Raw genomic sequence first — 60,517 nt, 5'->3', positions numbered from 1 at the left:
TTGTTGTTGTTGTGAACGAGCAGGTTGCCAGAGGTCTGTAACTAGGGTCTGTATCGTAGGATATGGACCCGCTCGCCAGCCAATCAGAGCGCAGGATTTGATGGAAACCAGACCGCAAAAAAAAAACCCTTATTATTAACTAGGCATCATCCTGACACCCCTTTCCCTAATGAAAAATATTTTAATTATATAACTATTCTTCTTCTTCCAAAAAAAAGTTCAGGCCACCTTCTGGTGTATTATCAAATACTTATTACTTATGTTATTTAATCGTATTTAATATCTGACCCTTTGTACACGTTTATTTCCAGAACTGGGTGTGGTTCAGTGCCAGACACAATGAATATTAACTAAAAAGTTTAAAAAAAATCATTTTAGCACCCATACAGCATCTAAACATATTCACACTCAGTTTAGTTTATATAACACCTGTAAATGACTAATGAGACAGTAAACTCAGTGATACACATTACACACCTCTCAAACTGGGCAATTTAGTGTATTTAGATATTTTTCACTTCTGTTCTTCAGTGTGTATTTCATCTCATCTCATCTCATTATCTCTAGCCGCTTTATCCTTCTACAGGGTCGCAGGCAAGCTGGATCCTATCCCAGCTGACTACGGGCGAAAGGCGGGGTACACCCTGGACAAGTCGCCAGGTCATCACAGGGCTGACACATAGACACAGACAACCATTCACACTCACATTCACACCTACGCTCAATTTAGAGTCACCAGTTAACCTAACCTGCATGTCTTTGGACTGTGGGGGAAACCGGAGCACCCGGAGGAAACCCACGCGGACACGGGGAGAACATGCAAACTCCGCACAGAAAGGCCCTCGCCGGCCCCGGGGCTCGAACCCAGGACCTTCTTGCTGTGAGGCGACAGCGCTAACCACTACACCACCGTGCCTCCCAGTGTGTATTTCTTCTACCTTAATTAAAAAAATATATTGAATATTGAATAACTACAGCACCATGATATATATTGGATGAAATAAATATAATTGATATTGAATAATGTTTGGATTCCAAGCACAGGTTGTATGACTAAGAAATATACAGGAAAAAACCCACTGGTGCTTTTTTTTTTTGGGGGGGGGGAATAAAATTATCACGTTCATTTTGTTATTATTTAATTTCAAACATTAAGTATTGTGCATGTTTAAAAGGAGAAATCACGAATGTTGTTTATTACATAACTCTAAGAAATGTGTCGTGTGTAATATAAATATGACTAAAAATATGTTCATAAAGCTAATACATTTATGTGTAAATATTACAATGCATCAGTGTTTTAAACAATATATTTTTCTATTGACCATCTTATTAAAATAAATATACAGTGGTGCTTGAAAGTTTGTGAACCCTTTAGAATTTTCTATATTTCTGCACAAATATGACCTAAAACATCATCAGATTTTCACACAAGTCCTAAAAGTAGATAAAGAGAACCCAGTTAAACAAATGAGACAAAAATATTATACTTGGTCAATTATTTATTGAGGAAAATGATCCTTTCACAGATGGGATAAGGTTCTTAGGCTGGAATGCAGTGTTTTCCTTTCTCCAAACATAATGCTTCTCATTTAAACAAAGAAGTTCTATTTTGGTTTCATCCATTAACAAAACATTTTTCCAATAGCCTTCTGGCTTGTCCACGTGATCTTTAGCAAACTGCAGACGAGCAGCAATGTTCTTTTTGGAGAGCAGTGGCTTTCTCCTTGCAACCCTGCCATGCACACCATTGTTGTTCAGTGTTCTCCTGATGGTGGACTCATGAACATTAACATTAGCCAATGTGAGAGAGGCCTTCAGTTGCTTAGAAGTTACCCTGGGGTCCTTTGTGACCTCGCCGACTATTACACGCCTTGCTCTTGGAGTGATCTTTGTTGGTCGACCACTCCTGGGGAGGGTAACAATGGTCTTGAATTTCCGCCATTTGTACACAATCTGTCTGACTGTGGATTGGTGGAGTCCAAACTCTTTAGAGATGGTTTTGTAACCTTTTCCAGCCTGATGAGCATCAACAACGCTTTTTCTGAGGTCCTCAGAAATCTCCTTTGTTTGTGCCATGATTGTTGTTGTTGTTGTCTCCTTCGATCTCGAAAGATCATGGTGATCTGCGCCAGGGGTCATCCATCAGTTGTCAAGTTGCAGCGCCTAGTATGACTGTATAGGCCGATGCATGAGCCACACGGTCTGCTACATTTGCTGCAGGTGAAGTTGCTTGGTCAGGTGTCTGTGTCTTGGGCAGCACGGTGGTGTAGTGGTTAGCACGGTCGCCTCACAGCAAGAAGGTTCCGCGTTCGAACCCAGCGGCCGGTGAGGGCCTTTCTGTGTGGAGTTTGCATGTTCTCCCCGTGTCTGCGTGGGTTTCCTCCGGGTGCTCCGGTTTCCCCCACAATCCAAAGACATGCAGGTTAGGTTAATGTGGGGCGGCCTTGGGCTGAGGTGCCCTTGAGCGAGGTATCGAACCCCTGACTGCTCCCTGGGCGCTCTGGTGTGGCTGCCCACTGCTCTGAGTGTGTGCGTGTGTTCACTGCTTCAGATGGGTTAAATGCAGAGGATGAATTTCACTGTGCTTGAAGTGTGCATGTGACGGATAAAGATTCTTCTTTTTCTGTTAATACCGTCTGCAGTCTTCGCTGTTGTCGGAGCCTCCTCTACCCCCACCAGGTCTCTCTCCTTTCCTCGGCTTCCCCATCGATGGCCCTGGTAGTGGACCGCCAGCCGGTGCGGTCCACCGTGATACACTTCCACAAACATGTGTTGTGAAGATCAGACTTTGATAGATTCCTGTTCTTTAAAAAAACAGGGTGCCCACTCACACCTGATTGTCATCCCATTGATTGAAAACACCTGACTCTAATTTCACCTTCAAATTAACTGCTAATCCTAGAGGTTCACATACTTTTGCCACTCACAGATATGTAATATTGGATCATTTTCCTCAATAAATAAATGACCAAGTATAATATTTTTGTCTCATTTGTTTAACTGGGATCTCTTTATCTACTTTTAGGACTTGTGTGAAAATCTGATGATGTTTTAGGTCATATTTATGCAGAAATATAGAAAATTCTAAAGGGGTCACAAACTTTCAAGCACCACTGTCTGGGGGGAAATATTTAAATGGTTCTGCTCAAGGGGGAAAATTACTACGGAAGCGTATTAGGGCCACTTGGAGAAAATATTTTTTTCTAAATTCCGAGATTAAAAGTCGGAAATTTCAAGAAAAAACTCGAAATTCCGAGATTAAAAGTCGAAATTTTCGAGAAAAAAAGTCGAAATTTTCGAGATTAAAAGTCGAAATCTTCGAGAAAAAAAGTCGAAATCTTCGAGAAAAAAAGTCGAAATCTTCGAGATTAAAAGTTGAAATTTTCGAGAAAAAAAGTCGAAATTATGACATACAAAGAACGCATGCTCTAACTGCTGCCATGGCAACGAATGGCCACCGGAAAGGGAAGTCGTGGAAAGTGGCTGCCAACCGGCCTGGCCCTGAACATGTGAACTTAGCGACGTTGACTCTGAATGCAAGACACAAGGGATGCAGTTGAAAGGTAAGATTATCATTCTGTTCTGTTTGATGTTACATTGCGGATATGGTTAAGGGTACGCAATATCAATTAGGATCAGAAGCGACACTTACTACCATGCAGGCTGCATGCTACAACCACAAGGCGTACTGCTAGTTTAGAAACCTGGACATGACACTACCCTTAGTAGCCGATCATGTCCGAGTGCTAAACGTTTGTGCGTACAGTGAAACGACACACTTGGTGTCCGTATAATGACTGCAGAAACCCGTTTCATCTAGCGAGTATTGCTAATATTATGCTAACGCCACTACAGTGGGCCTGAGCCTCGTCTGTAGAGCAGAAGGGTTTCCAAGTCACCTCTAATATTTCAGTCTAGAGACATCAAACATATAATTTGCCTTGGCAGGCTAGATGAATAATTCCACTTGTACCTACCTGAAGTGTCATGAGTCCAGGAGTTAAATTCCTATTAAACGTTTTCTGGTGAGATTAGCCCACTGAATTGTTTTCGATTTGGATTAATTGGCTATGAAAGTAGTTTAATCAAGGAAGATAACGTTAGCCTAAATTTGGGCTCAGCATGGGATGACTTTTGATGTTATCAGGGAAGCCTGTGGGGATAAGATGGAACAGGCATATCTGTCCATACAATGTGATAGTAAAATATTGTGATTTCTACAGAAAGTATCATATGTGAACGTTCTGTTATGACTTTTCTCAGTTTAACGCACTGATTTTCATATTTTCCTGTATGAAGTAGTGTTATCACACATGAAAATTAAATACATGATGTCAGAAGCACTTTGCAAATATTATCTGGTGCTACTCAAATTCTTCAGTGTTATAATTTAATGCACTTGATCTGAGAATTAATAATGTATATATTTATTGTAGATTGATTCCAGCATCATAAACCTAATGACAGATGACTAGCTAAGGGAATATCTGCCTTCCTATGGTGACCAACTGGCTGTTTTTGGATACTGCAGACGGAAGGAAAAAGAACCCAGAAGTCACAAGTCAAAGGTCTTTGAGCGGCTTAAAGCAAAGATTGCAGGGAAAAAAAGCTGATCGTGTGTCTGAGAGTGAGTGTCAAACCACAGCAAGAAATGCTCAGAAGAATGAGAGAAAAATTGAATTGGGATGGTTGCATTTTAGGAAAGGGGAATTTGTGCAGGTACGAACCAAAAAAAGGAGGTGGAACCAGAAAAACGAGTGTTCAGAAGAAAAGTAAAAAAAATCAGACTTGATTGATAAAGCTGTGCAGTTGGTTTTTCCAGGTGGAAGAAATGCAGAGGGGAAGCTCGATGATTTTGACTGTGAGTTAACTGACTTTCAGCAGCATTCACTAGATGTTAGTGTCACCGCCTTGTTGACCACTTTTTTTTTTTGTATTTTGTTTTTGAGTTTACTTTACACACTTTAAGTGGCATGAACTTTAAGTGGTATGCTGCAGAGAATTGTGAATACCTGTTGTGTGCTTTAAGGACAACAAAATGCCTTCTAATAATGGATTAGGCCTACTGTTGTTGTTTTGTCTGCCTGGGAAGAGTTATTATCAGCAGAAAATTCCAGTTATCTTTATAAATAATTTCAGATGAGAGGTCATGGATTTTAGTCGGAATTACCAATGTATGACTACTTGTTTACATTTCTCATGGCAACCACTGTTTTACTCCATACAGTTGCTGTTTACAAAAAAAAAATCTTACTTTTGAAGGCTTCCTTCTGTAAAGATTTTAAGGTGGCATTACAGTTCCAATGAAATTATATAGTTTTGCATTCTTTGTATTGTGATCTTTTAAATATCTGAATAAATAATTCAGTTAAAACTTGTTAGGATTTTGCATTTTTATTCATATTTGCAAATGTTGAATGGTAGAACAAAATAACTTGACTGCTAATACATTTGATGTGAAAATAAGAAGCTACATCTTTTAAAGCAGGTATTACAAGTAAAAAAAAACATTTTAATTGGCAATCAGTTAAACTGCAATATTTCAAATCGTAAATAAAATGGGCAAAGGAAAAAACAAAAAGACATCTCTGAAATGGTCTGTGCCTGTTGAGGTGTCCACGACCATGGCAACCTTGACATCATGTGTATCTTGTGGATGTTACGGGATGCTTGAATACAGTACTATCTCACCTTACAACAGGTGACAAGACCGCGTCCAATAAAATTAATGATTTACATCAAGATCATTGTTTGTCAGCTGTCTGAGTGTGAGATACAGGTTAACTGTTTCAAATACATTTGTTAATGACAGATTATGCTCTGACATTAGGTCCACACAAATGTGAAACACATCCTCATCACATGGAAAGTCTTTGAACATACACTCTTCAAGGCAGACTTCAACTTTCTCCAGGTCCACATTCTGCAAATCGTCTCTGCCTCCGTACAGCTGAGGGACTGCATGTCATATGGAGGGACGTCCATGAGGTGAACGAGAGTTGTGGACTTGATGGACTCTGTGGTCATTCCAAGTCGATACAACCCCATCAACTTCTTCCTAGAGATCAGACATAATATTCAGTATATAAATTCTGTATTACAGTTTCAGTAACAGTATCCTGATTATTTAAGATGGAGTGGTTGAAATGGTTTCATTTGGGTGGGAGAGGGGGTGGGCACAATACAAACAAACCAGGAGCAGGGGTGTTGAAGTGGGAGGCAAAGTGGGATTCATTATCCAGGACCCAGTAGTAGGGGCCCTGGGTTAGGGATGGGACGTTTTTTTAGGCCGAGGCACTATTGTGTAATGCCATGTGTAACAAATTCTCAGATCAAGTGCATTAAATTATAACACTGAAGAATTTGAGTAGCACCAGATAATATTTGCAAAGTGCTTCTGACATCATGTATTTAATTTTCATGTGTGATAACACTACTTCATACAGGAAAATATGAAAATCAGTGCGTTAAACTGAGAAAAGTCATAACAGAATGTTCACATATGATACTTTCTGTAGAAATCACAATATTTTACTATCACATTGTATGGACAGATATGCCTGTTCCATCTTATCCCCACAGGCTTCCCTGATAACATCAAAAGTCATCCCATGCTGAGCCCAAATTTAGGCTAACGTTATCTTCCTTGATTAAACTACTTTCATAGCCAATTAATCCAAAACGAAAACAATTCAGTGGGCTAATCTCACCAGAAAACGTTTAATAGGAATTTAACTCCTGGACTCATGACACTTCAGGTAGGTACAAGTGGAATTATTCATCTAGCCTGCCGAGGCAAATTATATGTTTGATGTCTCTAGACTGAAATATTAGAGGTGACTTGGAAACCCTTCTGCTCTACAGACGAGGCTCAGGCCCAGTGTAGTGGCGTTAGCATAATATTAGCAATACTCGCTAGATGAAACGGGTTTCTGCAGTCATTATACGGACACCAAGTGTGTCGTTTCACTGTACGCACAGACGTTTAGCACTCGGACATGATCGGCTACTAAGGGTAGTGTCATGTCCAGGTTTCTAAACTAGCAGTACGCCTTGTGGTTGTAGCATGCAGCCTGCATGGTAGTAAGTGTCGCTTCTGATCCTAATTGATATTGCGTACCCTTAACCATATCCGCAATGTAACATCAAACAGAACAGAATGATAATCTTACCTTTCAACTGCATCCCTTGTGTCTTGCATTCAGAGTCAACGTCGCTAAGTTCACATGTTCAGGGCCAGGCCGGTTGGCAGCCACTTTCCACGACTTCCCTTTCCGGTGGCCATTCGTTGCCATGGCAGCAGTTAGAGCATGCGTTCTTTGTATGTCATAATTTCGACTTTTTTTCTCGAAAATTTCGACTTTTAATCTCGAAGATTTCGACTTTTAATCTCGGAATTTCAAGTTTTTTCTTGAAATTTCCGACTTTTAATCTCGGAATTTAGAAAAAAATATTTTCTCCAAGTGGCCCTAATACGCTTCCGTAGGGAAAATTACGACGGAGCATTAGGGCCATTCATGAAGGAGAAGATATTTTTTGATATGACGAGATTAAAGTCAACATGTCGACATTAAAGTCGGCATGTCGACATTAAACTCAAAATTCCGAGAATAAAGTTGAAATTGGATGTCGACTTTAATCTTGATGGGTCGACTTTAAACTCGACATGTCGACATTAAACTTGGAAATGTCGAGAATAAAGTTGATGTCAAGTCGACTTTAATCTCGACAAATACGTTAAATGTCGAGAAAAAAAGTTTTGTTTTTTTTTTCTGAGTTTTGCATGCAGAGAGAGCACTGCTCCACACTGAATCAGACCAAGGACTCAACATGCCACCCGTGGACAATTTGGTGAAATTATACTTTGGTATTGGATTAAGCAACAAAGAAATACTCGCTGTTTTAGCGCAGAACCACGGTGTGGTAATAAGTATTAGGACGCTGAAAAGATTGTGCCAAAAACTCCGTCTTTTTAGGAGGAAAAACTACACCGACTTAGAGGAAGTGGCCGCATTCTTGCAAAGCGCAATTACTGGAAATGGCCGGCAAGGATACCGATGGTTACACTTGCGAGCCATACAGCAAGGGTATGTTGTGTCCCAGGACACAATACGACAGCTTGTTAAGTTGCTTGATCCTGACGGTGTGGCGAAAAGGCGTGCGCGGCGCCTGAGTCGCAGGCAGTACCGCAACAAAGGTCCCAATGCGCTCTGGCATATGGCCCTAATGCTCCGTCGTAGTTCTCTGATCCTCAGTACACACAACTGCCTTAGTTTTTGTGAAGTATTATGTTCCAGGTTCACATTGCAGGTGCTGCTGTGATGAGATGTTTACTGTATGTATTGAAAGTGTTAATGAGCTAGAGTTTCTCTTTATATTTTTGTAAATCTTTATACCATTCTGTAATATTAAGGACGTTATATTAAAGGTTTAATGAGTTCATAAAAATGATCAATTTCATTTCTGAGTTGTGTTTTAACCTGTTCCCTAAAGTAAAGAGTGCACATATTAGACAAGCAAGGTGTTTAGAGGCTCCCCAAATTCAAAGAGTGTGTAAGGTGAATATACATATTGAGACAGCTTTGCAAGTACAAAAATATAGTCCTTTTATTTCCTATTCAAGCAGCTGCTCTGATCTGATCCAAGCCAAGCCGGTTACTGATTTTACATGACTTGAAGGGATTGCATATTGTTTTATTTCTTCTATTTACTGTTTATTTCAAACACTAAACCCTTCAATCACTAAACCCATTGATGCAGAGAATTTTCCACCCTTAAATGTGAGACAATATTTCAGTCCTCAATGAAGTGTACAGCTCAGCAGCAGAAAATGCATCTGTTGGAGCATTCCATCCATTTTCCTGCATCAGAAGACAACAGAGCTCAAATAAAGTCTCATCACATGGGTATTGACTTTTAAGGCTGCATTCCTCTTTACAAAGGGCCAGCTCCTCCATGTCAATTGTCTTGAGATGGTCCTCACCACCATACATCTGAGGGAGAGTGTACATCAAAATAGGGCGACCTCCAGTCACACCCTGGCCTGCCTTCACTGTCAACTTGTGTGAATTCCAGATTTGCACAACTTCATCAAGTTCAGCCTGCATAAAGACAAAATATTAGAATAAAAAAAACTTGCAGCAAAAGAAGTTGAGATTGAGAAGTTACACAAACATTGTGTGTGAAGAAGAGCAGGTGTAGTGGTAAAATTAGAGGTAGATAAAATTTGATCACATGTTGGTTGCAGTCTACAGCATCAGACGTACACTATTAAAATATATTCAAAATGTGTTTGAAGAAAATGTGATATTTTACATGGTCTCTAGTGCACAGATTTACTGATGCATTGTGATTTTGAATGTGAAACTTAAATTTTAGCACATAGGCCTTGCCGATCCAAATTGATTTTAAGTGCTCTACTATTAATAGGTGGATAAACAGGCCTACGCGCGCCCAAAAGATCCAATCAGCATGTGATACGTGTTTAATATTATTAAATTGCAGGAGATTATGTTAAAGGCCTAGAGTGTACGCCAACTTTGCCTGGATCAGATTCAAGAAGCAGAACTGAATCAGATTCTTGTCCAAGAAATCCCCGGCGAAATGTCCATCACGTTGGAGCGTTTGAAAGACATCGATCCAAAACTGCGCGCTCTGCCTCCTTAAGATTCCCCACCAGGACTCAATCCTCTGATTTGCTGTGCTACGCCCATAGAGAAAACTTCGATCTCTCGCAAAAGAATCCGAGTGGTTCCTGCGCAGGAAAATAAGCATGTTCTCGACATGCCCATTTTCGGTTCCTCTGTCAGCACGCAGTCGCTCTGGGCATCCTCCCAAACGAGCAGTGGATGATACGAAATAGTCTGCTATTACTTTGGGGTCGTTGTTTGTGGTGTAGGCCTCCATCCACACAATATAGCGACTAAATCCGTCAATGCAACCACTGATGGCAATGCCGTATGGCTTTAATTTATCGTATCCATCCATATGCCAGAGCGCATTGGGACCTTTGTTGCGGTACTGCCTGCGACTCAGGCGCCGCGCACGCCTTTTCGCCACACCGTCAGGATCAAGCAACTTAACAAGCTGTCGTATTGTGTCCTGGGACACAACATACCCTTGCTGTATGGCTCGCAAGTGTAACCATCGGTATCCTTGCCGGCCATTTCCAGTAATTGCGCTTTGCAAGAATGCGGCCACTTCCTCTAAGTCGGTGTAGTTTTTCCTCCTAAAAAGACGGAGTTTTTGGCACAATCTTTTCAGCGTCCTAATACTTATTACCACACCGTGGTTCTGCGCTAAAACAGCGAGTATTTCTTTGTTGCTTAATCCAATACCAAAGTATAATTTCACCAAATTGTCCACGGGTGGCATGTTGAGTCCTTGGTCTGATTCAGTGTGGAGCAGTGCTCTCTCTGCATGCAAAACTCAGAAAAAAAAAACAAAACTTTTTTTCTCGACATTTAACGTATTTGTCGAGATTAAAGTCGACTTGACATCAACTTTATTCTCGACATTTCCAAGTTTAATGTCGACATGTCGAGTTTAAAGTCGACCCATCAAGATTAAAGTCGACATCCAATTTCAACTTTATTCTCGGAATTTTGAGGTTAATGTCGACATGCCGACTTTAATGTCGACATGTTGACTTTAATCTCGTCATATCAAAAAATATCTTCTCCTTCATGAATGGCCCTAATGCTCCGTCGTAGAAAATCAATTCTGGTAAAAGAAAAAAAAGTTAAATAATTACGAAACAGTGCCGGATGTTTTAGTGATAAACTAATCAAGCCGCAAGAACTCACCCGGAAAATGGCGTCACCACGCTCATTTCATCAACCAATCAGATGAGAGATATCGCCTGCCGATCAAAGAACGCCTTGACCAGTCAAGAACGCGAATGCCCATTTCTTCTACTAAACCCCGCCCATTTTGTCGGCCCTTCCTATATAAACGCCCTGAGCGCGCAGCTGTGTCTCGCTCGCTCCCTTTCCGGCTCGGAGTGTTTCGGAGTGTCGCTCTCCCAGAGGACCAGGTGTGTACAGCCGGCCTGCGCCACCGCCGCGCTTTACTGCCTTATAAACTCATCCCGCTGCCGCAGCTCAGCCTGTAGTTACTGCCGGAGTTCTTGACCTTTTTCTATAATGTTAGCTCACAAGCTATAGCTAGCTATCGGCTGCTAAACCAGTCAGAGATTAATTAACATTACTTTGTGTTGCTGTAATGTCTTGTTTATGGCTGGATGTTAGTGCTTGGTGTGTAATAGAGGTTTAAAAGGCGCTGAAGCTAAGCTAACCGGCCGGTGTGTGATGCTAACCGGGTTAGCTCCTGAGGTAGCGCGCTTTCTGTCAGCAGCTCTGCTCCACGCAGCCTCGGCTCGCACGCGCACAGTTAGCACTGGACGCCGCCGAGAGCTCGGAAAATCTCGCGAGAATATACGTGAACTTTAAAATGGCGTCGCTTAAACGTGCAGTAAAGATCCTCATTGTGCTCCTGTTCTGTCCTTTAATAGCTGGCTGGATGCTTTAAAAAAACTTGACCGTTTATTGTTAGATACAGAAAGTGTTTTTTTGTTTTTTTAAATTTAATAAAGGCTTGAAAGAAAACAGGGACGAAATAAAAGCCTTCCTTGTATATTTTTTTTCCCACCTCCATCGTGGCCCCCCAGCTCAGCTCTCTCCTTCACTCCGGATGTGCACTACACTGCACCCATTTCTCTGATCAGCTCGGAGTTTAGTGTTTGGTCCTTTTTACAGGTTATACAATCATGGCAGTCTGTTAAGCCTTTTTAAATCAGGGACTCGATATAAACCGTGGCTGCTGAACAACCTGAGCACTGCTCTTTAACCTTCTCTAATTAAATCTCATTAGAGCAGAGGTTAATTATAAAGTGCTGCAGTGTTCTATAAGTGGTAACGAGGGTCAAACTCCCTGCACTATACTTGCCTCTCTGTCTCTATTAAAAAAAAAAAAGCAGCATGTGTGACTGTGATCTGCTCCAGTATACATACGGCACTGTGCAGAGTAAACTGTACCTGTGGGTCAGATAGTGGTGTGTAATGCTGATAAACTGCATTAGATCAACTCGGGTTAATATCCCTTTTCTCAAGGGTAGAGAAGAGCAAGTCCCAATCTCTGTTTCTGTATAAGTCTGCACTGTACAGGGTGATATTAAGCATCTGGTGCTGCTGTAAATTGGGGTGAGTAATACAGCTATAACAGTATCAATGAAGTTTATGCACTGCAAGTCCACTATAATGAATGCTTAGTATAAATTAAGTTCATGTCCTTGACTGACAATGAGTCAGTCTTCAAAAATGTTGCTGAGCCACCCCCCCCCGGAGACAAACAATAGGTACCCAAGTCCACAGTCAAGGTAACAATACGAATTAACACCGTAGAGCACAGGCTTAAGGACTCTTTGATTCAGACATGAAATAACCTCATCAGTGACATATGAATGAAGATTTAGAAAATGCACTGGGTGGACATTAACGGTATCATCCGTCACTTTCATAACCAACAAAGAAGTCATTGCCTCCGTTTGTGGTCCTTTAACTCGGCGAACTGCACTAGTGACTCAGGAGAAATTCATGATCAGGAGAATGCACATAAAATTGAAGCAGTCCAGGGTTACAGGTGTCTCTGGTTAGACCTGTTGGGACACTCCTGTAGTCTCAGACTGTAACAGCTTGTATATGGAGGTAATAAGGAACTGGAAGACGGGTGTGACAGGTCAAGGTGGTGTTTTTTTTTTTTTTATGTTTACTTTCATTTTTCAGTGACTTTAGGTTTCACTCCACGTGTTGGAACTCTGGTTCCTGTCCATCCGAGAGACACTCGTTAATAGACAGGCAGTAATTATAGACCCAGGTGTAACTCGTTACCTACTGGTTCAACTTGAGTCCTCACTGCTCACAGCTGCTACTCGATCACGCTCTCAGTGTCTACAATAGGGTTGCAGTGTGAGACAGAGTCCTGTTGATCTTGTGGGGCTCCAGTGTTTCTGTAACGATTAGACTGGAGAGAGAGCTGGATTTCCTTTAGAATACTTTTAAGCTTTATTTTAAATTTAAGACTTTGGTGTCTCCTCAGTGTCATGGCTGCCAAGGCTGAACGCACCTTCATTGCCATCAAACCTGACGGAGTTCAGCGAGGACTCATCGGTGACATCATCAAACGCTTCGAGCAGAAAGGGTTCCGCCTCGTCGCCCTCAAGTTCCTGCAGGTGTGTGAGACCATCACGCTGTGTTCACACTAACATTTCTGCCTCAGATGCTCTATACAGATAACACTTAGCTAGGTGTGAAGGCCACACCCATTCAGTGTAATGACTCCTCCCCTTCCTTACTCCAGCCACTCTGACTCGGTGATGTGGTCTGGCATTGATGGGGAGATATGAACCGCTCCACTGCACACTTTCACTGTCAGTCAGTGCAGGATTAGCGGTGGAGCGAACATGCTAACCACTAGCCTGTGTGCTAACGGCTAACACGTGAGCCTTGCTACTGAATGTCTATCGTTGTATAAACTATTCACGAGTGACCTTATCCATCATGGTGTCCTGCTTGTTAGCTGTGATACTGATTAATCAGCCGCAGTAATGTAGTGAGGCAGGCAGGTGTCGGTCAAATGTTCCAGCAGGTCATGGATCAGATGAACTTCCTGTACTGAAGGAGGAAACTTCTCAGGAGTCCTGTTTACTGAATTAAAACCATTTCATATGAAACGTTGTAGCAGAACTTCCTTCTGTTAGGACCCGCCCACTTCAGGGCAGGATGATGTTGGAAAGTAATAAACACCACAGAGCTACAGACATCTCCGCTGTCCTGTTCCTCTCATCAGTGGCTTACTAACACTCTGTTTATTAAGGAGTGGTGTGTAGGTTTTATTCCTGTGTAGTTAATTTCTGAACTTGTTACTGATCTCATCTCGTTGCTAAGAAACCACGTGAGGGTGAACAACTCTGTCCTGAAGATGTCAGAAAACTGAAAGTCCATTAATGTTTGTAAACGCAGGCGTCTGAGGAGCTGTTGAAGCAGCACTACATCGACCTGAAGGACCGCCCCTTTTACCCCGGCCTCGTCAAATACATGAGTTCTGGACCCGTCGTTGCCATGGTGAGGAGTTCACCTGTAACATACAGCACTGTCTTCCACATTAGCACAGGATCATGCTAAGTGTGTGTGTGTAGGTGTGGGAGGGTCTGAACGTGGTGAAGACGGGCCGTGTGATGCTGGGGGAGACGAACCCGGCCGACTCCAAGCCCGGCACCATCAGAGGAGACTTCTGTATCGAAGTGGGCAGGTGAGTTAACGAGCTCGTTAATTACAGGTGCTGTGTTCAGGTCCCATTTCCTGACTTCATTAGTGTCGCTGAGCTGTAGGTGGTTTGGGACGCAGCCGGAGTCGATTGTTGTGTAAACTAGTTTTTCTAGCTGGCTATCTAGAAACTGTCCTACAGGGTCCTAGTGCAAGTCTGATTGGGTTCTGGGTTTTTTTTTTTTCTCCCCAGGAAGTGTTCGTGTTCTCCAGTTAACATATTAAAACCTTACACTTAACCCCTTCTGCCTTTTTTTTTCCCTTCTCTCCCTTCCCCCAATAAGCGTTGCTAGAAAATGGAGTGTTCTTACTGGTAATGTTAACACTGTATGGCGTATTACCTGTAATGCTCTTTTTATAAATGGAACAATAGAAATCTGCCCCTGAACGCTTCAGTGTGTTTGGGACATAACACTGTGTGTGTGTGTGTGTGCGTGCGCGCGCGCGTGCAGGAACATCATCCATGGCAGCGATTCTGTGGAAAGTGCTAATAAAGAGATCGCTCTGTGGTTTAAACCCGAGGAGCTCGTCTGCTTCAAGAGCTGCGCTTCCGATTGGATCTATGAGTGAAGTGGACCAGACTGTCTCCATTCCGCTCAGTCCAACACCCCCCGTTTATACGAAACACTTAATAAAGTGTTTACAGAAACCTTTCACCTGTTCAGTGTCTGTCTCTCACACACAGTTCTGTATTGTTGAGTGATGTATTATGTTCACTAAACACTGTGTATTACACACTTTAACACACCCTCCTGTATGATCTTTCTGCTCTTGTTATAGGGGGTGTGGCCATGTGTTCCTTAATAGGTCACATGACCATAGCGTACCTGTGCTACAAACTGGGTTTCCCTGATTTATGATGGGGGGAAGCAGTGACAGGGAGGGAAGAATGAAAAAGGATGGAGGTAAACATGAAGTCTGAGGGGGAAGAAATGCTGAAGATGTATGGAGCAAAATTATTAAACAGGAAGTGGATAAAGGAAAAGAGGAATAAAGTGTATGTGGGACTTTTTGGGGCACATTTTACTGTAAGCATTTTGTTTTAAATTTACATGGTTGAGTATAATTTCGCAGCACTAACAGCTCATTCATCAGAGGGTTTTTTTGTTTTATATACAATCCCGATTCCAAAAAAGTTGGGACAAAAAACAAATTGTAAATAAAAACGGAATGCAATAATTTACAAATCTCAAACTGATACTGTATTCACAGAACACAGACAACATATCAAATGTCGAAAGTGAGACATTTTGAAATTTCATGCCAGCAACACATCTCAAAAAAGTTGGGACAGGGGCAATAAGAGGCTGGAAAAGTTAAAGGTACAAAAAAGGAACAGCTGGAGGACCAAATTGCAACTCATTAGGTCAATTGGCAATAGGTCATTAACATGACTGGGTATAAAAAGAGCATCTTGGAGTGGCAGCGGCTCTCAGAAGTAAAGATGGGAAGAGGATCACCAATCCCCCTAATTCTGCGCCGACAAATAGTGGAGCAATATCAGAAAGGAGTTCGACAGTGTAAAATTGCAAAGAGTTTGAACATATCATCATCTACAGTGCATAATATCATCAAAAGATTCAGAGAATCTGGAAGAATCTCTGTGCGTAAGGGTCAAGGCCGGAAAACCATACTGGGTGCCCGTGATCTTCGGGCCCTTAGACGGCACTGCATCACATACAGGCATGCTTCTGTATTGGAAATCACAAAATGGGCTCAGGAATATTTCCAGAGAACATTATCTGTGAACACAATTCACCGTGCCATCCGCCGTTGCCAGCTAAAACTCTATAGTTCAAAGAAGAAGCCGTATCTAAACATGATCCAGAAGCGCAGATGTCTTCTCTGGGCCAAGGCTCATTTAAAATGGACTGTGGCAAAGTGGAAAACTGTTCTGTGGTCAGACGAATCAAAATTTGAAGTTCTTTATGGAAATCAGGGACGCTGTGTCATTCGGACTAAAGAGGAGAAGGACGACCCAAGTTGTTATCAGCGCTCAGTTCAGAAGCCTGCATCTCTGATGGTATGGGGTTGCATTAGTGCGTGTGGCATGGGCAGCTTACACATCTGGAAAGACACCATCAATGCTGAAAGGTATATCCAGGTTCTAGAGCAACATATGCTCCCATCCAGACGACGTCTCTTTCAGGGAAGACCTTGCATTTTCCAACATGACAATGCCAAACCACATACTGCATCAATTACAGCATCATGGCTGCGTAGAAGAAGGGTCCGGGTACTGAACTGGCCAGCCTGCAGTCCAGATCTTTCACCCATAGAAAACATTTCGCGCATCATAAAACGGAAGATACGACAAAAAAGACCTAAGACAGTTGAGCAACTAGAATCCTACATTAGACAAGAATGGGTTAACATTCCTATCCCTGAACTTGAGCAACTTGTCTCCTCAGTCCCCAGACGTTTACAGACTGTTGTAAAGAGAAAAGGGGATGTCTCACAGTGGTAAACATGGCCTTGTCCCAACTTTTTTGAGATGTGTTGTTGTCATGAAATTTAAAATCACCTAATTTTTCTCTTTAAATGATACATTTTCTCAGTTTAAACATTTGATATGTCATCTATGTTCTATTCTGAATAAAATATGGAATTTTGAAACTTCCACATCATTGCATTCCGTTTTTATTTACAATTTGTACTTTGTCCCAACTTTTTTGGAATCGGGGTTGTAAACACAGGATAGAACACACAGGGAATGTTGGAGAGATGTTAATTTCAGTTCCCGTGTGTTTCTGATCCAATTAAATTAACATGCAGCAGAACAAATTTTGTAGTGAGAAAAATGAAACAGTTTGATCTGGTACATAATAAAATGTGATGCTGCTGATAAACATGAAGTTTATTTTTATAAATAAATACTTTTCTGAGACTGAGCTCTGGCACTTGAGCCAGTGCAGAATCACCCCGTATGATCTTAAAAAAATTGCTCAGCTTCTCATCTCATCTCATTATCTGTAGCCGCTTTATCCTGTTCTACAGGGTCGCAGGCGAGCTGGATCCTATCCCAGCTGACTACGGGCGAAAGGCGGGGTTCACCCTGGACAAGTCGCCAGGTCATCACAGGGCTGCACATAGACACAGACAACCATTCACACTCACACCTACGCTCAATTTAGAGTCACCAGTTAACCTAACCTGCATGTCTTTGGACTGTGGGGGAAACCGGAGCACCCGGAGGAAACCCACACGGACACAGGGAGAACATGCAAACTCCGCACAGAAAGGCCCTCGCCGGCCACGGGGCTCGAACCCGGACCTTCTTGCTGTGAGGCGACAGCGCTAACCACTACACCACCGTGCCGTCCTCTGCTCAGCTTTAGGATAGATATTATTTTAATATACAGCAAATAAAATCAATCCTAACAGAAAAGTCTACAGTATGTAAACATTTCAAAATTGAAAATGGGGAATAAAAAGTGAGAAAGAAAAACAGATCATGAACATGTGTTGCCAGGCAAAACAAACCTCGCCCGGCAGCACGCGTTTTATACCTATATGTTGATAATGGTAATATTTCTCAATCATCAGCTGTCAGGTTACAGTCCTATGAAAATCTGTGACCTTGAATTTGACCTTTCAAGGTCAAAAATCATGGTGCCAAATGAAAGCCCATATGGGAGTTCCTATATGCTTATAATAGTAAACATTGTCTATCAGCAACAGTTTTTGAGTTATAATGGAAAATGTTATTTTGATCAAAAGGTTGACCTTTCTGGTGACCTTGACCTTCACCTTGACCCAATTACCCCCAAAATTTAATCAGGTAATCTACAAACCATTGCCCACCTACGCTGAAAATTTGAAGTCAATTGGTGCAACTGTCCAGATGCTAGATTGTTAACAGACACACAAACAAACAAAGAAACAAAAGATTGAAAGAAAACTATGAAAGTGAGCCATCATGTAGCATCTCAATGGAAGCAGAATTGAAAGATGAACATTTTGGAATTGGTTTGAAGTAAATATAATGAACATGAAGGAAGATATCATGAAAACATTTTTTGACCTTTTTGGTGACCTTGACCGGATGACCGTCAAAATGTTGGAGGTTCTATCTGAGACCAATGCCCATCTATCCTGAAAGTTTCATGAAGACTGATCCAACCATTTTCCTGTAATGTTGCTAACAAAAAAACCCAACCGAAAACAATACCACGCTAGCTGGTGGATTCTGTCCTGGGCGGGTAATAAAAGAGTAAAGAGAGGATGGAGGATGGAGGATCCTCCAGGAGAAAAATGAGACAGAAAAAGAAAACCAGGAGGAAAACGATGGAGTGAGAGAAGATGGCGTGCTTATCGCCCTCTGGTGGAGATGTGAGGTGTAACACTGAAGATGTCCAACAGTGTGGATTCTCTCAGGTTCTCGGTTATCTATAGGAATATTACAGCCTGTGGCCAACATCTGGAACATCTGGCTCCCCAACCCGACTATGCTCACGGTGATGCCAGTCATAAAGGTGATGCTGGTTTATAAACGTCACGTTGCATGAATTAATTTTGTTCTGATGTGAGTGTGAGGTGTGTGTTCTCTTACTGACGCACAATAATCTCTTCATAGCAATCTAAATATTTACACTAAAACAGGACGAGTGTCTTCACTAAAGAGCTGCTCTTCATGTTTTTAACACAACCGAGTGTCAGTCAGAGAGAAAATTGTTGATTAATACGAATAAAATCTCCAAATGGATCCCACTCAGTATCAGGGTGAAGTCTAGCATTCCTTTACTTATGCAAAAGTGTTGGAGTTATTTCTCCATGTTTGATGATGAGATGGTGGATTAATGCAACTTTTTTTTGTGAATGAATCTCATCTCATTATCTGTAGCCGCTTTATCCTGTTCTACAGGGTCGCGGGCGAGCTGGATCCTATCCCAGCTGACTACGGGCGAAAGGCGGGGTTCACCCTGGACAAGTCGCCAGGTCATCACAGGGCCGACACATAGACACAGACAACCATTCACACTCACATTCACACCTACGCTCAATTTAGAGTCACCAGTTAACCTAACCTGCATGTCTTTGGACTGTGGGGGAAACCGGAGCACCCGGAGGAAACCCACGCGGACACGGGGAGAACATGCAAACTCCGCACAGAGGGGCCCTCGCCGGCCACGGGGCTCGAACCCGGACCTTCTTGCTGTGAGGCGACAGCGCTAACCACTACACCACCGTGCCGCCGTGAATGAATCTGTAAAAATAAAATAACGTATAAAGTAATAAAGGTCTATTTTTATAGACGTAGAACCGCATGATTGTTTAATATTCTTGAAGAAATCTGTTGTTCATAATTTTTACATTAATTGTTATAGAAAAAGTTACAGAATGCAGAAGAATGTGTGGCAGGAAACACACCCACGCACACACACACACACACACACACACACACACACACACACACACACACACACACACGATCTGCGAACTTGCAAACCTTGAGTGTGAAAGTAAACTGATGCTCCAGTGAAAAAATGTCGACTCTGAGGTTTTGTTCTTATTTTGTAGCTCTTAAGAACATCAGAGTGTTGGAGTCTTCATGTGGAGGAACCAGAGAAGAACAGAGTGCTGTAGCCCTCAGGAGTAAGAGCTTGAGGAGATCAGGAGTCTGTACACACAGTGGAACTTAAAAGTTTGTGAACCCTTTAGAATTTTCTAGATTTCTGCATAAATTTGATCAAAAACATCATCAGATTTTCAAACACGTCCTAAAAGTAGATGAAGAACCCAATTAAACAACTGAGACTAAAATATTACACTCTGTCATTTATTTATTGAGGAAAATGATTCAGTGTTACAGGTCACTGAGTGGTAAAAGTATGTGAACCCTTGTTTTCAGTATCTGCAGTGACCCCCCTGTGCAGCAATAACTGCAGCTGAATGTTTGCTGTAACTGTGGATCAGATCCTGAACATCGTCCTGGAGGAGTTTGATCCCGTTCCTCTGTACAGAGCAGTTTCAGCTCTGGGATGTTGGTGTTTCCTCACATGAGCTGCTCACACAACATTTCTACTGGATTAAGGTCAGGACTTTGACTTGGCCATTCCAAAACATTCACTTTATTCTTCTTTAACGATCTTCAGTAGAATGCTGTGTGTGTTTCGGGTCGTTGTCTTGCTGCATGACCCACTGTCTCTTGAAATTCAGTTCATGGACAGATGTCCTGACATTTTCCTTTAGAATTCACTGGTATAATTCAGAATTCATTGTTCCATCAATGATGGCGGGCCGTTCTGGTCCAGATGCAGCAAAACAGGCCCAAACCATGATACTACCACCACCATGTTTCACAGATGGGATAAGGTTCTTATGCTGGAATGCAGTGTTTTCCTTTCTCCAAACATAACGCTTCTCATTTAAACTAGAAAATTCTATTTTAGTCTCTTCCATCCACTAAAGTTTCCCAATAGCCTTCTGGCTTGTCCACATGATCTTTACCAAACTGTAGTTGTGCAGCGATGTTCTTTTTGGAGAGCAGTGGCTTTCTCCTGACAGTCCTGCCACACACACCATTGGTGTTCAGTGTTCTCCTGATGGTGGACTCATGAGCATGAACATCAGCCAATGTGAGAGAGGCCTTCAGTTGTTTTGGAGTTACTCTGGGTTCCTCTGTGACCTCGTGGACTGTTACACGCCTTGCTCTTGGAGTGAAGTTTGTTGGTCCACTCCTGAGGAGGGTCACAGTGATCCTGAACTTCCTCCATCTGTCTGACTGTGGATTGGTGGAGTCCAAACTCTTTACAGATGGTTTTCTGACCTTTTTCCAGCCTGATGAGCTTCAACATCTCTTTATTTGATGTCCTCAGAAATCTCATTTGTTTGTGCCATGATACACTTCCACAAATGTGTTGTGAAGATCAGACTTTGATAGATCCCTGTTCTTTAATAAAACAGGGTGAACACTCACCCGATTGTCCCCACTGACTGAAAACCTGACTCTAATTTCACCTTCAATTTAATTCCTAATCCTAGGAGTGCACATACTTTTGCCACTCACAGATATGTAATATTGGATCATTTTCCTCAATAAATAAATGGCTGAGTGTAACATTTCTGTCTCACTTTTTAAGTTGGGTTCTTTATCTACTTTAGGACTTGTGCACCCGGCCCAGACGGTGTGTGACCCTCCTGTCTGAAGGTCTGTGCTGATCAGCTGGCCCCCATCTTACCCAGATCTTCAAGAGATCCCTGGAGCTGTGTGAAGTCCCCTCATGCTTCAAACGCCCCACAGTAATCCCGGTTCCCAAGAAAACCACCATCACAGGACTGAATGACTACAGGCCTGTAGCCCTCACATCTGTAGTCATGAAGTCCTTTGAGAGACTGGTGTTGTCACACCTGAAGGACATCACAGACCCCCTGCTGGACCCTCTGCAGTTTGCCTACCGGGCAAACAGGTCAGCGGATGATGCAATCAATATGGGACTGCACTACATCCTGCAACACTTTGACTCTGCAGGGACGTACGCCAGGATCCTGTTCGTGGACTTCAGTTCGGCGTTCAACACCATCGTTCCAGATATCCTTCACACCAAGCTCACCCAGCTCACTGTGCCCTCCTCCACCTGTCAGTGGATTATAAACTTCCTGACTGACAGGAAGCAGCAGGTGAGGCTGGGGAGCATCACATCCAGCACCCGGACTATCAGCACTGGCGCCCCCCAGGGGTGTGTGCTCTCCCCACTGCTATTCTCCCTTTACACCAACGACTGCACCTCAAGAGACCTGTCTGTTAAACTCCTGACATTTGCAGACGACACAACGGTCATCAGCCTCATCCGGGACGGTGACAAGTCTGCATACAGACGGGAGGTTGAACGGCTGGTCTGTTGGTGCGGTCAGAACAATCTGGAGCTGAACACGCTCAAAACTGTGGAGATGACAGTGGACTTTAGGAGGAGCCCCCCCACCCTGCCGCCCATCACCATCACCAACAACACTGTGACTGCTGTTGAAACCTTCAGGTTTCTGGGCTCCACAATCTCCCGGGACCTGAAGTGGGAGACCAACACAGTCACCATCATCAAAAAGGCCCAGCAGAGGTTGTACTTTCTGCACCAGCTCAGGAAGCTCAACCTGTCTAAGGAGCTGCTGATACAATTCTACTCTGCCATCATTCAGTCTGTTCTCTGCTCTTCCATCACTGTTTGGTTTGGATCGGTCACCAAGCAGAACAAGAACAGACTGCAATGGACAATAAGGTCTGCAGAGAAAATTACTGGTGTCAGCTTGCCCTCCATCCAAGACCTGTACCTGTCCAGAGTCAGGAAACGGGCAGGTAACATCTCTGCAGACCCGTCACACCCTGGTCACAAACTGTTTAAACTTCTCCCCTCTGGGAGACGCTACAGATCACTGTACGCAAAAACAACCAAACACAAGAACAGTTTTCTCCCTCAGGCTGTCTCTGTGATGAACAGCTAAAACCGGACTCAAATATCAGTAACATCAACTGTGAAAATGTGCACACTCATACCGTCATTCTGTGCGCACTGTATATTTATATTTACTAATTCATCCTTGCACTATGCTGTCTGTACATATATTTACCCTTCTGCATGTACAGAGCGTTTTGCTTTTGTCTACACTTTTTATCTGTTTATACTGAGAGCGCGAAGTGAAACCGGAGTCAAATTCCTCATGTGTTCACATACCTGGCAAATAAAGTTTATTATTATTATTATTATTAAAAGCTGATGTTGTTTTTGGTCAAATTTATGCAGAAATATAGAAAATTCTAAAGGGTTCACAAACTTTCAAGCACCATGGGACAGTTAAAGTCCCTCTGGTTCCAGCTCTAATGATGAAAGTTCTAACTGCAGTAAACGGTTTATTTCTGTTTATAAACGAATCTGACTGCAGCTCGTTTTCAGAAACTCAGCAGTGGATCTCAGTGCAGCTCGGAGGAGAACGTTCTCCATCTGCTGAGGCTCAGTTCCTTAAAGGTTTTTTTTCCTTCCAACAAACAAACAAACAAACAAACAAACAAACAAACAAACAAACACTGTTTTGTTTTTGTTTTGTTTATTTTCTCTGCTCTGTAGAAGTTCAGGCCTTTCGTCATTTGTGCGACTTAAAACTGTTCACATTCTGCACGCGTGTGTGTGTTACAGTGTGTGTGTTACAGAGAGAGAGTGTGTGTGTGTGTGTGTGTGTGTGTGTGTTACAGTGTTGCTGCATCAGGGTTTTTATTTCCAGTTAAAGAAGTAAAATCCAGCTGTTGCTCAGATCACTGAACCCCACAGCATGGAGTCGAAAACACACACGACGGTAAATACACTTTATAAACATCTTTACACTTCAAAATCAAACTTTCATTTCAGTTTACTCTGTGTGTGTGTGTGTGTGTGTGTGTAATTAGATGTAAACATTTGATTTGTATATTTAGATGAATGTCTTTAGGACAGGACTGCTTTATCATTAATATCATTTACATTATTAATTATGCATAAATGTGTTTAACACTTTCATGTTCTGTGTCTACATGTTCCTATCTGTCTGCTTTTAGAAAAAATATCAGCAATAAATCACTTTAATTGAACATTAAATCATTATCCTGAATTCTGTTTGCTGTCAAAAAATAATTTTATACTTAAATAAAAACTACTTATTTTAGATCTCAGTGGAACATCAGCATTTTAAAACTCTAAATTTATATATATATATAATACAGACATCCCAAACAGCATAATTTAAAAAAATATATTTTCTATAATTTCAGTCATTAATATTTAATAATTTAGACCTTTTATTAACTTTTAACTATTTTTATTTATAAAGACATTTATAAAGATTGTGTTATTATTTTTTCCTAAACACTGTTTTATTTGTTCTGATATCTGTGCTGTTCTTATACATGGGAAAGTTTTAATTTAGTTAAAAAAAAGAATCTGAGTTTGGTTTTAAATAATTTATGAATGAAAGTGTAAAAGTTACACTCGTCTCTTCTGGAATCATGAGGACGTGTTGATGTTATTTTGCTTTAAAATACTTTTCTTCATCATGATGCTGTAGCTGAGGTTCGGCTGACGGAGTGAAAGTGTAATAAACTGTGAATAGTGAATTAACTGTCATCGAGTCGTTTGCATCGAGAATTACAGGAGATTTACACCTGAAAAACATTTACTTCCTGTTTTATTGCATCAGAATAACAAATGATCTAATAATCTAACGTCTCACCGTGTCTCAGATCAGAAGGTTGCGTCCTGCACTCTCATCAAAAGGGGTTTAATTTATTTTAAATTTCTATTATCAGATTAATCTGAGTGGTGTAGTGGTTAGCACTGTCGCCTCACAGCAAGAAGGTCCGGGTTCGAGCCCCGTGGCCGGCGAGGGCCTTTCTGTGTGGAGTTTGCATGTTCTCCCCGTGTCCGCGTGGGTTTCCTCCGGGTGCTCCGGTTTCCCCCACAGTCCAAAGACATGCAGGTTAGGTTAACTGGTGACTCTAAATTGAGCGTAGGTGTGAATGTGAGTGTGAATGGTTGTCTGTGTCTATGTGTCGGCCCTGTGATGACCTGGCGACTTGTCCAGGGTGAACCCCGCCTTTCGCCCGTAGTCAGCTGGGATAGGCTCCAGCTCGCCTGCGACCCTGTAGAACAGGATAAAGCGTCTACAGATAATGAGATGAGATGATTTGTGAAATTCTTTTAGAGAACATTTTTAACATGTCAATATGAGGGGTTTTGGTGAACAGAAACTGGGAGGAAAAAAGCTGATAGAAAAGTTTATATGCAAACTTTCATATTAATTATTGTACATATCCACTCACCAGCCACTTTATTAGGAACACCCCTACATCCACCTGCTGTTTTCTGCAGTTCTGTAATCAGCCGATCGCTCGATGCATCAAATCCCGCAGATACAAATCAAGAGCTTCAGTTAATGTTCACAATGTTCAAACATCAGAATGGGAAAATGTGATCTCAGTTTTTGTGTGACTTTCTCTCACTGTGGTCTGGGTGATGGTTTGATCCAGATGGACTGGTTTGAGTATTTCAGAACCTGCTGGGGTTTTCACACACAACAGTCTCTAGAGCAGGGGTGTCAAACTCATTTTCACCGAGGGCCACATGAGCATTATGGTTGCCTTCAAAGGGCCAGTTGTAACTGTAAGGCAGTATATATGTAACTAAATGCAATGTAATGTAAAATAAATGTAACTATCCTATTGTTAAATAACCATTTCTGTATTTATTACTTATTCAAGTTACAAATATTACATATGCATTTGCATAGATGTAAAAATGTACGCTAGCTTATTGCTCTGTTATTGTAACATGAATCCTTTTGATTTATCAGGTTAAGGAACCCACATTGCTCCATCAATCAACGATCGAACTATTCAAGTAAATAACAAATAAAAATATCAATAAACACAAGTTATGACGTTAACTTTGTTCAAAACTTGTTTTTGTCACAGTTGAGAGGGGGAGAATGACGTTACAACCAACAATTGTGAACTGCTAAGAACGTGTGAAAAATGCAGCATTTTATAAAAACAAATGGCTGTACACTGCCTTGCAGAGGGCGTCGCCGACATCCAACTAATAAGATGGTTTGATTACAGTACACATTTGTCTGCATGAACACACAAACCTGTGCAAATACAGTGAATACATTGCTACACGTACAAAGTAGTATACGTGATTAACAAAATAAGGGTCATCTCAGCTCACAACTATATTGGTCAAGTTTTGGGTGAAGTTGGTGAGGTGATGCTGCCTGTCCTTGAACACACTGAGTAGATCCCTCCTCACCCTGAGACACCACCTCACGCACCTTCCTCATCCACTGATCATGTTCTAAAAATAACAAACACAAAAGAAAATGCAAGCACAATCATTAAATTGCACACATTCAACTTTTCTTATTCTTGGTTGAAATACATTCTATTATATTTTTAATTCAGGTTTTTAAAAATGCTTACTGATATGTTTTCTGGTCAGATGTCTGACACCGTTTTCTTGTGGCCAGTGTGTCAGTGTCTGGTTTTAGGTCTTGTGCTGAGGAAATCCGTAAACCTGCGTGGAGGTTGGCATCGGTGATGCGTGATCTGTGCCTGGTCTTGTTTAGATTCATGATTGAAAACATCTGTTCGCACAGATAGGTGCTCCCAAACATGGACAGAACACGGGCAGCATGAAGTCAGAGCTGTGACATCAAACCAGGGGGCAGTAGATGGTAAAAGTCCTCAATTGCTGCATCCTGGAACTTTGCTCTCAGGCCACCATTGTTTTGAAGCCCAATTAACTCCATTTAAAGGTGATGGGGTGCACTGCAGACATCAGTGCTGAAAGGACTGGCAAAGATGGCAAAGCCTGAGTGCTGTGCTTTAAAGTCAGAGAAGCACCGATCAAACTCATTCATTAATCGGCTCAGTTTAGTAGCCAACCGAGCACATGAAAAAGCACCGGGAACTGAGGCTGAGATGCTCTGACAAACAGGAAAGTGGGCAAGATTGTCCTGTTTCACTTGGGACTTCCATAGGTCAAGTTTTCACTGGAAAGTTGTGATCATGTCGGACATCTGTGTGATGACTTGTTTGCGTCCCTGCAGCCTCTGATTCAGTTGGGCGAGATGCTCGGTTATGTCACACAACATAGCAAAGTCACACAGCCAGTTTGGATCTGACCGTTCAGACAAGGGTTTTCCTTTACTTTGCATGAAAAGAGCAATTTCTTCCCTAAGCTCAAAAAATCGTTGAAGGAATTTGCTCCTACTCAGCCACTTTACTTCTGTATGGTACGGCATGTCTCCATGCTCCGAGCCCATGTCTCCATGCTCCGAGCCCACCTCCTGCAAGAACAGCTGGAACTGGCGGTGATTCAGGCCATGCGCCCGAATGAAGTTCATTGTTTTCATGACTGTGGTCATGATCTCCTCCAGCTCCAGAACCTTTCCACACAGAGCTTCTTGATGGATAATGCAATGATACGTTATCAGAGGCGTGTGACAGTTACTTTTTCTCCTTCATTAGTCCAACCAAGCCTGTTTTTTCCTCCACACATTGCAGGTGCACCATCAGTAGTTAGTCCCACCAACTTCTCCCAAGGTAATTCATTTTTACTTACGGACTTGTCCACTGCATCAGAAATGTCCTTTCCCGTTGTTGTCCCAATGCATGGCAACTACATCCGAGAGCTGCTCAGTGCCCGAGAGCTCCGACTTCACCAAGCTTATAAAGACGGAAAGCTGCACCATGTCTGTGCTGTCTGTGTTTTCATCAGCAGCTATTGAAAGGCCAGATAACTGCGCGCCTCCTTGGTCAGCTGTGTTGCCAGATTTCCTGCTGGTTCCTTAACTCTGTCCGTGATGGTGTTTCTAGACAAACTGACATTATGAAAAGTTTGTATCTGGTCGGGACACACCTGCTCACACACCTGCTCACACACCTGCGCACACATCTGCTCACACTCACACACCTGCTCACACATCTGCTCACACACCACACATCTGCTCACACATCTGCTCACACTCACACATCTGCTCACACTCACACACCTGCTCACACATCTGCTCACACTCACACACCTGCTCACACTCACACACCTGCTCACACACCTGCTCACACATCTGCTCACACTCACACACCTGCTCACACATCTGCTCACACTCACACACCTGCTCACACATCTGCTCACACTCACACATCTGCTCACACACCTGCTCACACATCTGCTCACACTCACACACCTGCTCACACATCTGCTCACACTCACACACCTGCTCACACATCTGCTCACACTCACACACCTGCTCACACATCTGCTCACACTCACACATCTGCTCACACATCTGCTCACACTCACACATCTGCTCACACTCACACACCTGCTCACACATCTGCTCACACTCACACATCTGCTCACACTCACACACCTGCTCACACATCTGCTCACACTCACACATCTGCTCACACATCTGCTCACACTCACACATCTGCTCACACTCACACACCTGCTCACACATCTGCTCACACTCACACATCTGCTCACACTCACACACCTGCTCACACATCTGCTCACACTCACACATCTGCTCACACTCACACACCTGCTCACACATCTGCTCACACTCACACACCTGCTCACACTCACACACCTGCTCACACATCTGCTCACACTTCTTCAGCACGCACTGATTCAAAAATGCACCTCTGAGAGACTTTGAAGTGCATGCGATTTCTTCAGCTACAATAAAGTGAGCTTTCACTGCTGCATGGGTTTTGGCTGTAGCTCTTGTGAACATATTTTTGGCTGTAGCTCTTGTGAACATGTTCTGCTGCGACTGCAATTTGCCTTTTAATTCTTGGACAATTTGTAGCTTTTCTCGGAGGCTAAATTTGGCACACTTAGCTCCGTGTTTGGTTTCAAGTTCAAGTCAACTTTATTATCAATAATGCCATATGTGCAGGACATACAGAGAATTGAAATTGCGTTTCCCTCTTATCCGTGGTGCAAACAGTAATAAACATGAAATATAAAATATAGGTAAAAGATATAAACTTAAAAAAGGTGTATATATATATATATATATATATATATATATATAAACTTAAAAAAGGTGTATATATATATATGCACACACAAGCTAAAGCTATCTAAGAAAAGACAGTGGCAATCCAGAAAGTATAAATATGGCAAATGTGGCAGTGTGAACAGAATTAACGTTATAAATGTGACTGTAGAACCAGAGCAGGTGGGTGGAGCACAGAAGCACGGCAGGCCAGAACTGAGTTCTCAGAAACTTTTATTTTTTCCATTGTATATGTGGCTTTTCAGCTTATTCACTCTCTCACATGTGCACACAAACATGCATTCTGGTCGGGAGAGAGCTCCCTTTCTCTGCTCTCTCTCCTTTTATAGGGCGCGGTCACTAGGGAAGACACACAGACACAGGTTAATTCACGTCAGGTGCAGTGATTCTGCCACTTACCTTCCCTGACTCCACCCTCCATTCATAGACCTACGCTTGACCACGCCCCCGCTGCCACATACCCCCACCACCCGACTCAGGCCGGGGAGCCGTCTGGCCTGCAGCTGACTCCCCCCTTGACGGGAGAGGAAATCCGCCATGACCATCTGCGCCCCGGCCTGTGGACCACCTTGAACTTAAACGGCTGGAGTGCCAGATACCAATGGGTGATCCGCATGTTGGCATCCTTCATGCGGTGGAGCCACTGGAGGGGTGCGTGGTCTGAACAGAGGGTGAAAGAGCATCCCAGTTGGTAGTAGCGGAGAGCGAGGACCGCCCACTTGATGGCGAGGCACTCCTTTTCTATGGTGCTGTACCAGCCCTCATGCACCGACAGCTTCCGGCTGATGTACAGCACTGGACGGTCCTCCCCCTCCACCTCCTGGGACAGAACAGCCCCCAGCCCTCTGTCCGATGCGTCCATCTGCAAAACAAAGGGGAGAGAAAAGTCAGGGGAGTGTAACAGTGGCCCCCCACACAGTGCAGCCTTTACCTCAGAGAAAGCCCACTGGCATTGCTCTGTCCACTGGACTGGATCTGGTGACCCCTTTTTGGTGAGATCAGTCAGCGGGCTGGTGACATCCGAATAATTAGGTATAAACCTACGATAGTAGCCAGCCAGCCCCAGGAACTGTCTCACCCCCTTTCTGGTCTTGGGCCTCAGGCAGGCCGCAATCACTGCTGTCTTATTGATTTGGGGACACAACTGCCCATTGCCCAAGTGGAAGCCCAGATACCGTACTTCCACCCACCCAATCGCACACTTCTTCAGGTTGGCTGTGAGACCCGCTCGCCTCAGCGACCTAAGGACGGCCCTTAGGTGTTTTAGGTGTCGCGGCCAGTCATTACTATAAATAATGATGTAGTCCAAGTATCTGGCCGCGTAAGTGGCATGGGGTTGGAGGACCCTATCCATAAGCCGCTGGAACGTAGCGGGCACCCCAAACAGCCCAAACGGAAGTGTGACGAACTGGTGTAAGCCAAACGGTGTGGAAAAGGCCGTTTTCTCTCGGGATAGCGGAGTCAAGGGGATCTGCCAATATCCCTTTGTCAAATCCAGTGTTGAATAAAAATGATCCATGCCTAGTCGATCAAGCAACTCGTCAATACGAGGCATTGGGTACACATCGAATTTAGACACCGCGTTGACTTTTCTATAGTCCACACAGAACCGGACCGACCCGTCGGCCTTGGGAACCAAGACCACCGGGCTGCTCCAGTCACTGTGGGACTCCTCGACGATGCCCATTTCGAGCATGGCCTCGAGTTCTTCCTGAACCACCTTTTTTTTGTGTTCAGGCAGTCTGTAAGGGTGGCTGCGCACTACCACCCCTGGGGGCGTCTCAATGTGGTGTTCTATGAGGTGGGTGTGGCCAGGCAGGGGCGAGAATACGTCAGAAAATTCTGTCTGTAACTGGGCGACCTCCATGAGTTGGGTCGGGGAGAGGTGGTCTCCACAGGGGACCGGAGCGGTGGTCGATGTCAATTTTCCTTTTTGAACCTCTGGCCCCAGCTCCGCCTTCTCTGGAACCACCAACACCAATGCCATGGGGACCTCCTCGTTCCAAAGTCTTAACAGATTGAGGTGGTAAATCTGTAACGCCCCACCCCTGTCCGTTTGCCGCACCTCATAGTTGATGTCCCCAACTCGCCGTGTGACCTCAAAAGGTCCTTGCCACCTGGCAATCAATTTCGAGCTCAACAACATGAGTACTTTATCTCCCGGTGTGAATTCCCTAAGGCGTGCGCCCGTCATACAGACGGACTTGACGCTCTTGGGCCTGCCGCAAATTCTCCTAGGTTAGGTGCGTGAGTGTGTGGAGTTTGGCGTGCAGGTCAATAACATATTGAATTTAATTTTTACTTGTTGAAGGTCCCTCCTCCCAGTTTTCACGCAGCACATCTAGAATGCCACACGGCTTACACCCGTATAATAATGGAGAGAACGGGGAGAACCCCGTGGAGACTTGTGGAACCTTCCCTAACTATGCCCTCCATTCACAGACTAATGCTTGACCATGCCCCTGCTGCCACAGGGAATGACAATATAAACAGAATGAACAATGTAAACGGGAACAGCAGTCTGACAGTATAGTAGGGCAATATAGCGCGATATAAACAGAATTATCAGTATAAATATAAATATGGCAGTATGAGCAGAATTTACAGTGTAAGTATAAATATGGCAGATATGACAGTATAAACAGTATAGCAGTGAAGTCTATCAAAGACAAAAGATGTATAAAGTGTAAACAGTATTGTAAACAGTTTTTACATAGTGCAATTGAATTTCTTTAAAGTTCGTTAAAGTGGCTGGTGACATTTGGTTTGTGTATTAAGGGAAGGGGGTACTGGCCTGGGAGGGAGTTCAGCATCCTGACGGCTTGGTGGATGAAGCTGTCTCTCAGTCTGCTGGTTCTCACCTGGAGGCTTCTCATTCTCCTCCCAGAAGGCAGGAGGCTGAAGAAGTGGTGGTTGGGATGGGTGGACTGCGGGCCAGGCGTGTGTTGTAAATATCTTGAAGGGAGGGTAGGGGGACACCGATGATCTTCTCAGCTGCTCTCACTATGCGCTGCAGGGTCTTCCAGCAGGATGTAGTACAGCCGCCGTACCACACAGTGATGCAGCTGGTCAGGATGCTCTCGGTGGTTCCGCGGTAGAAGGTCTGCATGATAGTAGCTGGTGCTGTAGCTCTTTTCAGTCTGCGGAGGAAGTAGAGGCACTGATGAGCTTTCCTGGCCAGCGATGCAGTGTTGCTGCTCCAGGAGAGATCCTCGGTGAGGTACACACCCAGGAACTTGGTGCTGCTCATTCTCTCCACAGCGGCACCATTGATGGTCAGTGGAGGATGCTGGGTGGAGGCTCTCCGAAAGTCGACAACCATCTCCTTTGTCTTCTCCACGTTAAAACAGAGATTGTTGTCTCTGCACCATGCGGCCAGTTGGCTCACCTCGTCCCTGCAGTATGACTCATCATTGTTGTTAATGAGTCCCACCACAGTTGTGTCATCCGCAAACTTGATGAAGAGGTTGCTGTTGTGTGTTGGTGTGCAGTCGTGGGTCAGCAGGGTGAAGAGAAGGGGGCTGAGCACACATCTTTGGGGGGCACCTGTGTTCAGTATGAAGGTGCTGGATGTGTTGCTGCCGACCTGGACTGCCTGTGGTCTTCCGGTCAGGAAGTCCAGCAACCAGTTGCAGAGGGAGGTGTTAAGTCCTAGACAGTCCAGTTTCTGTATCAGCTGCTGGGGGATGATTGTGTTAAATGCTGAACTAAAGTCTAAGAACAGCATCCGCATGTAAGAGTCCTTAGTGTCCAGGTGAGTGAGAGCTGAGTGGAGAGCGGTGGAGATTGTATCATCAGTGGACCGGTTGGCCTGATATGCAAATTGGTACGGGTCCATGGAGGGAGGGAGGATGGATTTGATGTGCTGCATGACTAACCGTTCGAAGCACTTCATAATGATGGGGGTCAGTGCCACAGGGTGGTAGTCATTGAAGCAGGATGGAGAGGCCTTCTTTGGAACATGGATGATGGTGGTGCTCTTGAAGCAGGTGGGGACAACAGCTTGGTTCAGGGAGGTGTTGAAGATGTCTGTGAGGACATCTGTGAGCTCCTCTGCACAGTCCTTTAGCACACGACCTGGAATGTTGTCAGGTCCTACAGCTTTGCAGGTGTTGATCCTGGAGAGGGATCTCCTCACACTGGCTGGAGACAGGGACAGCACCTGGTCATCCGGAAGGGGTGGTGTCTTCTGTACAGGCGTGCTGTTGTCGGCTTCAAACCATCCAAAGAAGTTGTTCAGACTGTTCAGCAGAGTGATGTCCTTGTCACAGGTCTGTGGTTGAGGTTTATAGTCCGTGATGGTCTGTATCCCCTGCCACAGGCTCCTTGTGTCTCTGCTGTCAGTGAAATGATGGGTTATCCTGCTGCTGTGCTGCCTCTTTGCTAGTCTGATGCCATGGGACAAGTTGGCTCTTGCTGATCTCAGACCAGTCTCATCACCTGCTCTGAAAGCAGCATTCCAGGCTTTCAGTAACCGATAGACTTCCCCCGTCAGCCATGGTTTTTGGTTGGTCCATACTGTGATGGTCTTAATGTCTGTGACATCATCAATGCATTTACTAATGTAGGCTGTAACAGTGTCTGAATACTCCTGGATGTTGATCTGGTGGTTGTAAGTGGCTGCCTGCTTAAACATGTCCCAGTCTGTGATGTTAAAACAGTCCTGAAGTGCTGAGGAAGCACCCTCTGGCCACACCCGTACCTGCTTCTGGACCGGTCTGGTGACTTTGACCTTCGGCCTGTATGCTGACATTAGCATAACAGTGATGTGGTCTGAAGCACCGAGATGGGGGAGGGGTGAGGCCTTGTATGCTCTTCTCAGTGTTGTGTAAACCAGGTCCAGTGTGTTGTTTCTCCGTGTTGCAAAGTCAGTGTGTTGATGTAACTGAGGAAACACTGTTTTGAGATTTGCGTGGTTGAAATCTCCAGCTACGATGAGAAGTCCCTCTGGATGTGCTGTCTGTTGGTTGCTGATGGCGCAGTACAGTTCGCTCAGTGCCTTGTCCCTATCGTTGTTGTTGCAGCTAGGAGGAATGTAAACTGCAACAAGCAGGATGGCAGAAAACTCCCTCGGTAGATAGAAGGGCCAGCACTTGATGATCATAAACTCCACAAGGGGTGAACAGTGTCTGCAAACTACCACAGCATCCTGACACCAAGCATCCCTGATGTAAACACAGACCCCGGCACCATGGGTCTTACCTCCTTCAATAAGGGCTCTGTCTGCTTGGTAGCATGTTAGCCAGTCGAGCTGGATGGCGGAGTCCGGTATGCTGTCGTTGAGCCATGTTTCCGTGAACACAAAACACAGCACTCTCTCACAGCCTGCTGGGTTGCTCTCAAAAGGTGTATATAGTCCAGTTTGTTATCCAAGGAGCATACATTGGTGAGTACGATGAACGGTATAGCCGGCTTGTGTGGATTAGCCACTAGCCTGGCCGGGATACCCCCGTGCTTTCCCCGCTTCTGCCTCCTCTTGCATCGCCTACAGTGCTTCCTCTGCAGGTGTACAGCAGTAGTGGGGGTCGATGTCAAAGCAGGCCGCCAGAGTAGGCCGAGGTCGTGTAGCTCCTTAGTGTGTGTGGCTACCTCCACTGATAGATGGCTCAAAAACTGATGTCAAAAGTGGTGTTTATTACAAAATTCAGTCCAAAGGTAAATAAGGTTACAAAATGTGTCTTTGGAGAACTGTAAACCTTTTACTGTAACTTTAAACTGTAGAAATACGTTACATTTTGGCACCATAAACACTGGGACACCCTTCAAACACCGTAAGAGCTTGGTGACCCTGTCAGCAAGGTGCGCTATCATTTGAACATTAAACGCTAATGTGCAGCTTTGCCCTGACAAGTCTCGTTTTTCTTCCTCTGAAGTGCACATATTAAAATAAGAGTCTCTGTTGCAATACATAATAAAAGTCCTTCTTGAAAGTGCATTAATGTTCTTCAATACATCAATAAAAGTCCTTTTCTATATCTTATAGGTTCAAATGAACAAACTCAAAAGTGTGATTGACAGGGTCATCTACGGCGTGTGCCAGGTTTAACTTACAGAAAAAAGTGTTGCCAATGTCTAAAAGAGTCCCACGGCTGTATGTGCGCCTAGGAATGGACAAATACGACGAAAGCATACAATCACTCAAGCACACCGACAAAGACAAACATGTAAACACCACATTATCGGGACAGAGAGGGGCCACTGTGTCTGCACATGCCGCCATCTTAGAACTTAAAATGCTGAAGTAGATTTTGCACTCTGACGACTGACACTGCCTCATAACACACAAGACACAGCGCTCTTTCTCCTTCAGGCACAAACATATATTCAGCTTCCCATCTTTTCTGAAACTGCCTTCCATCTGCATCAATTTTTCTCTTCCTGGACATTTTCTCAACTATGGATTTATTCATAACTGGGAGTAAAAAGCTGATAAATTATTACAGTAATTAAACACTTGTAGCTACACTGCGACCTAGTGGTGGGATGCTGTCACTTCGCGGGTAAAATAATCGACATGCATTATGGGAGATGTAGTTTATGGTCAATGCACGCTTGAAAGCAGAATACACTTATTTTAAGACAATCATACACCTTTGAAGCTCTCGCGGGCCACATAAAATGACGTGGCGGGCCACATTTGGCCCGCGGGCCTTGAGTTTGACACATGAGCTCTAGAGTTTACACAGAATGGTGCCAAAAACAAAAAAACACTGAGTGAGCGAGTGACAGTTCTGTGGGTGGAAACAAATGCCTTGTTGATAAAAGAGGGTCAGAGGGAAATGGACAGATTGGTTTGAGCTTTTTCCCCAGGAAGGATATAGTAACTCATATAATCACTCTTTACAACCGTGGTGAGCAGAAAAGCATCTCAGCATGCAACAGCAGAAGAACACATTGGGTTCCACTCCTGCAGCCAAGAACAGGGAGCTTAGAATCATCAAATCAAATCAAATCAAGTTTATTTGTACAGCGCTTTTAACAATAAACATTGTCGCAAAGCAGCTTTACAGAATTTGAACGACTTAAAACATGAGCTAATTTTATCCCTAATCTATCCCCAATGAGCAAGCCTGTGGTGACGGTGGCAAGGAAAAACTCCCTCAGACGACATGAGGAAGAAACCTCGAGAGGAACCAGACTCAAAAGGGAACCCATCCTCATTTGGGCAACAACAGACAGCCTGACTATAATATTAACAGTTTTAACAGGTATAACCCTCAACTGTCCTCATGGGGCCGTCCTTCACAGGAGTGGGGCGATAAAACTCCGACCAGACACAGGGCACCAGGATGGATCAAGCAGGTCCGAGGGGCAGAAGAGGCCAGCATCTCAATCCCAGGATCAACATGTAACTCAGAGGGACAGATGGGGGGGGGGAGAAGAGAGAGAGAAAGAAAACACGTTGTTAGGTATGCCCTAAAAATGACAAGTATTAAATCTGTGTGGTAGACTCGCAGAGACGAGAGTCTTTACATCAGGCATGACACACAATGGCATGTTAATATGGTAAAAAATATATCATGACCTGCTCTGGCTGGATGCTTGATTGGGTGATGGGAGCACACTCCTCAGCAATGATGAGATGCAGATGGAACCCTTAGGCCTGGCCAAGACAATTCAGTTACATTTCACCGGGTCTGGGACATGTGACAGAATGTCTGACGGCCGATTCCCTGCAGGCTACGATAGCCAGTCGAGGTCCCCACCGTCTCCACCAAAAGATTTCCTGTTGACTCCATGTAACTCAGAGGGACAGATTTGGGGTGGGGGGGAGAGAAAGAAAACACAGGTGGTTAGGTATGCCCAATGTCACCTGAATAAGTAGGAACAGTATACATATTGCACCGAGTACAAGCAGGGACTCCGGCAACTAACTATGACAGCATAACTAAAAGGAGAGAGCCAGAAGGTAACATAGGCATGAGGGAGCCCCGGGACATAAAGCAGCCAGCCACTACACCGTCAACAAACTCGAGTGAGCAAGCGAGTGGGGACTGACAGCATCCATACATCCCAGTTTACCAAAACACTCTATGTCTGAGGACCCTCCAGATCTACTCCTTTACCTCATAAACACCATTAACAAAAGGCTTGACTAAACAGATATGTTTTCAGCCTAGACTTAAATGCTGAGACTGTGTCTGATTCCTGAACATTACTTGGAAGGCTGTTCCATAACTGTGGGGCTTTGTAAGAAAAGGCTCTGCCCCCTGATGTAGCCTTCACTATACGAGGTACCAGCAGATAGCCTGCACCTTTTGATCTAAGTAGGCGTGGCGGGTCATAGAGGAGCAGAAGTTCACTCAGGTACTGTGGTGCAAGACCATTTAGTGCTTTAAAGGTCAATAGTAGTATTTTATAATCAATACGAAATTTGATTGGGAGCCAATGCAGTGTGGATAAGACAGGCGTGATGTGGTCATATTTTCTAGTTCTAGTAAGGACTCTTGCTGCTGCATTTTGAACTAACTGGAGCTTGTTTATGCACTTATTGGAACATCCAGACAGTAAGGCATTACAATAATCCAACCTGGAGGGAACGAAAGCATGGACTAGTTTTTCTGCATCATGCAATGACATTAATTTTCTTATCTTTGCAATATTTCTGAGATGAAAGAAAGCTATCCGGGTGATGTTATCAATGTGAGTTTCGAATGAAAGACTGGGGTCAATAATCACTCCGAGGTCTTTTACTGCTGCACGTGAAGAAACAGAAAGGCCATCCAGAGTCACTGTGTAATCAGAAAACTTACTTCTAGCTGTATGTGGTCCTAGCACAAGTACTTCAGTCTTGTCAGAGTTAAGCAGAAGGAAATTAATAAGCATCCAGTGTCTAATGTCCTTCACACATTCCTCAATTCTATTAAGCTGGTGTCTCTCATCAGGTTTTGCAGAGACATACAACTGTGTGTCATCAGCATAACAGTGGAAACTAATACAATGTTTACGAATAATGTCGCCCAGAGGTAACATATATAGAGAAAAAAGCAGTGGACCCAAGACAGAACCTTGTGGAACACCAAACTTTACCTCGGTACGTCTAGAAATATCACCATTTATATCAACATACTGATAGCGATCAGTTAAATAAGAGCTGAGCCAGGAGAGGGCCGTTCCCTTAACTCCCACAACATTTTCTAGTCTATCCAGAAGAATGGAATGATCAATGGTATCAAATGCTGCACTAAGGTCAAGCAACACAAGCAGCGAGACACAGCCCTGATCAGACGCCAACAGTAGGTCGTTTACTACTTTAACCAGTGCTGTCTCTGTGCTATGATGAGGTCTAAATCCTGACTGATACATTTCATGGATGTTATTCCTATGTAAATATGAGCATAACTGCTGTGCCACAGCTTTTTCAAGGATCTTGGAGATAAAGGGGAGGTTTGATATTGGCCGATAATTGGACAGCTGACAGGGATCAAGGTCAGGTTTTTTAATCAGGGGTTTGATAACTGCTAGTTTAAAGGATTTGGGTACATAGCCAATCATAAGAGAAGAATTTATTATTTTTAGAAGCGGTTCAATTACTCCAGGCATTATCTGTTTGAATAGATGTGTAGGTAAGGGATCTAGTACGCAAGTTGAGGCTTTTGATGTAGAGATTAATGAAAGTAATTCAGTTTCTTTTAGGGGAGTAAAACATTCTAACTGATGATCTGATACAGTTATATTGTTAACTACAAGGTCACTTTTATTGTCTAACCTTAAATTAGTAGTTTGAATTTTTTGTCGGATATTCTCAATTTTGTCATTAAAAAAATTCATGAAGTCGTTGCTACTACATACTGCAGGTGTGCATGTGTCTATAGTGGACTTATTCCTGGTTAATTTTGCTACAGTATTAAATAGGAATCTAGGATTATTTTTGTTATCTTCTATTAGGGAGGAGAGATATGCTGATCTCGCAGCACTAAGAGCTTTTCTATACTTCAGGAAGCTCTCCTTCCACGCTAATTTGAACACTACCAATTTTGTTTGACGCCATTTACGTTCCAATTTTCGAGTGGTCTGTTTTAATGTGCGAGTGTCATCATTATACCAGGGTGCTAATTTTTTCTCTCTGACCATTTTCCTTTTAAGAGGAGCTACATTATCTAAAGTATGGCGGAACGTTGACTCTAAGCATTCAGTTGCCTGATCAAGTTCTGCAGGGGCTGACAGTGACCCAATCAAAGTTGACAGCTCTGGGAGATCATTTATAAAGCTCTGTGCAGTAGTTGACGTGAAAGTACGTTTAATACAGTAGCGTGGTGAGGTGCATATATTATTACTCAGACATATTTTGAATGAGATGAGACAATGATCTGAGATAACTTCAGACTGTGGAAGTATGACTATATTGTCTACGTTTAATCTGAATGTTAGTATTAGATCAAGGGTGTGACCACCATTATGGGTCGGTCCTATGACATTCTGCTTAATCCCGACTGAATCTAAGATGGACACAAACGCTGTTTTTAAAGGGTCTTCTGGGTTATCGAAGTGAATATTAAAATCTCCGACAACTAAAGCTTTGTCTAAGGAAATAACCAGATCTGAGATAAAATCTGCAAATTCAGAAAGAAACTCAGAATATGGCCCCGGGGGCCTGTAAATAATAAGCAATGGAATTAACTGGGTAGACTTATTTTTTGAGGCTACATACATTATATGCGTATGAAGAACTTCAAATGTATTAAATTTATAACCAGGTTTTTGTGTTACACCTAGATAATCGTTATAAATAACCGCGACGCCTCCTCCTCTGCCAGTTAGACGAGGCTGGTGTATATAACTGTATCCAGGAGGACTCGCTTCATTTAATGCTATATATTCATTTGGCTTAATCCATGTTTCTGTTAAACACAGTACATTAAACTCCTGATCAGTAATGAGTTCATTAACCATTAGCGCTTTAGATGTAAGAGATCTAATATTTAATAGCCCCACCTTTAGATCAAAGGTGCTGGCAGCAGCTGTACAGTCAGTATGATCTAATTTTATATTGATGAGGTTACTGGAACAAACTCTCTGAAAATTTCTACCTTTTTGCTGAGCTCGGGGAACAGACACAGTCTCGATGTAGTGGGCCCTGAGTGACGACTCTGTGCAGCTAGCAGACAGTCGGTTTAGCCTGTTCGTCTGCTCCCTGGCCTTGGCTCTGGATTGTCAGAAATTAACTAGGCCTGTTCTGAGACTATGACCTATGCTGCAGGAAATGAGAGCAGCACCTTCCCGAGTGGGATGGATACCGTCCCGCCCTAACAGGCCAGCAGTGCCCTCAAAATTAGCCCAATTATCTATAAAGCCCACACTGTTTTCAGAGCACCACCTGGACAGCCAGCAGTTCAGCGACCATAACCTGCTGTAAGCTACATCGCCACGCCGCATTGGGATGGGGCCAGAGCATACTACAGCATCGGACATCGCCTTCGCTAATTTAAACACCTCTACAAAGTTACTCTTAGTAACCTCAGACTGACGAAGGCGTATATCATTAGCTCCTGCATGGATAACTATCTTTGAGAACCTGTGCTTGCCTAGGACCCTAAGATTACCTGCTATGTCCGGCACCCTGGCTCCCGGTATACACCTGACTAAAGCTGCTGGTGCCGCTAAAGGCTGAGCTAATTTCACGTGCCGTATGATAGAGTCCCCTATAACCAGAGCTCTTTCAGGTTTCTCAGTGGGTGCATCACTAAGGAGAGCAAACCTGTTCGACACGTGATGCGGAGAGGAGTGGTGCTCCCGTGGGCGAGCCTCAGCGGTTGCTTTGGCTCTACGCTTATGCCAATCAAGAATCAACAAGAAGTTCCTACTAAAGCGATAATAAAAATAAAATCCCATGCTGGATTGAAGATATGAAGTTTATCTTCTCATGTTGAAAAACTCACATTTATATATATATATATATATATATATATATATATATATAAAGAGAGGGAGAGAGAGAGAGGATATTACATGGTGACATGGTGGTGTGAAAGATCTGAAGTCTATCTTCAAGTGGTGAATGTATATATCATGAGTAAGTGAGTGAACAAGTGAAAATATTTTCAATATGAGAAAATAAACGGGCGGCACGGTGGTGTAGTGGTTAGCGCTGTCGCCTCACAGCAAGAAGGTCCGGGTTCAAGCCCCGGGGCCGGCGAGGGCCTTTCTGTGCGGAGTTTGCATGTTCTCCCCCGTGTCCGCGTGGGTTTCCTCCGGGTGCTCCGGTTTCCCCCACAGTCCAAAGACATGCAGGTTAGGTTAACTGGTGACTCTAAATTGAGCGTAGGTGTGAATGTGAGTGTGAATGGTTGTCTGTGTCGATGTGTCAGCCCTGTGATGACCTGGCGACTTGTCAGGGTGTACCCCGCCTTTCGCCCGTAGTCAGCTGGGATAGGCTCCAGCTCGCCTGCGACCCTGTAGAACAGGATAAAGCGGCTACAGATAATGAGATGAGATGAGATGAGATGAGATGAGATGAGATGAGATGAGATGAGAAAATAAACTTCATATCTTCTCCCCACTGTGTAATGTTCTTTATGTTATATGGACACACCCACAACCCCCCCCCCCCCCCCCCCCCCCCGCAAGTGAATCAAAAGAATTTTCATTTTGAAACGGTTCACCATTTTGACAACACGCATCTAACCAGCAAGAAAACCCTGGGAGTGACATCATCAGAGTGAAATATCGGAAAATATGTCTGTCAGATCTGTGATGTATTTCGTATGAAAAATGTGAGTTTTTCAACATGAGAAGATAAACTTCGTATCTTCAATCCAACATGTGATTTTCTTTTTATTATATCGACACATTCACAAACAAAAAGTCCCCAAATTTATCAAAACAATTCACTTATCGATTTCCTCCTGAGGGACAGATAGAGATTTCTGTCCTGGTTTTGGTTCTCCATGTCCTGGATAGAGCTCGGATGAAAAATACCAGTGGTGTATTTATATATATTTCTAAAATAGAATGTTAATTTTGTATTTGATTGTTCAGTGATGATGTGGGGTTTATGGTTTATAATTTATAATTGACTCAGTAAACAGATGATTTGTTCATACTGAAAAATTGATATTGTTCTTAAAGTAAAATCAGTTCACTGACAGTTTTGAGAAAAATATACACAGGAAATCAAACAAAACCTTTTATACCACATGCTGCTTAAATAATAATGTCATTTTTAATAAAGATGAAATTTCAGACAAATCTTTCAGATATTAAAAGTTGTTATTTCTGAAGGTTGAACTCAGCAGGGCGGAGTCTTGTCTAATTACAGATTACAGACTCCGTCTTGTGACGTTTATTAAACTCTTTAGTCTCCTGTCTCTCCTCCTGTGTGCAGACTGTGATGCTGTCCTGCGTCCTGCTCCTCATCTCTGTCTCCATCTCCGTGTCCTCATGCTGTCGCTTGGCTCCAGTCACTGAATGTAAGCAGCCTCCGTTCGTTCCGGGTCACAACCTGTTGGGTGAGGGCTTCGACATTGTGCGCATGAAGACCACAGGTGCATATGTGGTGGACACGCAGGGCTACATGATCGGTGGCCTGCACGGAAACTGCACCATCTGCAAGAATGTTCTGCTCAACCGAGAGGAGAAACTGCCGTCTGCTGTCACCGACTGGCGCGTGAAGGTCAACTGCAAACGCAGCGTCAGCGCCCAAGTGATGGAGTCGAGCATGTCCGTGCTGAAGCAGAGCACCGAATCCACCAGTGTGAGCTGGAAGGTGGGTCTCGGTCTGCCCCAGGTGGCCGGACTAGCGGTTGGTGGCACACAGTCCAAATCATCCAGGTTTGCACGTTCACATGCCTCCCAGGACAAGTTCTTCTACACCAGCCACAAGTTCTCCTGCCGCTACTACACGTAAGTGTGTGTGTGTGTGTGTGTGTGTGTGTGTGTGTGTGTGTGTGTGTGTGTGTTTAGTTGCACCATAAACATGGACAGCACTTCCCATAATAACTAGAGCAGACTCACTGTGTTGAGTGTGTTGGTGATCTGTGGCTTTGACATGATGCCACGTTAGAAAGTTGATTTTTCTGTTTCTTTCTGAAGTGAGAGGATGAAGGAGCAGGAACACATCACACTTTACACCAACAAATACTGAAACTCAGTAGGGATCAACTTCCACAAATAAGAATTGAAGTTCTGAACAGATTTCTGGGATGTTGAGGGTGTTTGATTTTGGTTTGGTACGCTGATGAGAGGAAACTGAACGTCTGCTGAAAATAAAATGTTTGATCGTCCCTTTAGTAACTGAGATCATTATCTCTCATCTCATTCATTATCTCTAGCCGCTTTATCCTTCTACAGGGTCGCAGGCAAGCTGGAGCCCATCCCAGCTGACTACGGGCGAAAGGCGGGGTACACCCTGGACAAGTCGCCAGGTCATCACAGGGCTGACACATAGACACAGACAACCATTCACACTCGCATTCACACCTACGGTCAATTTAGAGTCACCAGTTAACCTAACCTGCATGTCTTTGGACTGTGGGGGAAACCGGAGCACCCGGAGGAAACCCACGCGGACACGGGGAGAACATGCAAACTCCACACAGAAAGGCCCTCGCTGGTCACGGGGCTCGAACCCGGACCTTCTTGCTGTGAGGCGACAGCGCTAACCACTACACCACCGTGCCGCCTGAGATCATTATATTTTGATATAATAATGTTGGATGATACTTTATTATCTCAGACAGCAGGAAATAAATCAGCATACATACTGAGTGGTCAAAGTTTTATCTCATCAATATTTACAGTGGAAAAGATCAGTTTAATTTAGTGTTGTCAAGCGATTAAAATATTTAATCGCGATTAATGTCGCGACAGTCATAGTTAACTCGCGATTAATCGCAATTTAATCGCAAATTTTTGTCACATAAAAAACCATTGTAATTCTCTTATCAGCATAAAAAAGTGAATGGGCTTGCTTTGTACCAATGTTTTTTTTTTATTGCAAAGCATAACACGTCTTGACACAGCCACTGCAAAGTGAAACCTAAGCCGAGCACCGGCGCGGGGCTAGCAAGAGAACCATGAGTGAAATGATCGACTGTTTGAGTTAGTCTACAAGTCTAATCAGAGAGACAGGTTACACAGTGACGGTAGGCTTGACATGCTTGATTATAATATAAAGTACACTATTATATTAAGTTTAAGTTGTTTGTTGATAAATATTGCATTGAATCTGATCTTTACTGTTTCAGCTCACTTAACACATTTTGTACTTTTACACTTTCTGCCTGTTGATGCGTCGCGCTGTCCAATCAGAGGCGGCCAAATTTGCATATTACAGGAAGGATTTCTGGGATAGCATTGAGTTTACAGTTCAGAGGGATCTGGCTTCTTTAGACGCTGTCTTCTTAAAACTGAATAAATATTTAAAAAGAGCCAAATGAGCCAGTCTTTTGAACGGCTCTTTTCAAAGAACGTATCACAAAGATGCGGATCCCATTAAAGAGCCATAAATCCCATCTCTACTAGCGCGCCCTGCCCGCGCTGGTTCTTTGGGGGGGGAAAGGAGGGCAGAGGACTCTGGCTGTGCAGGGCGTGGCATTACAGTCTAGCTGCTATCGGTTTTCTAAGCAAAGTCTCTGTTCCAAGTTCCTGGCAGTTTCAAAAGCTTATGAAAAACCTACGTCATGTCACAGAGCGTTAATCTCGCGATAAAAAAAATTATCGCCGTTAAAATTGAGTCAAGTTAACGCGTTAATAACGCGACATTTTTGACAGCACTAGTTTAATTAAATACAAAATTAATTATTCACCTCACGTTAATATGAAACAAACACTGAGACACTGAGATAAATACTGAGATCAAAAAATGAGCTTAAACAGGAACGGAACTGAACTCATCCCCTGTGTAAATCGTTGAGAAACCCAAGGATGTGATTTTGCCGGCGATAAAAGTTTCAGACTCAGGAGGATGAGATCAGATCCATCTGCTGATTGGTCGAGTTTGAGTGTATAATCATCTCCTGCTTTGACGCGTGTGACCTTGTGCTGCTTTCTGTCCTGGATACAGGACACTTCGTCCAATGGTCAAGACATTTCGTCCAAAGCCTTTTTCATAGGCACTATCAATTATTTTATATTTCAGGTATTTGTTTGTTTGAAAAAAGGAGAAATTCTGAACGGAATCTGACCAAAGCAAAACACATTTTTGCAGCGTGTAGTTTAACCAGCCGCCACTCGCCAAACACGAGCTGTGAAATCTAATGGTGGGTAAAGATTGCCCCGGACTCGTCTTTCTCAGCAAGTGTGTTCAAAACGATGGGTTCCTACCTAGTATTCATGTAAAATCCAATAAATATTCGACAAAAACTCCTTCCTCACGCAGGACTCTCGGGGTCGCTCCGGACTGCGCGTGCCTTATTAAGACCTGGCTATATGATGAAATAAGCGGCTTCACTGGACTCAAAGCTCAGAGAACAGCCTGTAATGGTGAGGGTCTACTGGTTTACGCCCCTTACACCGCTCTTTTGTGTCGAAGCGCTCGTACTACGGCACTCGTTTGCTTTACAAAAATTGTTTATTTCTATTTATTACGTGGAGATGCAGTCATAAACCTGCTTAATACACTCCCTTAAATTAATTATGCTTTGTTTATATCTCCATTGTGTTGCACATATTGTCACCACATATAAAATAATTGATAGTGTGTATGAAAAAGGCTTTGGACGAAATGTTTCAAATACTGGACGAAATGGTCATTGGATGAAGTGTCCTGATCCCGACGCGTCTCGTCCTGTCCGCGTCGTGGCGTGGCATGGTGAGGGACAGCAGCAGGTGAAGAGCTCCTGTGGAACTGTGGCTCGCTCTGCATTCTGAGCTGTACGCTGAGTGAAGCGCTCATGATTTCTGCCTGATCCTGTTTGAGACGCACATCTCAGCTCACAGGCTTGTCTTTACGGTTTCAGTGTTTTGTCTCTAAAAACTTTATGGATTTTGATGGTTTCATTCTTCCTGCAGCCTTTAACTCACCAAACAAAACACAGCGCCACCTGCACGAGCCACTGCTTGTCATAATTCTGTTTCTCTTGTATAGTTTTACAGCCTTTTACAGGAAGAGGAAATTTCACTCCAATTATTAATGCTAGCACCAATTATTTACACGAGCCAGAGACAGAATTTACAGAATTTGTGGAAATTGGACACACAACATGATCAAATTTTTCACTGGCTACACCGAGTGTTCATTCATTCATTCATTCATTCATTCATTCTTCTCCTTATTATTATTATTATTATTATATTTTTCATGATTTGAAACAATAATTTGCTTTTTTGTTATTTTCCCACAGTTTTCTGTGTTATGTTTTACCATTTGCTTTTTTTTTTTACTTATTATTTATCGTAAAGGACCCACCGGTTGAGAAACACTCAGAGAACCAATATGGCGTCTAATTGTGCTGGAAATAAACAGCTCACGTCTCATTATTATCTGATGTCTGTTGCACTTCCCTCTAAACTTTCAAAAGAATTGTTCCTGGAACTGGAACCACAGACTCGATGTATGAAGCGCAGCACCTTCACTCTCACTTTTATTATTTATAACCGTCTCCTTCCCCCACTTCAGTCTTCAGATGTTAAACTCAGCTGAAATAGCTACAGGAGGCCGAGTTCCTGACAGTGTGTTACACAGTGCGTCTCTTATTGTATGTTAATTGTGTGAATGAACATCATCAAACACACACACACATCTCATCCTACTAAAACACTCTGGATATGAGCTCGGCTCTGTGTTTTCTCCTGATCGCATGTCATACGTCCACAGAGCGCTGTTCTTCACAGCCTGAGTGTTATTACTGAAAGAGAACTTTCTGAAAGTTGTTTAAGTCTTCATCAGTTTGATCCGATAGACGTAAAGATAATGAAGCCAGATGAGGAGGGGTTCCCTTTTCAGTCTGGTTTCTTTCAGTGGTGTCCTCATGTCGTCTCAGGGAGTTTTCCTCACCACCGTTGCCTCGTGGTTTGTTCATTAGGGATAATATACCGGTATATCAGTGTTCAGCGTAAATGAGTACACCCCCTTTGAAAAGTAACATTTTAAACAATATCTCAATGAACACAAACAATTTCCAAAATGTTGACAAGACAAAGTTTAATATAACATCTGTTTAACTTATAACGTGAAAGTAAGGTTAATAATATAAACTTAGATTACACATTTTTCAGTTTTACTCAAATTAGGGTGGTGCAAAAATGAGTACACCCCACAACAAAAACTACTACATCTAGTACTTTGTATGGCCTCCATGATTTTTAATGACAGCACCAAGTCTTCTAGGCATGGAATGAACAAATTGGCGACATTTTGCAACATCAATCTTTTTCCATTCTTCAACACCGACCTCTTTTAGTGACTGGATGCTGGATGGAGAGTGATGCTCAACTTGTCTCTTCAGAATTCCCCAAAGAAAATAATTTCTTTACACCACAAAGGTGAAGGCGACAAGATCAGCAAAGCTTTACTTATCAGGCAGAATACTGTAGCAAAAGTGGTACAAAAATTTAAGAAAGATGGAACTGCAACCATCTCACAGAGACGTCCAGGTCGTCCACGGAAGTTAACACCTTGACAGGAGCGTCTTCTGATGAGAAGGGTTGAAGAAAATCGGCATGCAAGTTCACTGCAGTTATATAAAGAAGTAGAAAGCCAAACTGGGGTGACTATTTCTCGTGACACAATATGGCGTACGCTGCAGAGGAATGGCATGCATGGATGCCGTCCACGAAAGAAGCCTCTCCTAAAGCCCAGGCACAAAAAAGCCCGCCTAGAGTTTGCTGACAAAGATGAAGACTACTGGGACTCTATACTCTGGAGTGATGAGACCAAGATAAATGTTGTTGGAACTGATGGCTTCAAAACTGTATGGCGTCGCAAAGGTGAGGAATACAAAGAAAAATGCCTGGTGCGTACGGTGAAACATGGTGGTGGCAGTGTCCTTATGTGGGGCTGCATGAGTGCTGCTGGTGTCGGGGAGCTGCATTTCATTGATGGCATCATGAATTCACAGACGTATTGCTCTATACTGAAAGAGAAGATGCTACCATCACTCCGTGCCCTTGGTTGTCATGCACATTTCCAACATGACTAAACACACATCTAAGGCCACTGTTGGATTTCTGAAGAAGAACAGGGTGAAAGTGATTCAGTGGCCAAGTATGTCTCCTGATCTGAACCCAATCGAACACCTATGGGGAATTCTGAAGAGACGAGTTGAGCATCGCTCTCCATCCAGCATCCAGTCACTAAAAGAGGTCGTTGTTGAAGAATGGAAAAAGATTGATGTTGCAAAATGTCGCCAACTTGTTCATTCCATGCCTAGAAGACTTGGTGCTGTCATTAAAAATCATGGAGGCCATACAAAGTACTAGATGGAATAGTTTTTGTTGTGGGGTGTACTCATTTTTGCACCACCCTAATTTGAGTAAAACTGAAAAATGTGTAATCTAAGTTATATTATTAACCTTACTTTCACGTTATAAGTTAAACAGATGTTATATTAAACTTTGTCTTGTTAACATTTTGGAAATTGTTTGTGTTCATTGAGATATTGTTTAAAATGTTACTTTTCAAAGGGGGTGTACTCATTTACGCTCAGCACTCTGTGTGTATATATGTGTGTGTGTGTGTGTATATATATATATATATATATACACACACACACACACACACACACACACACATATATATATATATATATATATATATATATATATATATATATATATATATATATGCTGGAGGGACTATGTCTCTCGGCTGGCCTGGGAACGCCTCGGTGTTCTTCCCGAGGAGCTGGCCGAGGTGTCTGGGGAAAGGGAAGTTTGGGCTTCCATGCTTAGACTGCTGCCTCCGCGACCCGGTCCTGGATAAGCGGAAGAAGACGAGACGAGACGAGATATATATATATATATATATATATATATATATATATATATATATATATACTACCGTTCAAAAGTTTGGGGTCACCCAGACAATTTTGTGTTTTCCATGAAAAGTCACACTTTTATTTCCCACCATAAGTTGTAAAATGAATAGAAAATATAGTCAAGACATTTTTCTGGCCATTTTGAGCATTTAATCGACCCCACAAATGTGATGCTCCAGAAACTCAATCTGCTCAAAGGAAGGTCAGTTTTATAGCTTCTCTAAAGAGCTCAACTGTTTTCAGCTGTGCTAACATGATTGTACAAGGGTTTTCTAATCATCCATTAGCCTTCTGAGGCAATGAGCAAACACACTGTACCATTAGAACACTGGAGTGAGAGTTGCTGGAAATGGGCCTCTATACACCTATGGAGATATTGCACCAAAAACCAGACATTTGCAGCTAGAATAGTCATTTACACATTAGCAATGTATAGAGTGGATTTCTGATTAGTTTAAAGTGATCTTCATTGAAAAGAACAGTGCTTTTCTTTCAAAAATAAGGACATTTCAAAGTGACCCCAAACTTTTGAACGGTAGTGTACATATATACATATACACATATACACACACACACACACACATATATATATATATATATATATATATATATATATATTAGTGCTGTCAAAAATGTCGCGTTATTAACGCGTTAACTTGACTCAATTTTAACGGCGATAATTTTTTTATCGCGAGATTAACGCTCTGTGACATGATGTAGGTTTTTCATAAGCTTTTGAAACTGCCAGGAACTTGGAACAGAGACTTTGCTTAGAAAACTGATAGCAGCTAGACTGTAATGCCACGCCCTGCACAGCCAGAGTCCTCTGCCCCCCCCCAAGAACCAGCGCGGGCAGGGCGCGCTAGTAGAGATGGGATTTATGGCTCTTTAATGGGATCCACATCTTTGTGATACGTTCTTTGAAAAGAGCCGTTCAAAAGACTGGCTCATTTGGCTCTTTTTAAATATTTATTCAGTTTTAAGAAGACAGCGTCTAAAGAAGCCAGATCCCTCTGAACTGTAAACTCAATGCTATCCCAGAAATCCTTCCTGTAATATGCAAATTTGGCCACCTCTGATTGGACAGCGCGACACATCAACAGGCAGAAAGTGTAAAAGTACAAAATGTGTTAAGTGAGCTGAAACAGTAAAGATCAGATTCAATGCAATATTTATCAACGAACAACTTAAACTTAATATAATAGTGTACTTTATATTATAATCAAGCATGTCAAGCCTACCGTCACTGTGTAACCTGTCTCTCTGATTAGACTTGTAGACTAACTCAAACAGTCGATCATTTCACTCATGGTTCTCTTGCTAGCCCCGCGCCGGTGCTCGGCTTAGGTTTCACTTTGCAGTGGCTGTGTCAAGACGTGTTATGCTTTGCAATAAAAAAAAAACATTGGTACAAAGCAAACCCATTCACTTTTTTATGCTGATAAGAGAATTACAATGGTTTTTTATGTGACAAAAATGTGCGATTAAATTGCGATTAATCACGAGTTAACTATGACAGTCGCGACATTAATCGCGATTAAATATTTTAATCGCTTGACAGCACTAATATATATATACACACACACACACACATATATACACATATGTGTGTGTGTGTGTGTGTGTACAAAAGTCATGAATAGAATCATGCAATTGATCCATAGTTCAGAAAGAATTCTTCTATGTGAAGCAAACCTGTGATGATAAGCCCCACCTCAAAAGAGTCCAGAATCAGTCCTGAGTGTGCATCAGTGTGCCAAAACATCCTTAACCACCCCACAAGACTTTTTAGATGTGTGTAGAATTTTAGATGTGTGTAGAAGTGTGTAGAGGTGTGTAAAAATGTGTAGAAGTGTTCAGGTCTTGATGGAAGCCAGAAAATGGAGGCTTTATGGTGGAAGCGGGTGAATGATCCCACACTCTCAGGCCATGGCAACTCTTGTCAGCTGATGATTTAAAGGGAATTACCTGAGTATCTGTTGCTGTAACACAGCTGTGTGTGGGGTTGAAATACAGATCTGTAGATTTTCCTCTGTAGACTTTATTTATGAACAGGTTCATAAAAACTGTTTACAATAACGGAGCAGTGTTACTTGTACTTGTGTTAATTTTTCAGGCCTTGTGTGCAGTTTTTCTGCAGAAGCTCCAGAGACAAACTGCTGTCGGAGCACTGTGGTGGTTTCACACACACTCACTTTAAAGTGTGTGTTCAGCAGCTCAGAGCTGGAGTTAGTCACTTTTAGAGGCGAGTGTGAAATGCTGACTCAAGATGTCCGGTTCGAGCAACTGTGGTACAGGGTGTAGCAGGCAGTGAAATTCTTACTATGTGTTTCCTCCAGTAACAACAGACACAACAGCAGAAAGATGAGTGATGAGCTCGAACGGCCAGCGTCACAGTGTTGAGATAAAACACCACACACACAGCTGATATTCAGGGTGCTGGATGATGAGTCATTTGAAGGGTCTCTGAAATCAAAGCTGGTGTTTCAGTGCTTTTCTATTCATACCTGTTTTCAACATTTAGAAAAAAAGGTTTTGGAGATTTTCTCATATTTAGTTTATAGTTTGTGGCTATAAATCTTTTGCTGATTCTGTACTAGTTTCATGGCCATCCAGTTAAACACTTTGTAGAGTGGATCTGCCCCAGTGCTTGGAGTAGATGAGTGTAGAGTTGAGTAGAAGTGGGGAAAAGTGTGTAAAGGAGTGTAGAATTGTGTGGCGTTACGTAGAAGTGTGTTGAAGTGTGTAGAGCTGAGTAGAGGTGCATAGATGTGTTTCAATGTCTTTAGAGTTGTGTAGAGGTGGTTGGAGATGTGTAGAAGTGTGGAAAAGTGTGTACAGGTGTGTAGAGTTGTGTAGAAGTGTGTAGATGTGTTTAAATGTGTGTAAAGGTGTGTGGAGTTGTTTGGATGTGTGTAGAGGTGTGTGGAAGTGTGTGGAAATGTGTAGAGTTGTGTAGAAGTGTGTAGAGTTGTGTAGAAGTGTGTGGAACTGTAGATGAGTGTAGAGTTGTGTGGAAGTGTGTAAAATTGTGTGGAAGTGTGTAGATGTATGTGGAAGTGTGTAGAGTTTTCTAGCAGTGTTTAGAGTTGTATGGAAGTGTGTAGAATTGTGTGGAAGTGTAGGAAAGTGTGTAGAGGTGTGTAGATATGTGTAGAGTTGTGTAAATGTGTTTAGTGGTGTGTAGAGTTGTGTAGAAGTGTGTAGAGTTGTGTGGAAGTGTGTAGAGGTGTATAGATATGTGTAGAGACATGTAGAGTTGTGTGGATGTGTGTAGAGTTGTGTGGACATGTGTAGATGTGTTTAGATATATGTAGAGTTGCATGGATGTGTGTGGAGTTGTGTGGACTTGTGTAGATGTGTGTGCAGTTGTTTAGAGTTGTGTAAAGTTGTGTAGAAGTGTATAGAGTTATGTGGATGTGTGTAGATATGTGTAGAGTTGTGTGGATATGTGTGGAGTTGTGTAGAGTTGTGTGCAGTTGTTTAGAGTTGTGTAAAGGCATGTAGAAGTGTATAGAGTTGTGTGGATGTGTGTAGATGTGTAGAGTTGTGTGGATGTGTGTGGAGTTGTGTGCAGTTGTTTAGAGTTGTGTTGAAGTGTGTAGTGTTGTGTAGAGTTGTGTAAAAGTGTGTAGAGGTGTGTGGAAGTGTTTAGATGTGTCTAGAGTTATGTGGAAGTGTGTAGAGTTGTGTGGAAGTATGTAGCTGTGTGTAGAGTTGTGTAGAAGTGAGTAGAGATGTGTAGACGTGCAAAGATGTGTTTCAATGTCTAGAGTTGTGTAAATGTGTTTAATGGTGTGTATAAGGGTGTAGAGTTCTGTAGAAGTGCATAGAGTTGTGTGGATGTGTGTACAGTTGTCTGGAAGTGTGTAGAGTTGTGTGTAGAGTCGTGTGGAAAGTTGTGTGGAAGTGTGTAGATGAGTCTAGAGTTGTGTGGAAGTGTGTAGAGTTGTGTAGATGTGTTTATATGTTTGAAGAGTGATTCAGGTCCTGATGTGAAGTTGCTTTACTGTGAGGTTCATGTTGGTTTTGCGGAAAACAAAGTCTGAATAAACAACTTTCCAAAATCTACATTAAACATGTTTATGTTTTTGCCATATTTTATTCCCTCTTGATGTAAAGTGGGCGTGGCTAATCTTGGGTTATTTTACATAGCACCAATCCTGAGGCTAATATTTTATCAAAACATTGTGTTCTTCTTTTTCTTTCTCTCCCCTCCCTCCCCCCACTTCCCCTCCCCCCTTCCCCTCTCCCCCCTCAGTCTCAGAGTGAAGGTCCATCCTCCTTTGACTAAAGAGTTCATGCAGTCAGTGAAATCTCTCCCTGCCTCATATAACGCTCAATCTCGATCTGCTTACCTTGACTTCCTCTCCATCTACGGCACTCACTACCTGCGTCAGGTGAATTTAGGTGGTCATGTGCAGTCCACCACTGCCGTGCGCACGTGCAAAATCTCCACGCAGGGTCTGTCAGTGCAGGACGTCAGTAACTGTCTCTCTGCTGAGGCGTCGGCCATGATCAAGGGCGTCCGAGTTCAAGGCCAGACGAGCTACTGCAAAAGCAAGGGCAAAAGCCTGAAGCACAAAAATAGCTTCAGCGCCTCATTCTCCGAACGTGCTACTGAGGTTTTGGGCGGCAATGGAGGCAGTGCGGATCTCCTGTTCTCTCCGGATAAACAGCATGGATTCAGCAAGTGGATGAAAACACTGAAGACCGTCCCAGGAGTCGTGTCCTTCAGACTGAGATCTCTGCACATGCTTGTGAATAAAGACTTGGTCAGGAAAAAAGCTCTGAGGAAAGCCATCAGAGATTATGTGATGAAGAACGCCATGGCCTCGTCCTGCTCCTCCAAGTGTAAAGTTGGACATCGGAATAATGCCTGCACGTGCAAATGCAGAGGACATCAAAACATCAACTCAAACTGCTGCCCGAGTCATCTCGGAGTTGCAACCCTGAGCATCAAGGTGAAGCGTGCCACCGGACTCTGGGGAGATTACTTCTCCAAAACTGATGGCTACGTCAAAGTGATCTACGGGACGAGAGCAGAAACAACGCCGGTCATATGGAATAACAATTTCCCAGTGTGGAATTATGGAGTTCATTTTGGCACTGTGAATCTGGTACAGAGGAAGTGAGTAAACAAAACAAATAACATTTAGACCATCAGGTCATGATGCCACCCATCAAACAATCAGTCAGAAATAAACACTCAGGGGCATGCTGTTAGAAAAAAATCATCAGTGTGAAGGAGAGTTAGTGACCAGCACACACCTGAGTGTTTATTCTTCTCAGCAATTGACCAACACTTACAATTTTTTTATTTATTAATGAATGCCATATTTTATTGGTTTATAGTAACATTTAATGTAACCAGTTAGTTCCTGTTCTCACTTGGCAGCTATAAACTGCTGTTCCTTCAATAAATACTAAATAATCATCTTCTTCACCATATCAATGTTTTTTATTCTGTTTATTATCAGTGAAGCATCTGCTGGACACACCCATGACAACGAGCTGTTACTATAGAAACAATAATGTATCAGAATGCGCTCATTAATATAAACCTGCACTACTATCACAGCTGCTGTTAGAAATAATTAATTAACACCTTCTGACCAATCAGATTCCAGAACTCAGCATGAGATTCAGCAGTTCTGTGTTCTCATCATGTCTTTTCCTCGTTACAGGTCGATACGTTTCGAGGTGTGGGATCGTGATAACAAGTGGGACGATGACCTTCTGGGTCGCGCGGAGACCATCCCTACACAAGGCGTCAACGTGGGGAAGCAGTTTGGTCTGAAACATGGCACACTCTACGTCTCCATCACAGCCACCTGCGGTCCAAACCTTCAGGGAAAAATGTGTGAGCGCTACGCCCCTTCACCTGACGCCGAGCGACTGCTCACCTACCCGGAGCTGCTCCGGAACCAGCGTCACTCATGGACTGAGGAAACCTACGGCACAGTGAGAAACGCCACCCTGCTGTAGGGAGGCGCGATCACTTCCTTCTCATCAGCATGCCATGCAGCTCAGGACAACACTGAGGCTCCACCCTGTCAGTAAACGTCATTCAGATCCTGTTTATTTTTCTTAGATAAATAGAAATTATATATTTATTATATTATAATTCAGTTTCTGATTGTAGTCAGTCTGTAAAAACAACACCGTAGTAACATCATCTTCCCAAATTTAAATAATAATAATAATAATAATAATAATAATAATTTACATAGTACTTTTCACTTTGAGTCACTGTTTTACACAAAATAATTAAATTAAACAAAAACTATAAGGTTTATGTATAAGGATATCACAGTGAAGATAAGAGATGAAAGATATCAATAAAACATGATATTGGTCGCTGTAGTGAAATAAACCCCACAGGATGATGCAGGACATGAAGCAGCTCTGCCTTTAATCACCCTGAAGAGGTTTATTTCGCTGTAGTGACTGTCTCACTGTACACAGTCTTACTTATTACATAGCAACTTACTGAAGAAATCAATGATTTGACACAAAATATTGATTTAAAAATGATTTTATTGTTTCCACCAATGACGTCATCCAGAGCAATGGTCTGCTATTTCTGTATATTTGCCATATTTAACCAATCAGAATCAAGTATTCAAATGAGCCGTGTATTAATAAAAAATAGCAGCGTTAATAAAACCCTAAAGACGACCTGCTATGTAGCTGAGATGCAAAATGACGATGAGTCCGAGGCCTTAAACCCTAAAAATCTGTATAAACCTCATTTAAAGAAAAAACTTTCATTAAGGCTGTGTGTTTTTGTGGCCAAACCAAACCTGCCACATTTACAAGAGTTTCTTCTTCGTGCTCACATACACACTTTATTAAAGGGGAACTTTACCCCCAGCACTGAGCCAAACTCCGCCCACTGCATAGGTACAGTGGTGCTTGAAAGTTTGTGAACCCTTTAGAATTTTCTATATTTCTGCATAAATATGACCTAAAACAACATCAGATTTCCACACAAGTCCTAAAAGTAGATAAAGAGAACCCAGTTAAACAAATGAGACAAAAATATTATACTTGGTCATTTATTTATTGAGGAAAATGATCCAATATTACATATCTGTGAGTGGCAAAAGTATGTGAACCTCTAGGATTAGCAGTTAATTTGAAGGTGAAATTAGAGTCAGGTGTTTTCAATCAATGGGATGACAATCAGGTGTGAGTGGGCACCCTGTTTTATTTAAAGAACAGGGATCTATCAAAGTCTGATCTTCACAACACATGTTTGTGGAAGTGTATCATGGCACAAACAAAGGAGATTTATGAGGACCTCAGAAAAAGCGTTGTTGATGCTCATCAGGCTGGAAAAGGTTACAAAACCATCTCTAAAGAGTTTGGACTCCACCAATCCACAGTCAGACAGATTGTGTACAAATGGAGGAAATTCAAGACCATTGTTACCCTCCCCAGGAGTGGTCGACCAACAAAGATCACTCCAAGAGCAAGGCGTGTTATAGTCAGCGAGGTCACAAAGGACCCCAGGGTAACTTCTAAGCAACTGAAGGCCTCTCTCACATTGGCTAATGTTCATGATTCCACCATCAGGAGAACACTGAACAACAATGGTGTGCATGGCAGGGTCTCCAAAAGAACATTGCTGCTCGTCTGCAGTTTGCTAAAGATCACATGGACAAGCCAGAAGGCTATTGGAAAAATGTTTTGTGGACGGATGAGACCAAAATAGAACTTTTTGGTTTAAATGAGAAGCATTATGTTTGGAGAAAGGAAAACACTGCATTCCAGCATAAGAACCTTATCCCATCTGTGAGACATGGTGGTGGTAGTATCATGGTTTGGGCCTGTTTTGCTGCATCTGGGTCAGGACGGCTTGCCATCATTGATGGAACAATGAATTCTGAATTATACCAGCGAATTCTAAAGGAAAATGTCAGGACATCTGTCCATGAACTGAATCTCAAGAGAAGGTGGGTCATGCAGCAAGACAACAACCCTAAGCACACAAGTCGTTCTACCAAAGAATGGTTAATGGATATGTATCAAAATCAAATCAAGTTTATTTGTACAGCGCTTTTAACAATAAACATTGTCGCAAAGCAGCTTTACAGAATTTGAACGACTTAAAACATGAGCTAATTTTATCCCTAATCTATCCCCAATGAGCAAGCCTGTGGCGACGGTGGCAAGGAAAAACTCCCTCAGACGACATGAGGAAGAAACCTCGAGAGGAACCAGACTCAAAAGGGAACCCATCCTCATTTGGGCAACAACAGACAGCCTGACTATAATATTAACAGTTTTAACAGGTATAACCCTCAACTGTCCTCATGGGGCCGTCCTTCACAGGAGTGGGGCAATAAAACTCCGACCAGACACAGGGCACCAGGATGGATCAAGCAGGTCCGAGGGGCAGAAGAGGCCAGCATCTCAATCCCAGGATCAACATGTAACTCAGAGGGACAGATGGGGGGGGGGGGGGGGAAGAGAGAGAGAAAGAAAAACACGTTGTTAGGTACGCCCTAAAAATGACAAGTATTAAATCTGTGTGGTAGGCTCGCAGAGACGAGAGTCTTTACATCAGGCATAACACACAATGGCATGTTAATATGGTAAAATATATCATGACCTGCTCTGGCTGGATGCTTGATTGGGTGATGGGAGCACACTCCTCAGCAATGATGAGATGCAGATGGGACCCTTAGGGCTGGCCAAGACAATTCAGTTACATTTCACCGGGTCTGGGACATGCGACAGAAAGTCTGACGGCCGATTCCCTGCAGGCTACGATAGCCAGTCGAGGTCTCCACCGTCTCCACCAAAAGATTTCCTGTTGACTCCATGTAACTCAGAGGGACAGATTTGGGGTGGGGGGGGAGGGAAAGAAAACACAGGTGGTTAGGTATGCCCAATGTCACCTGAATAAGTAGGAACAGTATACATATTGCACCGAGTACAAGCAGGGACTCCGGCAACGAACTATGACAGCATAACTAAAAGGAGAGAGCCAGAAGGTAACACAGGCATGAGGGAGCCCCGGGACATAAAGCAGCCAGCCACTACACCGTCAACAAACTCGAGTGAGCAAGCGAGTGGGGACTGACAGCATCCATACATCCCAGTTTACCAAAACACTCTGTCTGAGGACCCTCCAGATCTACACCTTTACCTCATAAACACCATTAACAAAAGGCTTGACTAAACAGATATGTTTTCAGCCTAGACTTAAATGCTGAGACTGTGTCTGATTCCCGAACATTACTTGGAAGGCTGTTCCATAACTGTGGGGCTTTGTAAGAAAAGGCTCCGCCCCCTGATGTAGCCTTGACTATACGAGGTACCAGCAGATAGCCTGCACCTTTTGATCTAAGTAGGCGTGGTGGGTCATAGAGGAGCAGAAGTTCACTCAGGTACTGTGGTGCAAGACCATTTAGTGCTTTAAAGGTCAATAGTAGTATTTTATAATCAATACGAAATTTGATTGGGAGCCAATGCAGTGTGGATAAGACAGGCGTGATGTGGTCATATTTTCTAGTTCTAGTAAGGACTCTTGCTGCTGCATTTTGAACTAACTGGAGCTTGTTTATGCACTTATTGGAACATCCAGACAGTAAGGCATTACAATAATCCAACCTGGAGGTAACGAAAGCATGGACTAGTTTTTCTGCATCATGCAATGACATTAAATTTCTTATCTTTGCAATATTTCTGAGATGAAAGAAAGCTATCCGGGTGATATTATCAATGTGAGTTTCAAATGAAAGACTGGGGTCAATAATCACCCCGAGGTCTTTTACTGCTGCACGTGAAGAAACAGAAAGGCCATCCAGAGTCACTGTGTAATCAGAAAACTTACTTCTAGCTGTATGTGGTTCTAGCACAAGTACTTCAGTCTTGTCAGAGTTAAGCAGAAGGAAATTAATAAGCATCCAGTGTCTAATGTCCTTCACACATTCCTCAATTCTATTAAGCTGGTGTCTCTCATCAGGTTTTGCAGAGACATACAACTGTGTGTCATCAGCATAACAGTGGAAACTAATACAATGTTTACGAATAATATCGCCCAGAGGTAACATGTATAGAGAAAAAAGCAGTGGACCCAAGACAGAACCTTGTGGAACACCAAACTTTACCTCGGTATGTCTAGAAATATCACCATTTATATCAACATACTTATAACGATCAGTTAGATAAGACCTGAGCCAGGAGAGGGCCATTCCCTTAACTCCCACAACATTTTCTAGTCTATCCAGAAGAATGGAATGATCAATGGTATCAAATGCTGCACTAAGGTCAAGCAACACAAGTAGCGAGACACAGCCCTGATCAGACGCCAACAGTAGGTCGTTTACTACTTTAACCAGTGCTGTCTCTGTGCTATGATGAGGTCTAAATCCTGACTGATACACCTCATGGATGTTATTCCTATGTAAATATGAGCATAACTGCTGTGCCACAGCTTTTTCAAGGATCTTGGAGATAAAGGGGAGGTTTGATATTGGCCGATAATTGGACAGCTGACAGGGATCAAGGTCAGGTTTTTTAATCAGGGGTTTGATAACTGCTAGTTTAAAGGATTTGGGTACATAGCCAATCATAAGAGAAGAATTTATTATTTTTAGAAGCGGTTCAATTACTCCAGGTATTATCTGTTTGAATAGATGTGTCGGTAAGGGATCTAGTACGCAAGTTGAGGCTTTTGATGTAGAGATTAATGAAAGTAATTCAGTTTCTTTTAGGGGAGTAAAACATTCTAACTGATGATCTGATACAGTTATATTGTTAACTACAAGGTCACTTTCATTGTCTAACCTTAAATTAGTAGTTTGAATTTTTTGTCGGATATTCTCAATTTTGTCATTAAAAAAATTCATGAAGTCGTTGCTACTACATACTGCAGGTGTGCATGTGTTGATAGTGGACTTATTCCTGGTTAATTTTGCTACAGTATTAAATAGGAATCTAGGATTATTTTTGTTATCTTCTATTAGGGAGGAGAGATATGTTGATCTCGCAGCACTAAGAGCTTTTCTATACTTCAGGAAGCTCTCCTTCCAAGCTAATTTGAACATTACCAATTTTGTTTGACGCCATTTACGTTCCAATTTTCGGGTGGTCAATATGTAATATTGGATCATGCTCCTCAATAAATAAATCACGAAGTATAATATTTTTGTCTGGCGGCACGGTGGTGTAGTGGTTAGCGCTGTCGCCTCACAGCAAGAAGGTCCTGGGTTCGAGCCCCGGGGTCGGCGAGGGCCTTTCTGTGCGGAGTTTGCATGTTCTCCCCGTGTCCGCGTGGGTTTCCTCCGGGTGCTCCGGTTTCCCCCACAGTCCAAAGACATGCAGGTTAGGTTAACTGGTGACTTTAAATTGACCGTAGGTGTGAATGGTTGTCTGTGTCTATGTGTCAGCCCTGTGATGACCTGGCGACTTGTCCAGGGTGTACCCCGCCTTTCGCCCGTAGTCAGCTGGGATAGGCTCCAGCTTGCCTGCAACCCTGTAGAAGGATAAAGCGGCTAGAGATAATGAATGAATGAATATTTTTGTCTCATTTGTTTAACTGGGTTCTCTTTATCTACTTTTAGGACTTGTGTGAAAATCTGATGTTGTTTTAGGTCATATTTATGCAGAAATATAGAAAATTCTAAAGGGTTCACAAACTTTCAAGCACCACTGTACATACTAAAAAGTGAGAAAGAAGCTGAAAGGAGGAGGGGCTAACAGGGGAAGGGG

General features: G+C 43.0%; 2 protein-coding genes, 2 long non-coding RNA genes and 1 other non-coding gene across 5 annotated transcripts; 3 read left to right on the top strand and 2 right to left on the bottom strand.

Moving 5' to 3' along the window:
• Positions 1 to 5,378: 5,378 nt before the first annotated feature.
• Positions 5,379 to 7,490, bottom strand: LOC132899886 (uncharacterized). Its single transcript, XR_009656725.1, has 2 exons — positions 7,176 to 7,490; positions 5,379 to 6,061 (listed from the first exon to the last, which is right to left on the bottom strand). It is a non-coding gene; the product is annotated as an uncharacterized LOC132899886 (long non-coding RNA).
• A 1,094-nt stretch (positions 7,491 to 8,584) lies between these two features.
• On the bottom strand, positions 8,585 to 11,492 carry LOC132900309 (uncharacterized). The gene is made up of 2 exons (XR_009656770.1): positions 10,809 to 11,492; positions 8,585 to 9,104 (listed from the first exon to the last, which is right to left on the bottom strand). It is a non-coding gene; the product is annotated as an uncharacterized LOC132900309 (long non-coding RNA).
• On the top strand, positions 10,930 to 14,978 carry LOC132900308 (nucleoside diphosphate kinase B). Its single transcript, XM_060942307.1, has 5 exons — positions 10,930 to 11,038; positions 13,099 to 13,231; positions 14,022 to 14,123; positions 14,198 to 14,310; positions 14,777 to 14,978. The coding sequence occupies exons 2-5, from the start codon at positions 13,103 to 13,105 to the stop codon at positions 14,892 to 14,894; spliced, it is 462 nt and encodes a 153-aa protein (XP_060798290.1). The 5' UTR covers positions 10,930 to 11,038; positions 13,099 to 13,102; the 3' UTR covers positions 14,895 to 14,978.
• Positions 13,340 to 13,465, top strand: LOC132901055 (small nucleolar RNA SNORA49). Its single transcript, XR_009656833.1, has one exon. It is a non-coding gene; the product is annotated as a small nucleolar RNA SNORA49 (small nucleolar RNA).
• A 12,474-nt stretch (positions 14,979 to 27,452) lies between the features above and the next one.
• prf1.3 (perforin 1.3) lies at positions 27,453 to 54,818 on the top strand. The gene is made up of 4 exons (XM_060943431.1): positions 27,453 to 27,536; positions 42,196 to 42,713; positions 53,052 to 53,921; positions 54,478 to 54,818. Exons 1-4 carry the CDS (start codon positions 27,453 to 27,455, stop codon positions 54,776 to 54,778), a joined length of 1,773 nt encoding a protein of 590 aa, XP_060799414.1. The 3' UTR covers positions 54,779 to 54,818.
• Positions 54,819 to 60,517: the final 5,699 nt, after the last annotated feature.

The sequence above is a fragment of the Neoarius graeffei genome, chromosome 16 (assembly GCF_027579695.1).
Source record: "Neoarius graeffei isolate fNeoGra1 chromosome 16, fNeoGra1.pri, whole genome shotgun sequence".
Classification (NCBI taxonomy): Eukaryota; Metazoa; Chordata; class Actinopteri; order Siluriformes; family Ariidae; genus Neoarius; species Neoarius graeffei.
Note: the sequence above shows the minus strand (reverse complement) of the source record. Positions and strands in the feature narration are given on the sequence as shown.

Bases quoted from the DNA above. Each gene is read 5' to 3' on its own strand.
- LOC132900308 (XM_060942307.1), top strand. From the start codon at position 13,103: ATGGCTGCCAAGGCTGAACGCACCTTCATTGCCATCAAACCTGACGGA. The intron at 14,124-14,197 runs GTGAGGAGTTCA...GTGTGTGTGTAG, and splicing joins CTGGACCCGTCGTTGCCATG to GTGTGGGAGGGTCTGAACGT. The intron at 14,311-14,776 runs GTGAGTTAACGA...GCGCGCGTGCAG, and splicing joins TTCTGTATCGAAGTGGGCAG to GAACATCATCCATGGCAGCG.
- prf1.3 (XM_060943431.1), top strand. From the start codon at position 27,453: ATGCATGGCAACTACATCCGAGAGCTGCTCAGTGCCCGAGAGCTCCGA. The intron at 42,714-53,051 runs GTAAGTGTGTGT...CTCCCCCCTCAG, and splicing joins TTCTCCTGCCGCTACTACAC to TCTCAGAGTGAAGGTCCATC. The intron at 53,922-54,477 runs GTGAGTAAACAA...TCCTCGTTACAG, and splicing joins GTGAATCTGGTACAGAGGAA to GTCGATACGTTTCGAGGTGT.